The sequence below is a fragment of the Lycorma delicatula genome, chromosome 10, assembly GCF_047948215.1.
Source record: "Lycorma delicatula isolate Av1 chromosome 10, ASM4794821v1, whole genome shotgun sequence".
NCBI classification, from domain to species: domain Eukaryota; kingdom Metazoa; phylum Arthropoda; class Insecta; order Hemiptera; family Fulgoridae; genus Lycorma; species Lycorma delicatula.
The window spans coordinates 7,654,566-7,726,654 of record NC_134464.1 but is presented as its reverse complement, the minus strand read 5'-3'; the positions used below and the strand labels follow the sequence as shown (position 1 = coordinate 7,726,654).

General features: G+C 32.6%; 1 protein-coding gene across 1 annotated transcript; it reads right to left on the bottom strand.

Moving 5' to 3' along the window:
- Positions 1-24,275: 24,275 nt before the first annotated feature.
- LOC142331254 (putative multidrug resistance-associated protein lethal(2)03659) lies at positions 24,276-51,324 on the bottom strand. The gene is given in 7 exon segments (XM_075377016.1): positions 24,276-28,677; positions 35,679-35,789; positions 36,602-36,728; positions 39,036-39,208; positions 45,003-45,248; positions 46,029-46,156; positions 51,186-51,324. Coding segments are annotated over 7 exon segments (942 nt in total). The 5' UTR covers positions 51,301-51,324; the 3' UTR covers positions 24,276-28,635.
- Between the last annotated feature and the right edge of the window lie 20,765 nt (positions 51,325-72,089).

Below are 72,089 nucleotides of genomic sequence, written 5' to 3'. Positions count from 1 at the left end.
TGACACGCATCACGTCGTCGTTAAGATCGCCGTGAACGGTTTGGACCTGGTCGTAGTTAGTTCGTACTTTCCGTACAGAGATCCCGCTGAACAACACTTGGAAAGACGGGATAGAATCGACGACCCGGTAGCGGGTCGTCCTATTCTTATAGGAGTTGATGCGAACGCCAAATCGCTTCTTTGGCACAGCGGGATCGCTCTGAGATATTGTCTTCAGAAATTACTGAGGCGGAAGTCCGTAAAGTAATTTGTAGCCTTGCTAGGAATAAAGCCCCCCGGATATGATGGTATCACGGTAGAGCTCCTCGTTCGCACCTTGATTCTTGGTCCGTCGACTAGGGTTTTCAATAGGTTGTTGTTCGCCGGGCGCTTCCCAGCATGCTGGAAACGTGATGTGTTGAAATTGCTCTTCAATGATGGCGAAAAGGATCCCGCTGTAAGTTCCTCTTACACACCGCGTAACATGACGCGTGTAACGTGACAATTAAACTCTCTTTTCTGGCAAGACTATAAAAACAAGTCGATGAAGTTATATGCATGTCACAAGACGTGCAGTCGTAAGAAAGTCAGTACGGACTTACGTCTCCAAATATGCTTTTAACAAGCGGCAAGACGGTTCAAGACTCGATAAAGAAAAAGTAAATAAAAATTTGAATTTTTGGATCTGAATCGAGTTCACTGTTAATTACAAGAGAAGAAACTAAAATACACGACTAAGTATACAACGGTTTCGAGTTTACTTCTTGTTACTCGTTCTTAAAATTATAACATTATCTACTACAATTTTATATTACAAAGCGTAGACCTAGAACGATAACAATAAAATTGACCTCGATGCTGTGCTATCTATAAACTGCATCGTATCATCGATAACATTTAAGGATCGTTGAATTATTTATTGCGGCCTCACTAAACCGTCAGAAACGGCACCGCTTTTAACCGTAAGTAACATTATATTCGAATGTGCCGTTACGATGAAAGCCGTATTTAAAATATAGTTTATTTAAAAGTATTCTTTAAAAAGAATTCCGTTAACCCGTAAAACAAAACTAAATATATACTAGATTATCGTAAAACTATTAAACGTATTAAGTGTAAGTAAAAAGCAAAACGATTATTTAAGCGCTTTAAATTTAGAATTTAGTAATGTATATTTTACAGTTAGTAAATGGTTTTTATAATACTTTTTTATTCTTTTAGTTGTTGCTTTTCTACTGTTAATTTTCAAATAAACAGTAAAAAACAACAAAAATCTGTAACAAAATTATTCAAACGTAGAAAACAGTCGACGTTTATTAATATCCTCGGCGATTAACCGCAAATAGAAAACATCTTACTTCGAGCGGTATATAACTGCAGTGATCTCTGCAACGATGTTAATCGTCTAATGCTACACCGGGGTATCAAATTCGAGATGTTCTGGAATCGGTCGGGTCAGTAAAAAACGTTCTGTTTACTTACACAACGATTTTATATTACCGAAAAAAATCTACACTTCAAGTCATATATATTTAAATTTTTTCAGACTGAAATATTAAGAACTTTTTTTTTCAATTCAAGAAAATATTTTGAAAAAATTCTGCTTGCCTAGTACACACTTAATGACGATTTCATAAATACAATCTTAATAAATATCTTAAACGCATAATCCTTCGGTCATAGTAATTTCTATATTTAAAGATTTTAGAGTAAATCAGGAAATAAAAAGGCGTTTTGTTTTTTTTAATTTTATTTAAAAAATTTCAATTACATTTTCGTATTATATATTCTGCACTTTAAAGGGGTTCGAAATATTTTCAAAACAAAGTTACGCAGGGGTTGTAGGTAACGCGTAAAATTTGAAGTGTATTCAAGAAATATCGATGTTAAAATTGCGGAAAAGGATCGCATTTTATGTAATAACGGAAAAACTAATTTTTTTTATCGTCAAAGTCGATATTATTTAAAAAAAAGATCGCGCGAAACTTAAAGAAGACTATTCGGAAAGAAAGATAATTCTTATAATTCAAATTCATTTAATAAAGTTATTCTTAGGTATCGGATATTGAATTTTTATAAAAAAGTTTTCTAGAGAACTTTTTATCGTATTCATAAGTACTATTCTCTATTCGAAATCCGAATAGTTAAAACGATCGCAGGAGGTCATTACAGTAACGGCGCGACGGATTAAATCATTATCCGCAATAATTTGCGACTAAAATGCGTTAAGCATTGTTTCGATCGATCCAATCGAATGGAAAATTAGCTTAAAAACCGTCTACACCGATCAATGTAGACCAACGAACGAGCATCGGCTGGGCGAGTTGCCCTCATCGTGAGCCTACGCGGGGATTCGACCCCCTTTCCAGTAGAATCATTCATCGCCCGAGTCACTCAGTCCATCGGTCGGGCAATCTCATTCGGAAGTTTAACCGCTTTAGACTGTTTTCGACTCGAATCGTCCGAAAACCAAATTACCCTTAAAAGCTGCGATTTTAGATTTACATTGTAATTATTATTTTAATCGTTTTTCCTTCGCGTTACGTTTTTGGGTTTTTGTACTATTTCCTAAATATATTTTTTTTATTCCTAATAGCATTTACTAATTACGATATATAATTATTTTATATGCTTGAAATAAATATGAGATATTTTTTTTTAATTTATACATATAAAACAGAACATTTTGCAGCCTTCCTGTTTTCCAAGTCCTAGTCGAGTTGTGTACGCTGTAAACTTCACTAATATTATATTTTCATCGATCGCAACAAAAGTTTACTATTCGCTTGCATCGACTGGATTAATGTTTGTGAATTTCTAAATAACGTATCGTTGTGCGATTTTTTACGATTACATTAACGCGATGAAAATAATGATTATAATAACGCAAAAAAATATGTACTACGTCCGTGAAAAAAAAGACTGCAGGAGAATACCGGTGGTTATTAAATGTAATATCTTGTATTATGACAAACTCTGTGTTATGCGGCATAAGTAGATCTTTTTCGCGTTAAATTTTCCGCATCGCGGCAAAGAACAAATTCAAACTCCGCTTTTAATTAATTACGGTTTTTAATTTTTACGGTATTTTGTACATTAATAATACAAACGTTTTACGAAAGTAAATTTTTTCACGTTCTACTCTACCTCTCGCGTATATATCGCAACACCTACTCTTACCTAAACCGGCGTCTTAATAGAAATAACAAATACAAAGAAATCAATAATAAAATTCTAACAAGCGTCAGCTGCAATTTTGTGGAACGCGTTTACCCTAACGTCTCCGATAAAGTTTCTCGAGTTTTCGCGCCATTTATATCAGAATGACTATCGGGGTTTTTATCGTTACCGTGAAACAATACGATGATAATAGTAAGAAAATACGGTAATAAAAAAAAATAATATCTCCACATCGTCTATCTAAAAACTGTAATTTACCGATTAGACATTTTTCCTCTAAAAGGGCAAAACTATAATGGGAAATTTCCTTTATAAAATAAAAAATAATCGAAACCGGTCTCTTTATTGAAGAGAAGGCTTGAAAGTTTATTAAAAAATACATACGGGATTGAGAATTTAACTTTTAAAATATATATTAACGAATCTTATTATCAGAAATCAGACGATTATTTCTAAATTTTATTTCGTAAGAAAATTTCTACTTCCGTAATAGTGCGTCTTAAAAATAAATCAACAAATACCGATTAAAATGTGCGGTTTAATATCGAATACGGTCCGTAATAAATTAATTTAAAAAACTGGACTAAATTGCACATCGGCTGGTAATCCGAGTGTATAATTGGACACGGAAATTAAGCGTTATTTTTTCCGTAAGATAATGTTACACGATAACACGTGAAAGGCATAGTCTAATTATTTCATTATATTATTACTTTTTATTAAATTTCAAAACAAATCTCGCTTCAATGTCACCTTTTAGATAACGAGTCATGTTTGTAAAAAAAATGTAATTCCTCACTACCTTAAACATTTTCCGGCTTATTAATAAAAAGAAATCTCTTATTATATAAATAATACGAGAGATAATCAAAATTAAAATAATCTTGTTTAAAAATTTTGTTTTTAACGAATATCGAGTTTTTGTTAAGAACAGTAGATAGGGTACTATTTTTATAACCGTCAAAATAATATTTCAGCTATTTTTAGAGTAGAGTTTTAATTAAGTAGAGTTAGCGATTTAACAGTTTACCGACTCACTGTGGTCGCTATTATTCTGTCGGTTTGATAATCTTTAAAATTTGATCGTAATAACAACTCGCTACTATTACGCTTTCTTAATATGTTACTTCAGTTTCGTGTAAGAATTTGTGTGTGCGCGCGCGTGCATGTGTACATATTACCTTGGTTAAACTTTTAAGTGTGCACCTAAATGCACATAAAGTTGGCGAGTTGCTAAGTTTATAAATACTGTAAAAAGACGGTTTAAATTATTTCTTGAATTATAAACTCTCAGTCTTCTGCGGAAGTACGAAAACGAGTAAGGTAAAGGACCTCGTTTGAAAAGTTACACGATGGAGACGCGATTAACACCATACACGACCTCCTTTGCTACCCTTAGCTGTGTATTATATTAGGTTACTTTTGATACATTTGATCGGGGAAAGAAATTATACGTGCGGTTTAAATTTAACCGGTCCAAGCCAGAATCAAATACGCTACCTTTAAAATAACCGATACTTTTTAACGCTTAGCGTTATCGGTTAATGGATTTTTATAAATATCAATTAGCTTATAAAACGCTTCCTCAACTTTTAAAAAATAAGAAAAAAAGGCTTTTAATTTTTTTTTAAACAGCCATTTCTGACTAAAATAGCCGATGTTCGGAAAATGTTAGGTCTAAAAGCGCCTAAATTTGGCTAGGAAAACTAATCTTTCTCGTTTTCCTAGCCAAATTTAGGCTAGTCGTCTCTATCCTATGTAACTGGAGAATACTACAAGAAAGCCTGTCAGATCACCTCATAATAGGATATGAGGTCACAACGGAACCAAGAATAGTGAAGCCGGAAAGAGTAATCACCTTGAGGAGTGGGTATATACGGTTTTCCAAAGTGATATGTGTAAAGTTGGCTGACATAGTCGATCCAGAAGAATTGACAGCAACAGTAACGGCAGAATGCGATAAGGTGAGAGTTTTAGTAAAAGTACCAGAAAAAAGACGCGCACTGGTGGGGACCTGAACTACAACTACTACGTAAAAGAGCCTGGGAATCCAAAAGAGTGTTACAACGAGCAAACAGACGTGACTGTCAGTCTCGTAAGGACAATGCCAAAAAGGAATATGCTGAAACCAGATCCGTGTATGCGTCTGCTATTACAAAAGCCAAGACTAAATGTTGGAAGGAACTATGCGAGGCCAGTGACAGGGATCTGTGGGGAAGAGGCTACCGGTTGGTATCAGAAAGATTAGGATGACGGTTACTGGTGATCACGAAGGATAAGGTATGTGAATATATATACTGGAGCTTAAGACTGCAGGTAAAAAAATGAAGCTGCATAAGAGTCTTGGTCCGGATGGAATTCCGGTTGAAGTTGTCCGAATCCTGGTAGAGGAAGCTCCAGTTACTATTCTAGACTTAATGAATAAAATGACAAAGGATGATTTTATCCCTACTTCTTGGAAGACATCATGACTGGTCTTAACACAGAAACCTGGGGCACCGGAGAGCACAGTACCATATAGAGACCGATCTGTTTAGTTAATCTCTTGAAGTTATTAGAGCGAATTTTAGTGGCCTGGGTGAGGAATTACATTGAAGAGAGAGGTGGCCTTAGTCAATGGCAATTTAGTTTCCGGTCGAGATCAGCCACTGATCCGGTAAAAGAGGTAATGACAATTGTCGATAATGCGGCAAAAGGTACTTGGCGTATGCGTCAAATTCCAGTGGTCACATTGGTAGATGTCCACAATGTATTCAATTCTCCCGGTCGGGAAGCTGTATTCAAGGTGTTGAAAGAAGTCAATGTGCCTGCATACCTGAGAAAGCTGATTCAAAGATATCTGCAGGAAAGAATCTTGGTGTACCGTATCGGCAACAATGAGCTCGTTTAAAGTTTCTAGCGGGGTACCCCAGAATTCAGTCTTGGACCCTATACTATGGAATAGTACTTTTGATGGGATCTTACGCCTAGAGTACGCACAGAAGGGATGAACGCAGTAGCGTTTGCCAACAACCTCGCTTTGGTTGCAGCAAAAAAAAGGAAATGTTGTGAGGGCAGCAAATGAAGCTTTAGACATGGTAAGTAGATAGATGAAAGCCAGAGGCCTTCGATTATCACATGGGAAATTAGTGGCTATCTCTATCACAGGTAAAAAAATTATAGTACCTACACCGATTGTGACCGATGAAGGACCGATCCAGGCAGTTAAGACCGCAAAATATCGCGGGTTGTGGTTGGACCATAGAAGGTCCATCACGTTTCATGTCCTGGAAATTCGGGTAAAAGCCGAACAGAACTACGACTAGACCGCAGGACTCTAAAAGGAGCTTGTATTCACATGTAGTAAATTCCATTTTGCTGTATGGTGTATCGGTACGGTACAGAGCTCAGAGGTATGATCATAACAGACGACAGGTGGAGGGAGTACAAAGGAGGATAGCTCTGAGAATTGCGTGTGCCTAAACCTCAGTGTTCACAGAGGCTTTATTTTTGGTCGCCAGGGTGTTTCCGCTGCAGCAGTTGGCTGATTTATGGGTGAAGATGAATGAAGATATGAGTAAAGAAGAAGTTTATTGTGAGCTATTAGAGAAGTACCAGATAAGGTGGACGGTTTCACGTAAAGGTGAATGGACAAGATGATTAATATGTGAGATTGGGCCGTGGATCGGGAGGGAATTTGCGAGCTAAATGAAATGTTCATAATTATATTTATACTATCATTATTACTAGTACTGTTATTATTATTACAACAAAGTCGATTTCCGTTGCGGAGTGGTAACGTGTCTGATATTCATTGGGAAGGTTCTAGTTTCGAATCCCAGTCAGGATTGGTATTTTTTTCATTATGCATAAAATTTATTATCATCTGAATGGGTATCATCCCAGTCGCGTCTTCACCTGCACATCATGGTTAGTTGCATTTCCCATTGTGGTCGATTTTTTTAATTTTATGTTTTTTAGTCAAGTAACCAGAGGCTGCTACAGCCAGTCGCATCGCACATACAATAAGAGTGGCAGAAGCTGTATTTGTTGAGCTGCCATGCCATATACTGCCTGCACTTTTGATATTCACATGAAGATTACACACACACACATTACCCTTTAGACTAAATGTTTTCATACAAAAGTTACAAGTGAATTTCTTCTCATTAGTATGAATAGAGAGATGTCTTTTTAAATTACTCTTTTGACTAAATGTTTTCATACAAAAGTTACAAGTGAATTTCTTCTCACCAATATGAATAGAGAGATGTGATTTCAAACTACAGCTTTGATTAAAAGTTTTTTTACAAAATTTACAAGTGAATTTTTTCTCATTTGTATTAGTAGAGATATGTGTTTTTAAATTACTACGTCGAATAAATGTTTTTTATTATTTGACAACATGAATAGATAAGTGTGATTCTAAATTAGATCTCTGACTGAAAGACTACTGACAAAAAACACATGTGTGAATAGGAAGATTCTTGCAAGAATATATCAGCTGCATTTCAGTAGGTTTGTTGTGTAATGAGGAACAGTATATTTTGGCACTATGAAGAAAGAAACCTTATATAAAACCTCGCACGGAATGTTTATTCTTTATGAAAAGCCACGAGTTTTCAGGAGTGACGTGTGACTTGTCAACTGTACAATCCTACACATACTGTTTTATCATTTCACATACAGTTTGGCATCACTTTTTTAAGCTTTTAATTAAAATAACTAGTGTTAAACAAGAATGCTAAATATTAGGTAAACCATCAAAAAAAATTAAAATATCTTACTTGTTTAAATGTTGTAAGTTTATCATCTGTCATAGCAACAAGAGCAATCAAATTTTCTGTTCGCTCTGCTTCATGCTTGATTTCTTTTTCAATACTGGAAGATAATGGATCTTCATCAAAAAATGAACTATCAGTTTGTGCATCCATACTCTGCAACAAAACATAAAGTAATAATAATAATTTATGAATGTTATATAATTAAAAGCTATTAAAAATATATCTATTTTTCTTACAATGATAAAATAAATTGATTTTCATATAACTAACTCATCCGTGTGAGTACTTCTATAATAATATTCAACTGGAACCTTTCAGTATATAATCACACATGTTAGTGCCAGAAAAGGGAAATATTGTAACCATTGGCAGTAAATTAATAGATCAATAGAAAAATGTTTGCGCTTAAGCACAATCTAAATTGTTTGGTAAAAGAAACAGGTTGCTGATGCAAATATAAAAAACACATCAGCCTTGTTTGGAAACAAAATTGTAGTGAAATAGAATAAGGATTATTGAAACCCATAACAAAGTTTCTTATAACATGCTTCATACAGGCAAGGATAGCTTTGTACGCTTTTAAAACATTTATATAAACAATGCTAAACGTGAGCATAAAATGAATATGTTAGTCATCTCTGTTTAAGGCATGAGGCATCTGCTCACTGTATTTTATTTGTTACGTATTGTTGTACAAAATTTTTATCACCATAAAATGTTAGATGCAATCTGTTAAACAAAACTACGAGGATTATCTTTTCAAGGTCTGATCAGTCACGAAATAAAAACCCGCACAAAAATCAGATGAACCTTTGCGCATATGTGTTGCGCACCATCTGTAGTATGGCCTTCAATCATGCCGCGTCACGTCGTTTAGTTCTGAACACGCAGCTAGACCATAAACATGTCTAAAACAATAGCATCTCCCGCCAAGTGAGAAGTGCATGTGGTAATTCGATTTCTTCAGGTTGAGGGGAGTAATGCAGCAGAAATTTATCGACGAATAAGTAATGTGTATGGTGAAACTTCAATGAGTGACAGCAAAGCGCAACAATGGTACAGGAACTTTAAAGCAGGACGTGCAGATGTTCATGACGCAGGTGGTCAGGGAAGGAAGCGAGTGTCAACCGATGATCTCGTTGAGCGAGTGGATGAGGATATTCGAGAAAATCATAGGTTCACAATTTCTGTATTGAGTAATTAGTTTCCTGAAATTTCAAGGTCAGCTCTCTACACCATTGTGAGTGAGAAACTTCAGTACCACATACTGTGTGCGAGATGGGTTCCCAAGATGCTATCCGACCATCACAAAACAATGAGAATGGATGCCTCCCTAATGTTTCTTCAGCGCTACTGCAATGAAGGAGAACATTTTTTGAACAAAATTGTCACAGGGGACAAGACATGGGTCCACTTCGAAACTGAAACCAAAGAACAATCCAAACAGTGTATGCATTCTCATTCTCCCAGTAAACCAAAGAAGTTCAAGCGAACCTTCTCCAACACAAAGTATACGGCTACTGTGTTCTGGAACCGGAATGGAGTTCTTTTGGTGGAATTCATGGACTATCATTGCAGCCTCATACTGCGTGACTCTTCAACATCTATAAAGGGCAATACAGAATAAGCGGAGAGGAATGTTGTCATCGGGCATTGTCTTTCTCCATGACAATGCTCGGCCGCACACTGTAGCTGTAACAAAGAAGCTCCTGCAGCGTTTTCATTGGGAAGTGTTTGATCACCCACCATACAGCCCGGACTTGGCTCCATCCGATTTTCATCTCTTTGTTCACATGAAACTCTGGCTAGGAGGACAACATTTTGGCACAGACACCAAACTGCAGACCAGCATAGAAACATGGCTGAAAACAGAACCGGCTCCGTTCTATGAAGAGGGTATTGGAAAGTTGGTACCACACTACAATAAATGTCTAAATCCGAGTGGCGATTATGTGTAACTTTGTCACAAAAGCATCTTGGGCTGACAAACGCCAGAGTTGATACTTATCGATTAGCATAAGATGACATGACATCTCAATGTTATACTGTGTTTTTAACACAAGCATACTATTCGCCTTGGCTTCTTTCTCTTTTAATTAATCTAACATAGTAACATTTGAAATGAAAACTTGTAAAACTGCAGCATCTCATATGCCATTATCAACCAACCATTAATACACATATAACAGATTTTTTGCATGAAAATTTCAGGAGAAGCATACGATTAACTAAACAAATAAATTTATGTGTTTCTAGTAAAGTTTAAAGTTTAAAGTGTTTCAGTGTTTCTAGTAAAGCCAGACTGCATTAATTTTCTGTGGTACACAGAAACCATTGTGGAAAAGTTAAACATTTAACAGAAAAATATGAGATTATCTCTTCTTGTAGAAAGTTTACGAGAATCTTCAACAAGTACCTTTCAGAAAATTGAACAATCACAATCAATACCAAATTTAATCAAAAATATAATTTATATGATTAGGCGGCTTTGTTTGCAGCATGAGGCATCAGCTCGTTGTATTTTCTTTGTTGTGTATTGTTGTACAAAATGTTTATCTACCATAAAGTTTTATATGCAACCTGTTCATCAAAGCTTTTTTATCAAAAATTTTGTTTTCGGTGAATTTAAAATTATTTATGCAAAATCAAGAATTTATTTGATACTATTTTCTGTGTTATATAATTTTACTCATAAAAAATAATACATAAATGTAACCTCAAACCTTGATACACAAAATAAGTAAATAAATATACGCTGCAATATAAATAAAGTTTTATGAATATGAACAACAATATTCACTGTTTGAAATAACCATCTTCAGAAATCGGTGTGTATAATAACACATTTAAATGTGGGAGAGAAGGCATGATTTGTAGGATCCTCCATGTAAACCCATGCAAACTAACAGATCGCCTCCTCAGTAACATGGTGAACTACAGAATGTCCAAGTTATCATTGGATCCGATATAAGCTCACCTAGGAAACTCAAGAACGGCTCTGTGTTGAAGACATGCCAGAGACAAAATCTAAAAAGCATGGCTACACCGATGACTGGTGGTAACAACAAAATGTAGATCATTTGAAGAGTCGGAGAAGGTCCTGACGGCTGACCTGGAGAAACTGAGAAAGTACTTTCGGAGATGGCGCCTCCAACCAAATGCTAGTAAAAGTTGCTTCCATCTGAGTAACAAGTTTGCTAATAGGGAGCTTAAAATTCTATTCGAGAATACATGGCTCTTTCACAATAAGATACCAAAATACTTAGGCGTGACACTTCATAGAACGCTTTCATTTAAGGAAAACTACACAGAAATTGAAAGTGAGAAACAACATTATACATAAGCTCTGTGGAACAACGTGGGGAGCATCGGCTTCCACTTTGCGCACATCGGCTTTGAACGTCGTCTTCTCGGCTGCTGAATATTGTGCGCCAGTGTGGCATAACAGCCCTTATGTTCGTAGAATTGATGCTCAACTTAATAACAATATGATAATGATTGGCGGGGTTATCAGGTCTACTCCTGTGGAATGGCTCCCGGTATTGAGGCACATACCACCCCCGAACCCGCGTCGTATCAACTCTCTTGTAAAAGAGTACAAGAAGATTATGGACAATTGAAACCTACAAATACATGAGGATATTGAGGATGACAATCATGGTCACCTTCGATCTAGAAAGCCAGGCTATCCAAACAGCAATTGCTGCCACAGAGTAAGGAATTAACCTAACTGACGCCTGGCATTGAAGATGGGCCACAAAGCAGAATAACAAAATCCCATGTATTAATCAAAAGCTTTCGACTTGCCACGTAAGACATGGTCAATGCTAAACAGAATACTAATTCAACATGGTAAATCTGCCTATTTCCTGTATAGATGGGATAAAACACCGATGCCTCTTTGTGACTGTGGTGAAAATTAAACTGTTAAACACATCAACATATTGCTCTAGGACAACTTATCACAACAGTACCACGCTACAACAAATGTCTAAATCCAAGTGGCGATTATGTAAAGAAATATACCGTAACTATGTAAGAACTTGTTAAAAATAAAAAAAATTTTATTTTCACTGTGGTTTTAATTTTGTAACCAAGCGGACCTTGAAAAAAAAAATAACCTTCCTATTTACCCCCATTTTCTCCACTAATAAATTTTTTTACACTATAAATAAAAATATCTCATGTCCGACATGAATGCTAAATGATATGTGGGCTATAAACAGTAAATAAAAATATATTTACGAATAGAAAAATTGAAAATTCTTACAATAGCTAGCCTTTATGTCTTTAACTTAGACGAAGATAAAGAAGAAAATAGCTTACTTGTTTAAATATTCTAAGTTCATCAGCTGTCTTAGCAAGAGTACAAATAAATATTCTTGTTGCCCTTTTTTATGTATGTTTTCTTTTTTAATTGGCAAGGAAAATGGATTATCTTCCAAAACTGAATCACCAGTTTGCGCATCCATACTCTACAAAAAATTAGTAATAATAATATTTTAATGTAATAGTGTGACTTAAAGTAAGAGTGATTAATAAAATATTACTGAAATGTAACATCTGACGAGTCAAGAGCTTGAACCTAACTGTAATGTCAAAGATGCTTTAAGACATGTTATGGAACAGAGCACGTTCCAAAGCATCAACCTGTGTTGGTTATGTATGGAAATGACTTGCTATAAAAAAAATCTATGCTTATAACAAATATGACATGAAAACCAGTCATTAAGTTTAACTGAATGCTCATTGAATTTCTATATCTCCAAAAAACAGACATGAGTAAGCAATAACAGTAGAAGTCATAGTTTTTTATTACCTAAAATGATACAATTTTTTGCAAAAGAAAGGTTTTCACCGGGTATATAGACTATGATGCTAAATTAAACAAGGATTATAGAATGTTTTTAAAGTACTAGTGGAAGCCAATTAAGTTGTATTAAAAAGAAAATTTAATTTTTACAGAATCAAAAAATTTTCAGAAGAAAAAAGATAATTAATGAGTTAAGAAGTCAGTAACATAAAATAAGGACATATTCCATGAGCTATTAGAAGAACCCGAGTCAAGAGTGAGTGTCCTAACCTGACCCTTGTTATAACTTTGTCACACAAGATCTTGGGCTGCCAAACGCTAGGGTTGATACTTATCGATTAGCATAAGATGACATGACATCTCAATGTTATACTGTGTTTTTAACACAAGCATACTATTCGCCTTGGCTTCTTTCTCTTTTAATTAATCTAACATAGTAACATTTGAAATGAAAACTTGTAAAACTGCAGACTCTCATATGCCATTATCAACCAAACCAACCATTAATAAACACATTACAGATTTTTTGCATGAAATATTCAGGAACAGCATTCGATTAACTAAACATCTAAATTTATTACAGTGTTTCTGGTAAAGCCAGACTGTATTAATTTTCTGTGGTACACAGAAGACATCGTGGAAAAGTTAAAAATTTAACAGAAAAATATAAGATTATCTCTTCTTATAGAATGTTTTAAGAGAACCTTCTACAACTATCTTTTAGAGAATTGAACAATCACAACCAGTACATTAAATTTAATCAAAAATTTAATTTATATGTAGGATATGTTCAACTGAGAAAACACAAGCACATCAAAATCTGCCTATTTCCATAAATATGTTATTAAACATATTTATGGATTTCGCTTGTGTTTTTTCAGTTGAAATCATATCCTACATATAAATTATATTTTTGATTAAATTTGTATTATACTTGTTTGAGAATACTTCAAAGTATTTCGCCTACAGAATAATTCTGAATATCTGTGTCTTCGTGTTCACGACTAATTTACTGTTTGCTAATAGGCGAGTCTGATTCCGTCACAGGTGAGCTTCCGTAATTTCACAAAAAGTAAAAAAAAACGATTTCTTACCTTCTAGCTATGCAAATATGATTAATTGTTAAATCTGTTATTATACAGATTACTATATCATTATATTTAGTTATATTAATATACTTACAACACGTAAATAATACACACATCTTTCACTCTGTAAAAATAACCACCATGGATTCACAAAGCTTCTACTGAACAAATGTGTGATGAACAAATGAGTTCCTCTCGACTTCAATATCATTCTGAATATCTGTCTGTTGTTCATGACTAATTTCCTATTTTCCAACAGGTCGGTTATCACTCGGACCCATTATTTCAAAAAAAATAACTAAACTTTTCTTACCTTCTGTTTTTCTAATATATTCAGTAGGTTATTATAATTACTACGTTATTTTTAGTTTTAAGTTGTATCCCATCATTCGATTTATCGATGTACGTAGATTATCGATGAACTTTTGGAGCCAGTCAATAAAATCTGTTTTCAGTATTCTATTCAATTTTCACTTTTCTCTTTGTTATTTATGTTTTAATTAATAAATCTTTTTCTATAATTAGAATAGAGACATAAAACGTTGCGACGAGGAGTAATATTTGTGTACAAAAAAAGTTAAAAGAAAAACTTGCTTGTTTTTACACGTTCAAACATATTTGAGCCAAACTATCGACTGACGACATTAAATACATGAATAAAAGTTTAATTGAATAACACTTAATTTGAATAATATTTATTTTGACTTTTTACTTAAAAAGCATGGCTACGCCGATGACTGGGTGCTAACAACAAAATGTAGATCATTTGAAATCACAGGAGGTCCTGATGACTGATCAGTAGAAAATGGGACCACAGAGCATAATAACGAAATCCCATGTATTACTCAAAAGCGCTGGGTTTTGACTTTCCCCGTAAGACTTGGTCAACGCTAAACAGAAACTCAGCAAACTGAGCATTTTTACAAACTCAGCATGGTAGATATTTCCTGTATAAATGGGGTAAAACACCGACGCCGCTTTGTGAGTGTGGTGAAAATTACACTGTTAAGCACATTACAGAAGTTTGCTCTAGGACAACTTATGAAGGGTATCCTGAAGATTTCCTGATGGCAATTCCAGAATCAGTAGCTTATATTAATTTGTTGAATGTTTGTTTGTAATTTTTGACTGTAATTGGTGTTGCGTGTTGGAGCCATACGCTAAATAAATATATATTTATTACGACTCAACCAATATTTTTAATATTTACAACTCGTGCTAATCATTTAATTGCACTGAACAACAGACTGAATTTGACACTACATGCATGTGTAAAGTCAAATTTTTCAAAATTTGAAAACAAATTTCAACAATACAAAGAAAGATTTGATAACTTTCTTATTATGAAGCGACACATCAAAAACAGTCCTGTTAAATAGTATAGACCCTGAAAACTTGGAGGTTTAAAGTTATCAGTGGCACCAAGAAAACTACATACCCTAACGTATGACGAAATAGTTCAAACTTTGACCGATTAGTAAGTGAGAAAAAGAATCTATTAGTTGAAAGACATAAATTCCTCTCACAAAACAAGGATCAAATCAACCAATTCCAGATTTTGTCACACAATTACCTAAATATATTTCAACATGTGAATTCCAATGCAAATGTAAAAAGTTTATACCAGATCTTTTTCTGCATTCACAATTTACTAGAGGACTTTCCAACCAAGACTACGTTATCAATTTTTGCTAGATGATTCAAAATCTTTTCAAGATGCAGTTTCGAAAGCTCAAACCTTAGAAGCACCATTGTTGGCTATCAGCAATTCAATGTCCAGTAGAAAATTCCTCAACCAATGTACACAGAGTTTCTAGACCACGAAGTAGACGAGCAACTATGAAAAGTTTTAACATGGAAAGTTTTTAATCGTTTAACATTACTGATAATCTTTATCGGATTTGAAGCTTGATCTCATCATCCAGTGGATGAATTCTGTCTTTTTGTCTGCTATATGTTGTTTACTATATTTCCTTCCTTGCCTTTTCCAATGCTTGCATTCCAATCTCCAACTATTATTAAATTTTCATCTCCTTTTACGTGTTTACACTCTTAAAATGTACAGGTATGATTTTGTATCAACACAACGTTAATTTTTTATTAAATATCTGAATTCAGATTAATTTGCTTGCTTAAAATAAATATTTAGCATTTAAGAGTATTATATTTGTAATGTACAATCATTCTAATGTAACTTTGTGTTTTACAGGCATGAAAATTTATCAATATTTAAGCAACTTGGATGTAAGAAACTTTATTGTCCTGAGTGAAGCAAAATTTAAATTGAGGTGAAAAATGAAGGGTTTGCATTAAAAAAAAAAATCAGGTTAGTGAAATTGCATTTTGCTTTTTATAACAAGATAGTACATTATAATTTTTAGTGGTATCAACAAAATTTCATTAGTACTAATTACAAAATTATTAAAGCACTAATAATAATACCTATTCTTTGATTTCATCCTTATCTATTTTTATATAATTTATTAAAATAAATTCACACTCAAATCTGTGAATTTAAAAGAGAGCATAAATATTACAAACCTCTTCAGGATTAGAAAACCAAAATATTGTAATCCTTTCTGTTATGGACAGGGAAAGATTAGAAACAAGTATGAAATTATTTCACTGAAAAACACAAAACGTATTTAAAGAAAAAGCATTGTTATTTGTAATTTTAATGTGCGTTTTTTGTCAAGTGGCAATAGAAATGAATATTACTGTAAATTTTTTAGACAAACCAGACATTTTATAAATAGTGGAATTATAGTAATGTATTTCTAAACAGTACCACTTTTGAGCATTTTTGGTTACTACTGGTATTGTTCTCCCAGATAACAGGGTTAAGATAACTTGTCTCCACAGTTCAGTATGTTAAGACTCAAATCCTTGATGAGAATTTTCGGTTCAAGGAATGTTGGAAAAAATGCTGATGCTTTTTATGGAATCAGTTATTCATCCTGATTGGGGGTTGAATTACCCCCAATCCTTTACAAAGGTGTGGTGTCAGCGAGGCAATTATGCTATATGCTGCACCTGTCTGGGCTCACCGCTTGGCTTTTAGGTGTTATGCAGACATTTTGCTACGGGCCAAGCAACTCCTCTTTCTGGCTGTCATAGGTGGTTATAGAACAGTCTCGCAGGAGGCAGTCTGTGTTATAGCCGGAGTCAAACCAAGATATCTTGGCTAATGAACGTAAGGAACACTGCATTTCCAAGGTAAATAACCTATTGACATCACAGAACGAAAGTAGGAGATGGAAGACTGGAGCCTTGTGTCTTGGCAGGTCATGTGGGACGAATCCCACACAGGTTGCTACACGCATGGTATATTTCCTATAGTGTTTGTTGTAGGTGCGATTAGATGGGTTTCCCCCAGTCAGTATATCGGCAAGTTTGGCTAGGTTTCATTTGGTGGTTTCGAGTTAATGCCCGAATTTTGGGATTGAAGATACAGTGGAGCACGTCCTGTATGTCTGTCTCGATATGAGGTCAAACATTCACGATCTGTTAGGGAACTTGAGAGAATGCATTCCTTTCTGGATCTCCATATTAACTGGATGATCCGCAAGGAGTATTCTCTAGTGGCTGGTTTTCTTCGAGCCATTTTCTTTGTTTTTTTCAGTATGGTTTTTCTTTAAAGAAGTGGAAGAGAATCCCATTTACGAGTGCCTGAGCAGTGTCGGGCTCACTAACAGGTTTTGCAAGATGATATTAAATATGTATGTGTTCCTGCACACTACAGACTAAACCACCCCTGGCTACCCACCCTTCTTGATACAGCTGATGTGCATTACTCATGGAAGGAGGAAATACACCCTCACACACATTCAAACACCATAGTCAACAGGTACGGTTGGTTTTGTAGGTCTGCAGAGGGAGTTCAGTTGAGGTATTTGATCACGGCAGGATCCCGGGTGGCTAGGGTTCCGGCCTAGACATTGGATTGGTTGGAGGTAAGCGTAATGGCATCGTGTCACGGTTATATTGGTATTGTTTGATTCGATTTGGGGCTTTTACATCGGTGGCATCCTGACTGATTACTGTGAGATGTAATCAGAGGGTCTAAAAAGACGACATCCAGTAAAGCCCGTCAGGACTTGGAACAGAGGGTGTGGTGTGGTGACTGGTGACGTTACCGTTCTTCCCCCTACAGGATTGGGATGCCCAGATAACAAACACTATTATTGAATTATTTTCTTTATTGAAAATGATGTAATATATGATATATTGAATATGAATAATATATCGTAATATGATTGGTTAGGGATTATGATTGTTTTCTAATAAATTCTATAAAGAATTTCAATCACAGTATAGCTACTATCACAGCTCCTTTTAAGGAAAACAGGTGCTGAAATATTTTGTGATTGTCATGGTAGTGCCCCTTTTGAAGAAGTTCCAGGTCAGCAAGTTACTTTTTTTAGTAATTTTGTGAGATTTAGTGCTCTCGCAACCAATATATAGTATTTAACAAACGAGTAACATTTCAACTTGGAGATTTAGTAGTAATTAATTTATCAATGCAACAGCAAGAATTGTTAATGATTTAAACAATTACAAGACAGTTATTTATTAATTACTGTGGTAATACTGCGGTGCAGTCATCTGTATTCAGTTCATTATTTTAAAAATATTCTAAATGTTTTATGTATTCTTATAAAAATTTAAAATTAAAAATAATTTATTTATTAATTAATAATAATTTAATTATTTATTTTTAATTTAAAGATTAAATTTTTTTTTTTTAATTTCAGTACTGAAGAAGCATATGAAAGCAAGTTTTCTGAAGCTAAATATGACAATTGAATCTCAAATTTAAAAAAAAATCTTAAAATTTATGTAAAGAAATGTATATTCCAATTAAAACAATTTGATCGCATAAAATATTAATTTATTGTCTGTTTTACATTTAATATACTTTTGTTGTTTGGAAACTTGATTCAGTAGTTATAATAAGGATTCTAAAGTACAGAAGTAATAAAATATGGAAACATGATGTTAATATTAATATAATTTTACTCTTTTTTTATTATGCAAGTAGAAGTTCCTTCCAACAATTCAAAAATATTCCACTTGCTACATTACATTAAATGGTAGCTGCTGTAAAGTAGCAACTTATTCACACTCATCTTTGGTTATATAAATGTTTGTTATACATAAACATTTATGTTATACATATATTAATCTATATCAGAGAGGACATCTGTGCATAACGCCTCTGTAATATATTTGTTCCGGACAATAATGCGAAAGCTTTTTCACGCTACAAAAAAAAAGCTGCATCAGTATAATTATTGATTTTTTTTATTTTTTTTTATTAGTCTCATCCCACAATTTTAAATTAGTAAGGATTTTATATATCGGATCATTTTATTCGGTATACATTTGAGATCATTCTCTGCACCTCACACTTTAAAAAAGTATTATTTTCATGGGCTTTCAAAACACTGGTAATGTATGACTGAATATCATGCAGAGTTTTTTTGTACAGTCTATGCTCAGTGTTTTTTAATTAGACACTGTATCAGTGTCGTGAAGAACCATGCAGGTATACCGTTGATCTTTACCGAGGTCTATAATTTTTGATATGTTAATAAATGACTTCAGCAAGACATAATTAAAACAAACAAGTATTATCAAGCAGCTACAATGCTTGATAATACTTGTTCGCCGGTATGTTGATAGAAGATAACGCAGGGATGTTATGTGACGTTAACTAAACTGCTGACACTCGACAATGTTGAGTCTGGCATTAGACAATAGCTATTGTCTAATGCTCGCATGTACAACAATTAACACAATCTCCTATTAGTGTTATTAGGTTTTACATTTAATATCTGGTTTGGAGGACCAAAAACGGTTAGCACCTTCCTTGAATCATTCAAGGATTGCAATTTCTAATGGTGTTTGATGTAATAAATAATTATTGAATTGTAAACAATTACAAAATTATTACACATTCACAAAAATGTAAAAACTTGAATGTCTGATGATAGCCATAGAAAATGTTTAGATAAATTACAAATGTACACTTATAGTTGAGGTTGAATTTAATTTGAAGATAAAACACACGCATCACGTTTTTATATATATATATATATATATTAGCAAAACCAGTTCTTTTGTTATTGTATTTGTCTATGCTCAGACACCCTTCTGTACTAATTACACCAAAGACAAAAGTATAAAAAACATTTACCGCTAAGTAATTTTATAAGTGCAACTGATGATGAGGGAAATCCTTGAAAACACTATTACAAAAAACCAATATGCATAAGGTAAGAAGCATTATTGAATTTTGTACACTTTGTGGTAAACTGTTTATACTTTTGTCTTTAGCCTATCCAAACGAAATTTATTTTATTTTATTTTATTTTATTTCACTTTCTTGTGAACATAACTTCTGTAATTTTGCACCGATCACTTTCAAAATTGATTCATAAAATATGACGCAAAATCTTGGTCAGGTTTGTTAATGGGCAAAATCAGACCGTGGAGGTGGAAATGGACGGGTCTTTTTTTAAAAAAACCAATATCGCAATAACTTTCTTATTAAGTAAAATATCAAATTTGTTATCCTACTATTTGGATAAGGGCCTAAAACTTATCTAAGTAAAGTTTTTTGATATTCCTGACCGTTGGCCCAGGAGATGGAAAAAATGGGGTTTCAAAGACCAAAAAATATATCGGTTAAAATCAGTTATCCATATCAAATCGGTTAACGTTTCTTAAACTTCTGTCTGAAACAATTTTTGATATGACCAACCCTTACGGCAAGGGATGGCCAAAATGAAAGGGTGTTCTTGGAATTGTAAGAAGATTCAATCATTGTTGTATTGAGTAACTTTGAACTTTTTCTTAACTTTAGGGTAGAAATTTTTTTATCCCCTACTTTGCACTAGTTAAACTACCTTCGTATAACGGCGTGCTGAAAGGGATTTTTTTTATTATATTTGTTTTGATTGTCCAGGATGTGAATAAAAAGCCATATTTATAATTTTTATTTTTCTTGTTTGATAATGTTTATTTTTACTTAGAATGTCAGAATCGTTAGGTTCAATGGCTGTGCTTGTGGCTGCATTTTCAATAACCGCAGCAGTATTCTCTGATTCTGTTGCAACTACTTTATGAACTACTACTATTACTGTATCAAACTCTGCTAATGTTTTTTTTTCTTACTGAATACAGATTTATCTGATATTATATATTAGGAAAACAACACTGGTACCTACACCATAACTCTTAAGTTTGGTATGCATCTTACCAGCATTATTATGAATTTATAATGGACAGATTCTTTAAATTGGATAGCCTAAATACAACCTTAAAGATTATTTACATATTTATTTAAGGTATGGTAAATTAGAAAAACTGTAGGTGCAGTTGTAGTTTACCTGTTAATCTCAAAATGATCAGTCTTTAATCTGAAGACTGAGCAGTTGCAGGCATACCTATAAAAAAATGAGATATGTAACATCACACTGTCGCTATACTAGTAGTATTTTATAAATAAAAATACCTCACCCCACACTCCATCATACTGCAAGCTATATCTTCATTAAAACAATGAAATACAATGCATACATACACACGTATGTGCAATATATATAAGGTTTTTTAAATTTCGTTTTGGAAAAGGGTCGTGTAAATAGCTCGGTTATAAATTAAACGACTGCGAAGTCGGGGTTAATCCTGAAATGAAATGAAATGAGTCTTAATAACTGACAAATAGTTTTCAAACGAACTGTCTTCATTGTCAGATTTATCAGGTAGATAATGAAGCATCAGATTTATTATCAGAAAACCACAATATATTTCATCTTCCTTCTTCTAGTGCTAATTCTATATTTTATTTTGAATAATTTTTTTGAGAAAAACTTTTTTATAGATCACTATTGTAAATTAATATAACGGAAGCATAATATAAGATTTCTTTCTCTTATACTACAATATCGTGTATTTATTAAAATGGTATTAGCACAAAATATTGAGCATTCATTGAATGCTCAATGAATTAATTGAGCATTCTAATGATGGGCTGATAATGTACATTAGTTATAGTTATTAGTTCTGTAAGATAGAGTAACTTTTGTTTTTTCTTCTGATACCTTTATGTGTATACCTTTTCCTCCGATGCACTTAATTTATGCAGTGATGATTAATCATCCTTTGTTTTTTAAATTATAACTTTTTGATCTGCAAACAGAAGTTTAGAAACAATCCACTTTACAGATCAGTATTACTAATAGTTTCTTTTTCAGACTATGACATCAACATAATATTGTTGATGCGTCGTATCTGTTAAACTATTTGATTGACATTTATTCCTTTTCTAGTAATTTGCTTTCCGGTTTTTAACTCTATTAAATATCTTTATATACATACTTCTTAATAAATCAATCAAAAGTTGTAATTATACTTGGATTCCCCATTCCTTAGCGCAATTTTGATCAGGAAATTTTGTCGAAATCTATTTGCAAATCTTTAAAGATTAGTTAAATTTTATAATTAAATTTAATTCTTTTTTTTGATAATGCATTTATCTGTGAAGTTATATAAATTTTTATCCTTTATTTCCTGGTTTTCCATGGCAGTTATAAAAATATGTTGACATAAAATAATATAAGGTTAAATTATATTTTATTTTAAAAACTTTATTAATTTATTAAAAATATATTGGCTTTTGGCCAGTACAAGTTTTTAAAAAATTTAATATAATAAAGATTCTTTCAAATTCTGTTTTATGATGAAAAAAATTACATTAAAATTCTTAATTTTTTAAGTTTGAATCTGTATCTGTAGACGACAGAACATAAGTATATAAGTATTGTAATTATTGCAGTGGATGTAATTATTTATTTATAATAGAGACTGAAAGATGTATTTTTTTTTTAATTCACTTCTTGGCAAGCGATCCAAATTATTGAAAATGTTTAAATTGTAAATTTGTATGGCTTTATTTAAGATTAAAAAATTCTGTGGCTTTAAGATGTTTAAAGAATATCGATTTGCACTACGCCTAGAACGAAAATTTGTTTAAGGTTTAAAGTTATTTTTCAATATATTTGTTACCATTTTAATCTGTATTCTTTATTTCAATAAGAATTTATTTAACGGCAGAAATTTTTTACTAAAATATATCTGTAATTCAAATTTGATATCGATGATGAGTGACATTGTAGCAGTTTCCATTATTTCTATTTCTTTCACTTTTACAAAATTAATAATTAATGGAGTAATCCTAATACTAATGATAATATTACTTAACTTAATCGTACTTAATTTAACATTGTTGTATAATACAATTTAATATTTGTTACTTAACTTAACTTAATTTATATGATGTGTAAAAGATGAAAGATTATGTGTCCACAAGGGTCTTGCTCGTTTTGTGGCACCATCCCTTTTCTATTAATCTTTTTAGTTAGAGTAAGGGGAAAAAGTAAACGGTTTTATCTTATATAGGAGAATTAGTTTTGGTTCAATTCATAATTTACTTTGGTGGAAACTCATCTTTTCTGCAGTTAAGTATAGAGAAGATCAATCGTCATCAAATATTTATGTTTACTAATAAACCTTTCATCCAATGCTACCTGTTAAGTTATATATGTAAAAAATCTATTACTATGTTAAGACTAATAGTATAAAGGATTATAATTAATTATATATGTAATCATAAATCATGTAATTACATGGAATGTAACTTTCAGCGTCATCAATATTAATTAGCCATCGTCAGTAGCATTAAGAAGGTGTTTAGTTTCCTATAGGGCTTTATATGATTAGGAAGTATGTTATACAATCTAGGAGCAGTACTTGAAAAGTACTTCATATAACTCGTTTTATTTGCTCTGGGGACATATACATTCCTTTTACATCTAAGTTCGTACTCGGTTATCATACTATCTCTATGACCGCTTCTGATAAAGAAAATTTTCATTACTTTATAAACATATAAATAACGTAGCGGTAATATAGACAATTCCCTAAATATTGGCAAAGAATGATCCGTAGTTCTGAAAATTACCAAATCTGTAATGCGACAGTGATTGTATCCTTCACCGTAACAACATGATAGTCCTTTGTGTAAAATAGCCTTACGTCTACAGAGATTTTGGAAAAAAGAACAATAAGAAATTCCTCATCCTCTTTTACCAGCTTACATCATGACATGCAACTTTTTTTCCTCACATATCACTAAAGAAGAGAAATGTTTGCTGTGTCAACAAGATGAAAAAGAAAAAGCTGAAGAGCTTTTTCAACAACTACATCACTGTTCAACATTTCTAGAAGAGTTTCATTTATAGGAAAAACATTGAATCAGTCGTCAAAAGTAGAGTACTCTGAAGTAAACTTGTTACAAAAAAATAAAATACTACTTAAAAAAAAATTCAGGGACTTTACAATCCTCCTATATAAATTAATTACAACGGTAAATAAAGATATTTATAATTGAAATATATTTTTATTCATTACAATAATTGTACACTTCACATGTATAATTAAACATTACTTACAAATTATGCAATTATAACATGTAAATTAAAAAGAAAGGAACAACAATACATAATGATATTAATTATAATTATTAAAAGATAATAATTAAACAATTACTAAATTGTAATTAAATAATATAAAAATGTATTAACATTCACAACAGGAAGGCCACATCAGTATTATTAAACCAAAAGTAATGATGCAACATTTTACACCACCATATTGCAGTCAGTGTTTTGTTACCCAGATCTAAGCACAGAATTACAAAAGTTTACAAAAATAAAAAATATATTGATTAATTTAATTACAAACATTATTAATACTAATTTGTATTATACGTTTTTACTGTTTGATATTTTTACATAATTCTTTTGAATTACAGAAAAGTTACTTCAATAAAAATAAAAAAAATATTATTTAAACAAAGACTTATTTATTAGTTATTTAATAATTTATTATTATTTTTTTTTTTTTGTAAATGACAAACCAAGATTTATTTTGAAAGAAAACATATTAATTGTCAACATGTCAAGGTTTAACAGTGAAATCGATGATTTTTTTCTCAGAAATCACCAGTTTACCTGAATCATATTACAACTTTGGTATTTCGAAGCTACTTTAAGGACAGTAAATGTTATTTTACGATTGAAAACAGTAATGTCTATCGTTGGTATTAATTATTATTCTACAAATATAACCTGGTGCTTTATAGCAATATGTGATAAATGGTGGAAAAATACTATATCCAGGGAATTATATTTATCTAACATTGAACAATGTGTAGGATGGGAGTCAGTACATAGCCTTTAGAAATAAGCAATGTTTAGCTAAATTCCACAATAAGGGTGGTATGTGGGTGTAGCTGAAATCATATTTAAGATCATTCATGTGACACTGCAGCACAGAAGTGAAATAAGAGGGCAGTTCGGGAAGTAACCTCTGTTGTCTTACTATGCGGGAAGGAGTGGGGGTAGCACTACTGTTTTTGTACAGACAAAAACGTGCGGGAGGCCAGTCAGCATCCAGCCATGGCAGTAGCAAGGTCATGTGATCGCTCGTTGATTTTCTGTGGCTGGTTAAAATGTGCGCTGCAATAGAAAACCCCACGAAGTGTGAAGTATGCACTGTTATAAGATTTCTAACGGAAAACAATATTCAGTGACAGTTATTCATCAGGAACTTTGTGTTGTGTATGGACCAGAGATTATGAGCAAAGAAGTTGCATGCGATTGGGTTCGTTCATTCATTCAAAAGTGGATGAAGAAACATGCATGACAAAGAAAGGAGTGGTCCATCTGTAGTCAATCATGAACTAGTTCAAAAGATTGATGCCGAAGTGCATGAAAATCAACATTTTACTACCTCAGAGCTTTCCAATGAATTCCCACAAATTTTCAGGACTGTTTTGTTCGAGATAGTGAAGGGAAAGTTAGGCTACTGTAAGTTCCGTAACTAAGGAACAGGTGAGAGATTTTTTTGCAGCCAGCATTTCTAAGTTAGTGACAAGGTACAATAAGCGCCTAAATTTAAATGGCAATTATGTTGAAAAGTGGAGGAAAGATGTAGTTTTAAGATGTATATAATAAAATGTATTTACCTACAACTATGTTTTATTTATAACCAACCGAGGTTACTTTTCGAACTGCCCTTGTATCTTTCAACAAATAATCACAGTAATAGTCACATATTGGCATTCACAGTAATTAATTGTTGTATTAAATGACACAAATATAAGAGAATAGTTAACTGTAAACAATCAAAATTAGTAAAGCGAATTCTTGAAGCTTAAAGGATAAAATTCAATCTTATTGAAATATATAAAACAACATATATTTTGGGATATATCTTTATTGTAACGGTCTGAATAACAAAACACACACAGGTGATATCAGTACGCTGAGTAATAAAAAAAATCTTGTGTCACCCAAATTAGTACCAGACTATCCCGGCTGTATAAATTTTTTATCACTCTTTATATTCCTGGAAATTTGAAAATTAGGTTATCTGAGCAATCAGGTAACATACAGACTGACTAAGCACAATAAAAGAAATTAGAGAAGTAAACAAATTTAATCTGAAGTAGTAATTGTACTTCAAATAATGCATAAATCACATAATATAAATATGTGATAATTAAGATCATTCATGTGACAATTAATAATATTCATGGGTCTTAATTGTGATAATAATTATATAATGTAAACCCATAATATTATTATGGGTCATATTAATAACCCATAACTGAGATCAGTTAATTTTTCAACAAACTAAACTGAAATGTGAGTTTTTTGAAGAGCTGAAAGCAACTTTTAAATTTGCATTTATTACTTATATAACAATAAAATAAATCATATAAATAAAGAATAAATAAAACTTACAGAAATTATTTTATGTTTTTAGTTTGATAAAACTTTTATAGAAATTTCAGTTATTAATCTCAAGACAGCCAAGTTGTCTTGCATTTGTCTACAAAAGATATAATGTATTTTTAATACAAAGACTGAAATATTCAAACACTATAGTGGAATAATAAAACATTTAATACCAGTGAATAACTCCAGGAATGGCAGCTGAGGTTCTCTCTTTTAATTACAAATTAAGTTAACTACTTAAGACTATCAAATTTTTTTTAAATTATTCTTCGAAAAGAAGCTTATATTAGTGTTTTTGTAGGTAAAAGCACTGCTAGGCTAATTTCCTTTTATTTTTAGTTAAGATCTTTGGTTCTTTTAAGCTGAATAGGAGTGATTTATTTCTCCATCATATAACGTTAACATCTGGATATAATTATTGTTTTCAAGTGTTTTATATAATTTTAAACTATAATAAATAACAGTTGTATCAAATAATATTTAAACATTAACTTACTGTTTATTCTTTTTTTAAAACAGTTATAAGTAGATAAGTTGTATGGGAAGTGTGAAGTTTCTTCTTTTTTTAAATAATTTTTATGTCGATTGAGTTTAGACATGATAATCTGAACCGAGTGTGTAATTCATAAAGAAGCGAACCTGTCTAATTTATCTATTTTGCTCTAATAGGTAATAGCTATTGTTTAACAGTAAATGAATAGAAATTGTAGTTACAGTTATCCACAAATAGACTATTAACTATGAAATTATTACCTGTTATTGCTGCACTGCTACTAGGTTTTGTTGCTGTTATGCTTATTGATTAGCTGGAATTCCTTTATTTGTCAACTGCATCCCATACAATTATTGGTATTAAATTTTTTTTAAGCTAAGCATTTCTACACATTCTGCTGAGGTCTGTTAGGACGGTCAGGTGGATGACCTGATGTGCGTTCTAGTGAGTTAGTCTGGTCCGGAAGAGGCATTATGATGTGAAGAAATAACCCTTCTGATGTAAACAGCTAGTGTTAGGGCCTGCATAGTTTTAAGTGGGTGGGGTAAAAAGAAGAAAGCCTTTTGGGATTCTACAAACAAAAGGAGATGCAGTTGCTAGTTTTTTAATATATACCTTATTTAAACAAATATCTTTATAATATTTATAAAGTGATGATGAATACAAATAAATCTTAAACAGTATAAAGTATATTAATTTATAATACAGACAGAACTGATTTATTTTATGATAATAGAACTTAGATCTGGTTGGATAACTTTAAAAAAAAATTACTGCTAACAGTTAACCACTTTTAAACATAAAATACCAAGAGAATTATATTTTTAAAATTAAAATAGAAAAATTGTAACTTTTTATAAAATGGATTGTCACAAACGCTGTACCAAGTTTCAGGAATGGCTGAAGCCAATGGCCTTCAATAAAATTTTCTTTACTTAAAACTACCTTAAAGCACTCTTGTATGCGTAAAAATCCATAAAAATTATGAAATTAAATATACTAACGAATAATATATTCATGACTGCAATATACATCTTTGTAGGGATGAATTCTTCAACCAGTGCTTCTTATAAATTTTGTGCTCTGTTTTTATACCCTATGGATTCTGTAAATCTGGCACCAGATATAACATACATATAAAACATATTTAAGAACATTACAATTATTCTTACTATGACAACATCACAACATAATTAACACAGATTTTTTTTCTAACTAAAAGTTTAATAATACGTACATTTTAACAAAGCTTTTCGGTAAACAGTAATTAAAGCCAATATTTTTTCTTTTAAGTACTTAAAGTACAATAAATAGAACAACATATTAAGTAATAGTTTCACTTTTTTTTTAAGTACAGTATTTAATTCTTCCATCATTTCAGAGGAATGCATTAATAACAATAAGTAGATATCAAAATAATACATATAATTTTTTACTTATTATTTTTTTTCTATGAAGAAACTTCAGGATCATCTATAAATTGTCTGTAGTTCTGAAAAAAAAAACAATTAACATAAGCAAACAGACAAATAAACTGTTACATATGAGGTTCACACAACAGTAAAGAATGTTTCCATATAACACTTGCATAGATTATATATACATACAAGATCTGTAAATAAAGTAATGAGACTGATTCAGAAAAACTTTTTATTTACAATCCATTTATACATGGACTCTAACACCTTTAAAATATTTCCCTTGGGAAGCCAAGCAATGCTTCAAATGGTTTTCCCACTCTTCATAACAGTGTTGGAAATCAGAAACCAGAATATCCTTCAGATGGTCAGTTATTTTTTTTTTGTTTTCTACTTTTCCAAAATGGTGTCCTTTGAGGTACTTTTTAAAGTCAGGAACAGGAAAAATTTGCAGGGGCTCAAGTCAGGTGAATAAGGTGGTTGAGGAACAACAGGAATGTTTTGCTTTGCCAAACACTCATTAATTGAGAGTGTAATGTGACAGGGTGCATTGTCTTGATGCAGCAACCAGTTGTCTTTGATGGTTGGTCTCACACAGGCAACTCTTTTCCACAGTCTTTCAAGAATTTTTCAGTAAACATATTGATTTACAGTCTGTAAATCAATATAAGGATTAAGAAAGAAAATTATGAAGTTTTGCCCCATAAGCAAAAACTCCTTATGGACAATGGCATTACTATCAAACAAATTAGCATGGTTTTGATTTTTGATTTGCTCATTTTTTCCTTTTTTGGGATGTGGAAAGTTCAAAGTGCCCTGGCGTTTTGTTTCTGGGTCATACTGAAATATCCAAAATTTATCACCAGTACTAACATTTTTTAGAAAATAAGGATCAGTTTCAATTCGCCCTAGAAAATCACGGCATACCCTGTTGTTTTTCTGTTCAACAATAAGGTTTTAAAGACCAATTTTGCACAAACTTTTTTCATGTCCAATTCGTTTGTCAAAATTTGATCGACTGTAGTGTGGTTCAAATACAATTGTTCTGCAATCATTCTGACAGTTAATCACTGGTCGTACCATATCAACTCTCCAAATCGCACAACATTTTCATCACTTTTTCACATTAACAGTCTTCCAAAGCGTGGATCGTCTGCAATTGATTCCTGACCATCTGAAAATGCTTTAAACCACCTAAAAACTTAGGCTCATGACAGAGTGTCACCTCCATAAGCCCTTTTCAATTTTGAAAAAGTTTCAGTAGTATTCTCACCGAGTTTAATACAGAACATGATTGTACAACGCTGCTCATAAATAGTATCACTGATTTTTGTAATGCACAACAAAAACTTATTTCAAGAAAAGTTTGTATATATCTCACGTGGCAACAATAGACTAAAAATGTTAATACCTAATATGAATCATCTGTTCATATAACCATAAATTTACTAGTAACTTTACAGTGTTGCCACTTTGACTGCAAAAAAACTAGTCTCATTACTTTATTCATACAATATTATTTATATCCTCCTCTATGAATCATGAGACCTTGCCATTGGTGAGGGGTGCTCAGGGATACAGAGTAGCTGGACTGAAGGTGCAACCATATCGGAGAGGTATCTGTTGACAGCCAGACTAAGGAATGATTCCTGAAAGAGGGCAGCAGCTCTTTCAGTAGTTGTTAGGGGCGTGAGTCAAAATGACTTAAACGGCCATATCAACATCACTCAGTCCTCTGAGTACTGCGGAGCTGAAAGCAATGGAAAACTACAGCTGCTTTTTTTCCAAGAAAATGTGGCTCTCTGTATTTTCATATAGCAATGATGGAGGCGCCTTCCTTGGTAAAATATTCTGGAGGTAAACTAGTCCCCCATTCGGATCTCCGGGTGGGGACTACTAAGGAAGGGGTCACCAGAAAATTAAAAAATAACATTCTACGAGTCAGAGCCTGGAATGTTAGAAGTTTAAAAAAGGTTGGTAGGCTGGAAAATTTAAAAAGGGAAAAGGATAGGATAAATGTGGATGTAGTAGGAATTAGTGAGGTTCGGTGGGAAGAGGAAGGGGACTTTTGGTCAGGTGATTTTAGAATAATTAACTCAGCTTCAAATAATAGGCAGGCAGGAGTAGGTTTCAAAATGAACAAGAAGGTAGGAAAGAGAGTAGAGTATTTCAAAACGCATAGCGATAGAATCATTGTAATAAGGATAAAATCAAAACCTAAACCGACAACAATTGTTAACGTCTATATGCCTACAAGCGCCCATGATGACGAGGTAGAGTGTGTCCACGAAGAGATTGATAAAGCAATTAAACACGTAAAAGGAGATGAAAATTTAATAATAGTTGGAGATTGGAATGCAAGCATTGGAAAAGGCAAGGAAGGAAATATAGTGGGTGAATATGGGTTGGGCAAAAGGAATGAAAGAGGGGACCGACTTAGAGTTTTGCACAGTATAATTTAGTAATTGCCAACACCCAATTTAAAAATCATAATAGAAGAATATACACTTGGAAAAAGCCAGGCGATACTGCAAGGTATCAGATAGATTATATCATGGTTAAGCAAAGATTTAGAAATCAACTCGTTGACTGCAAAACTTACCCTGGATCAGACATTGATAGCGACCATAATTTGGTGATAATGAAATGTAGATTGGGGTTTAAAAACCTGAAGAAAAGGTGTCAGATGAATCGGTGGAATTTAGAGAAGCTTGAGGAAGAGGGGGTTAAGAAGATTTTTGAGGAGGACATCGCAAGAAGTCTGAGTAAAAAAGATAAGGTAGAAAATGTAGAAGAAAAACGGGAGAATGTTAAAAAAGAAAATCTTAAATCGGCAGAAGCAAACATAGGCAGAATAAAGAGAACTGGTAGAAAACCTTGGGTTTCAGACGATATATTGCAGCTGATGGATGAACATAGAAAATATAAGAATGCTAGTGATGAAGAAAGTAAAAGGAACTATCGGCAATTAAGAAATGCTGTAAACAGGAAGTGCAAACTGGCGAAAGAAGAGTGGATTAAAGAAAAGTGTTCAGAAGTGGAAACAGAAATGAACATTGGTAAAATAGACGGAGTATACAGGAAAGTTAAGGAAAAGTTTGGGGTACATAAATTAAAATCTAATAATGTGTTAAACAAAGATGGTACACCAATATATAATACGAAAGGTAAAGTCGACAGATGGGTGGAATATATTGAAGAGTTATATGAAGGAAATGAATTAGAAAATGGTGTTATAGAGGAAGAAGAGGAAGTTGAGGAGGATGAAATGGGAGAAACAATACTGAGATCTGAATTTAAGAGAGCATTAAAAGATTTAAATGGCAGAAAGGCTCCTGGAATAGACAGAATACCAGTAGAATTACTGCGCAGTGCAGGTGAGGAAGCGATTGATAGATTATACAAACTGGTGTGTAATATTTATGAAAAAAGGGAATTTCCATCAGACTTCAAAAAAAGTGTTATACTCATGATACCAAAGAAAGCAGGGGCAGATAAATGTGAAGAATACAGAACAATTAGTTTAACTAGTCGTGCATCAAAAATCTTAACTAGAATTCTATACAGAAGAATTGAGAGGAGAGTGGAAGAAGTGTTAGGAAAAGACCAATTTGGTTTCAGGAAAAGTATAGGGACAAGGGAAGCAATTTTAGGCCTCAGATTAATAGTAGAAGGAAGATTAAAGAAAGACAAACCGACATACTTGGCGTTTATAGACCTGGAAAAGGCATTCGATAACGTAGACTGGAATAAAATGTTCAGCATTTTAAAAAAATTAGGGTTCAAATACAGAGATAGAAGAACAATTGCTAACATGTACAGGAACCAAACAGTAACAGTAACAATTGAAGAACATAAGAAAAAAGCCGTAATAAGAAAGGGAGTCCGACAAGGATGTTCCCTATCTCCATTACTTTTTAATCTTTACATGGAACTAGCAGTTAATGATGTTAAAGAACAATTTAGATTCGGAGTAACAGTACAAGGTGAAAAGATAAAGATGCTACGATTTGCTGATGATATAGTAATTCTAGCCGAGAATAAAAAGGATTTAGAAGAAACAATGAACGGCATAGATGAAGTCCCATGCAAGAACTATCGCGTGAAAATAAACAAGAACAAAACAAAAGTAATGAAATGTAGTAGAAATAACAAAGATGAACCACTGAATGTGAAAATAGGAGGAGAAAAGATTATGGAGGTAGAAGAATTTTGTTATTTGGGAAGTAGAATTACTAAAGATGGACGAAGCAGGAGCGATATAAAATGCCGAATAGCACAAGCTAAACTAGCCTTCAGTAAGAAATATAATTTGTTTACATCAAAAATTACTTTAAATGTCAGGAAAAGAGTTTTGAAAGTGTATGTTTGGAGTGTCGCTTTATATGGAAGTGAAACTTGGACGATCGGAGTATCTGAGAAGAAAAGATTAGAAGCTTTTGAAATGCGGTGATATAGGAAAATGTTAAAAATCAGACAGGTGGATAAAGTGACAAATGAAGAGGTATTGCGGCAAATAGATGAAGAAAGAAGCATTTGGAAAAATATAGTTAAAAGAAGAGACAGACTTATAGGCCACATACTAAGGCATCCTGGAATAGTCGCTTTAATATTGGAAGGACAGGTAGAAGGAAAATATTGTGTAGGCAGGCCACGTTTGGAATATGTAAAACAAATTGTTAGGGATGTAGGATGTAGAGGGTATACTGAAATGAAACGACTAGCACTAGATAGGGAATCTTGAAGAGCTGCATCAAACCAGTCAAAAAAAAAAAAAAAAATATATACATACATTAATAAGTATGAAGCAGAACAATATTAAGTTTAAAAGCTTATTTATATTATCAAAAGATGCCATTATTATTGAACACAAACAAAAAGGTGTTATGTCTTATAAATTCTGTATTATATTGATTCCAATTCCCAATAGCAATGCTAGAAAAGGTTATATGTTGTTCATGACTACTTTCATAATCACATTTACTGCCATATGCAAATTATCACTTTTTTTCTGAACTAATACTATCAATAAAAACATAAGTTATAGTAGATCCTCAATTTTTGATTACTCGCTGTAACAACCAACTCATAATGACCCCTTAATTTTCTAAAAATAAATAATTAATAGGTCACACATAAAAAGAGATACGTCTCTATTCATGTATTCTTGTAAAAGTACTACAAAATATTATCTGTACTTCCTTCTAATCCAAACTTGCCTCTTCCTTCCAATGAATATTCTTACATTTCAAAATAGCTTTGAAATTTCACTTTCTGGGTATTTTATATCCAATACAGTATTTTTTACATGAGTCAGAATATACTATCGATTTATAGTATATAAAACATTGTGATGCACAGAAATGTTTCTAGTAATGCAAAATATAAGGATAAGGAAAAGAGGATATATTAAGAATGTAAAACAAAAAAAAATCCAAAAAAATAAAAATCCGGAAACAATAACAAAGAGAAACAAGTAAAGAATTTCTTGAACAATACAGAAGTTTTGGACAATAGATGTTTTGAGACCATTACACTTGCATCTACAACGAGAATGGATCGGATGATGTTATGTCAGGAAAAGGCCTATGCCTGGAGTATATAAATTCTGTCAAGGGCTGATGAATGGGAGAACATGCTACACAAGCATATTCCTAATGCAACAAAAATGTGACTGTATCCATTCAGCAGTCAAGTATGACAAGCTGTTCAGTTAGGTTAGTTCACTTTGAACAGGGGCAAAATTATATGCTAGTTTTCTTTTTGTAAATAGGAGAAATTAACAATTCTTATATAAAGTTTATTAGTTATTGGAAATTTCATAGGATAATCAGAATAATTGTTTTTGATATATATTTATTTATTTTGTAGATATTAAGATACTAAAATTAAATAAATTGCATTAAAAAGAACTTAAATGGGTGTAATCACTTAATATATATTCTTCGTTTAAACCAGTAACATGTGACAATACTGTTTTTGATATGTTGCCTGACTTACTGAACCCTTTTTACAAAAATTATCTAGACATTTTAATCAAGAATTTCTGTAATCATTTCTGTATACAATTTATAAACTGACAATTTACTTACTACTTAATTTTACTTTTATATACTTACAATTTATATTACTTTATATTCATCATCAGTATTAACTTTTATCAAATAAATTACTAGTACAATAAGGATAATTAACAGGTTTTTGCAGGTATGAAACGCTTTATTCATAAACTGGAAGAAAAAGGAAATTAGCAGTCACTTCAAAAAATTGAAGAACGGTAATTACTATTATTGTGTTTGAGATCTTTAGAAGATAATATAATGGACATAGATCTCTCAAATAACTTTCACACAACATTTATAAACACTTTCATTTAATGATAATATAATTACTGCCACAAGGTAATTCTACACCTATAGGTAATTATAAGTAGCCATAATTCTACACCCTATTTCAGTATAGATCAGATGCACTGAACAACATAAAAAACAAAGCAAAGTTGCAGTACAGAAGTTTCAGCCACTAGAAATTAGCCTATTAGCCTTATTTGTTAGTTATAATAATAGAAGCAGGAAAATATTCAGCTAATTTGATTTTTAATGTAGATAAAAGAAGAACCTCAAGTGTAATTATATCCTATTGTGCTTGTATACAGCCAGAGAAAAAGAGAGCATGCTTAGATTTAAACGCACAATAAACCATGTAAACATGTTTTTGTACAATGTAGAACGATAGAATTCAGCTATCAAGTAATTAAATACAGAATAGTATATTTAATTATTTGGGTGTGAATGTAAGAACTTGATTCACGATCACTTTTCAGAAACAAATTAATTAATTTACTGTACTTTCATAATTATGTTTAAAACTACTTGTATGTAAGTTTTACTCACGCTTATCTGTGTAACAATAAGTGGTAATGTTATTTCAGAAGCTAACATAAACTGAAATAAGAACATCTATATTTATATGTACACAGCTTGTCTAACTGCATAAAACTAACCTGACAGTTGGCAAAAAAAAAAAGAAGAAGATTACTAACAATAACAATTATAATCAATTAAATTTTACTTACAGCAGCTGCAACATTAAATAAAGTTTCAGCTGTAGCTTTCCCTGTTTGTTCTACCATTCTGTAAAGGAACCCTTCCTTATTCTTTAAAAGGATGTACGGATGATCAAATTCCTAAAACAAAAAGAAACTAACATAATAATTTTATAAATAAAATACTTATGACTTTCAAAATATTATCAGATGTCCATGATACCAGTAAGGAAAGGATGAATTATACTTTTTTTGCCTTCAGTCATTTGACTGGTATGGTGCAGCTCTCCAGGACACCGGAAACAAGACTGTCAAGAAATATCATTGAAAAGCTCTGGTTCCAAAAGCTAGAAGTAGGATGGATCAAAGAAATTAGAGAAGATATGAAAGAATTGGGAATTTCCCTGACTGACCTACAGAATAAAACTGGAAAAATTACAAAGCTAAAAGACAAAAGCATTAGATTTAAACAAAAGACAGACAAACGACAAAATACAACGAAGAGGGTGTTTACGGATGAAGAAAAGAAAGCAAGATCTGAACTGATGAAGAAATACTGGCGCAGCTCAGAAGAGTAAAATAACACGCTTTTCTCAGAAAAGATCTAACTAAAATTGACTTAAGTGGTCCCATGTTGGCCGTAAAAGCATAATAATAATAATAATAATATACATAACATATGTATAAATCTGAACTTGCTACAAACACTGATGAGAGCAAAAGCAGTAAATTAAATTAATCCTTATTGATTGTAAGGAGCAGTTTATCCAGAAAATATTTTTCATAGCCAAATATTGTAATAAAAAAATTAAATCTACAACAGAAACAAACCTGCCTCAGTAAAATTTATCTGAAACAAAACAAAAATGTCATAGATTATGTTTATAAAAATTCACTTACAATATCAGAATGTAATATAATTTAAAAACAAACTAAATAATTTAAGTACTTACAAGACAACCGGCATCCATACCAAGCACTTTATCAGAATCCATCACAGTGTTCAATCTATGTGCTATTGTAAGCATTGTACATTCTGAGAATTTTCTCCTAATAGTAAGTTGAATAAGTGCATCCGTTCTGAAATTTTAAAACTTCATCAAAAACAATTTAAATTATTGTAAAACTAAAACTATCATATAAATTCTATTACTTATATGTTTTATGTAAATTTCATGAAAAAAAAAAAATAATAAATAAAATACAACAATAACCTTAAAATTGTAATACTCTTTAACAAATTGAAATTGTAAAATTTTTTCAGCTAGTGGCAACATTGACTGTTAGATAGAAACATTTAAAAAATACTTTACGATGACAAATTACCATCTCTAATTACTTCCTTAACTACAAAAACTCATACATATGCCGCTCTATGTAAAATATTAATTATAATTATAACCAAAATAAATATCACTTCTTACAAAATTTCCTCAAAACGTTTATGTATAATTATTCCCGTTTATCCTGTTTATTAACATGGATAATTACAGATCAAAGACATGCAATACATTATTTAAACTTCAGAATCATGTAAAAAGATTTCACCAATCTTTTACATGAAAACAATCATTTTAAAGACATTATATGAATATTACAGTTTATTTTCTGTTCTAAAAACATTAAACAAAGAATATGATGAACTCAATATTTTTTGCTGTTAAAACTGTATCCTGTTCAAGTTTCTCTTATTTTTTAAACTTGTCATAAAGTATGTAAGGACTGAAAACACTTATTGAAAATGACAAGTGGAAAATATAAACGATAATATAAACTGGGAATATTTCCATTTATTGACAACTACAAAAACACTTATTTTTTTAAGTTGTAAAGAGATATATTAATACTTGTTAATTATATTAATAATTTCTAAAAAGATAATTTTTAGAACTAACTGAATCACAAGATGTTCCAAAAGTTTCTAGTTATCTATTACATATTTCTTTATTCACAACCTACAGGCAGCGCCATCTTATTTTCATAATAAACGTAGGCTACCTGTAGTTTACTACAAGGCCAGAATACTTTCTTTTTTTTTAATAAGAACCCATAACATTATATTGGTTTAGGATAGTATTAAGGTGCTGTGAGCATTAAAATGTACCAGTTCTTAAAGATAAAGTGTAACTTCATATATACTTTGTAAAGTTAATAAGTTAGGAATATCAACAAAAGAAGTTTTGATAGTGTTAACATTCTAATTTTTCTTTTGACAGTAAACAAGGAAACAGCAGTATTATAGCTGTTCACTTTCACCCAGGAAATACTCAAACCTAGCAAATAAACTGTTAGTTTTTCAAGTTTAACCTGCATTCCCTTCATCGATTACCACCCTTAACCACCACTGAAAGAGTTCCTGTTCCCCCCTTATCAAGAAATACGACTTAAATCCTGACCCACTGATAATCATCAGCTATGGTAATATCAACGTAATGGTTTCTATGAGGTGAAAATTCTTTTCACAAAAAAAATCTCAATTTATTAAGGAAAACTTCTAGTGCATTTTATAATTGTAGCAGAAAAAGAACCAAATGATATATATTTTCTTTTTCTAAAAATATATTTATAATTCTCTTACTCCTAACAAACAAAGCAAACAGCTACAAAAAAAAAAAAATCATCAGAATTAACTCTTATGCTAATAATGTAAAACAAAATATATAAAATATTACACAATAAAATAAGTACTATTTACTATTTAACACCACAATAAAGATTACAGCAGACAAATGGCAGAGAACATCCAGTTCGCCCAATGGGCTCTATTATGTCATGTGCTGCAAGATTCATCCTGATTGTAACACTGCAATCACTAACCTACCTTTAAGCAGCATCTTCGTAGGTACACAAACAACTCGGAACATGTGGGTACCTCATGTCATTTAGCACTGTTCACTTACTGACATTTTTAGATGCCTACCTCAGTCCAGCATGTTCTTAACTCATCTTAGGATAGGTGAGATAATCTTGTTTGCTCTTTGCTTCAGGTAAAGCTTGACGACAATAGCAACACATTTTTGTTTTTTGTTAAGGGTGTACCTGGTTTGGGAATCATCTTTTAAGTGTTACTAAACCCTTCCCGATGTAGTTACCCAACTCCTGTTAACATTCAGGACTGGCTTGTTGAGGTTCAAGATGAAGGTTCACATAGCCAAAGTCAAACTGAAACACAAGACAATCTGGCAGCATAAATTCTATCTCAGTTCTAAGTATAACCTTCCTGCCTGCTCTAAGAAAAAGGAGCCACCACAGCCCATTCAGGTAGTTGACCGTAGAAAAAAAAGGTCTTTGCTCTATCTGAAATAATTTTCTATATTTCTCAGACACAATTAAGAATTTTTGGTCGTAATATAAATAAAAATTATTATATTTTTATTTTTAACTTACTGAGGATCAACATTTGCAGTGGCTTCATCTAATACAAGTATTTTATTTTTACGAACAACTGCACGAGCCAATCATACCAATTGTCTTTGACCTACACTAAAATTAGTACCACCTTCTGACATTTTAGCATTTAAACCACCAGGTAAATCACTAACTGCTTCTTTCAGTTCCACCTACAAAAAAAAGCAATAATAACGCAAATTAAAATAATATAACAAACCAAAATAACACAATTTATAATGTATAATATGAGGTGTGGCTATAAAATAATGAGACTAGTACTGTAAAATATTTTATTTTAAATTTATACATATTTAGTTATTATCCCCCTTCAATATACACCCCTCCTCTATCCCTATAACGCTCCAGTAAATTTTCCATTGTTCAAAACAGTGCTGGAAATCTTCTGTGAGCTCTTTCAAGATTCGTGACGCTTTTTCTTTCATAGCTTTAACGGTCTGAAATCTTGTTCCTTTTATTGCAGATTTGACCTTGGGGAATAGATAAACGTCACATGGTGCCAGGTCAGGCAAATAAGGCAGATGGTCTAACATCAGGATGTTATACTTGGCTAGAAACTTCTTGAAAGACATTGCAGTATGAGCTGGTGCGTTGTCCTGATGAAGTACCCATGACTTGTTCTTCCATAATTCGGGTCATTTTTTCTTATTTTTTCACAGAGTTGAGCAAGGACCTTGAATAAAGACAGAATAGTTAACTGACAGTCAGATTGGATCAGATTACCAAATCTTTTCAATATTTTTATCAGTTTTTGATATGGAAGGGTGACTCGGGCAAACATCATCTTTAACGTCTTCTTGGCCATCTTGGAAATGCTTAAACCAATCAAAAACCTGCTCACATGATAAACCATTCATTGCCATATACTTTTTTTAATAAAAGATAAGTTTCAGCAGAGGATTTTCCAAGTTTCATATGAAATTTCATGACAATTCTTTGCTCTAATAAAACAGTTATTTTTTCGGCAAAACAAAACAACAGATTTTACTCAAATGAAGGCCTTGAGTAGACTAATATGTCTACAGAAACTGGAGTGACAACAATCGAAAGAGAAGGCTTCATGTTGCACAGCTGTCAGTCATACAAATTTGGCGCATGAGCAGTTCTTCTGTAGCCGCATTAGTCTAATTATTTAATAGCCACACCTCGTGTAAATAGGATACTTCCTGGAGTATTGCTTTCAGATGTCAAATTCAGCTTGAATTTATAGCAAGTAGCCTCTAGTTTGTAGTAATTGGTGGGTAAGACAAGACTTTTTTAAATCAATCGCTACTTGACAACAGTGTACTTGATAATTTATAATTTGAATTTATTATTAAATTATAATTACTATTTTATTTTTAAAAATAAAATTTCATTTTTAAAAGTATGATTACAGAAATTTTACTTCATCTTATAAATGACTGATGTCATCTCACAATTACTAGTATTTAAGTATCCAATTTATTTAAAGGAGAAAAACCTGTTTAATCCGCATATGCGTTACATTTGTTGACAAGGAAGTTTGCAACAGGCTCACAAAAGAATAAAAGAAAATAATAAATAGAGGTGGAGTTTGGCAGAGATCAATTTTATGACCAGAAAAAAAGAAATATTAATTGATCAGATTGGAGATTATCATCACATGGCTAGTTAATTAAATCATTTTTAAACCTCATTGTCATTACTTTTTCATCTACACCAACAATATCGCTAACAACCTACCTACTTAGAATAACACTGCTAGACCTAGCATTACATTCCAAACCTTAACCTTGCTTTTACTATTAGAATCTGAAAGATATAATGGTAATCAGTAGTTTTCTTCAAAAGAAAAACATGCGCTCTAATGAATCATATGAAAGATCTTAATTATTGTCATCAACAAATGATTTACACACAGCATTGTCAAATTCATTCTCAATATCATTTACTGTCAAAAAAAGCATCACTAATCTTAACAGAAAATAATCACAAAATATTTAAAAATAAACAATAACTAAAACTAACGTAACTTATTCATAAACACATGAAGATTAGCAAAGATGTACTGAACATAATATATGAAGGTTGTTAATGTAATAACGGCAATTACTTGCATCAATCGATACTAATTTTAACACATTAATATTTATTAACAATATTGAAGTAACTGAAATTTTCCTCATTATTTAAAACCTGTTAAAGAACTAAATAATAAAAACAAAATTCTCAGGTGATTGATTACCAAGTGGTCTTTTTATGATTTTTTTTAATTGAATGTATACTGTCAAATGATATTCACAGTTAATTACAATTCAAACAAAGGAAACATTTACAAAAATAATAAAAACTATCACTGAAAGTGATAGGGTATATTACTTATATTACAGTGATTTACTTAGTGATAGTGACTCACTGAAAGTGAGTCTTCAACTTATCTTCACCTCACTTTTCATGATTTTTTTCTGAATGAAAACCTGAATTTAAAAGTGATGTTTGACCACTGTAGAAAAATAACAGTAAGTTACAGATCAACCCCCAGAAAAACGCTTCCAGTGTGAAAGTCTTTGTGAATCCCTCTGCATCCCCTCTCCCAAAAGATTTACTGCCTCCAAAAAAAACACACCAAAACATGTCTGACAAAGACAGACCTAATTTCAAAAAAAAGCAGTGAATTTCATTCCCATCCTTAAAATAGGCATGTGGGATGTGAACAACATCTTAAGAAAGTAATTAACATGCTAGATGCTTACTGTAGAAAAGATAAAAAAAATACACACCTTTTCTCAGATTAAATAAAGTCTTGTTCATTTGTTTTGTAAGCAAGCAAAACATTTCTTAAAAATTACATTACACTTGCTGCAGACAATTATGTGTATATCTTTCTAAGATATGTATAGTAGTACACTGCTGAATGTGAATTCTTTTCTAAAGGTGCTTGTAACTTTGACTTTGATTTGCAACATTTGCAGGATTCTTGGCGAGTGAATCTTGTAATTTAAAAAAAAATTGCGTGCTTACAAATGAACAAGACTTTACATAATCCAAGAAAAGACACATGGTTTTTTTGTCCTTTTCTACCGTTAGCAACTAGAATTTTAATTACTTTCTTAAGAAGTTGTTCAAATCTGTAATGCCTACTTTAAAGAAGAGAATTTAGTAATTCACTGCTTTCTTTTTTTATATCAGTTCTTTTTGTTAGATACATTTTCATTTTTTTTAAGTGGTTTTTTTTTTTGGGGGGGGGATCATATATTTTTGTTCAACCAATGATTTTTAAAAATATTATCATTTCCTATTTCAGCTGTTTACTATAGTATATCCATATTGAAGTTACATTTTTCAAAACACATCTTGCTCAATCTTTTGAATGTCTGAAATTTTGGTTCTTTTTTTATCTTGAACTATGCCTCAATTTTAATCTCATTTATTTACAGTATCATATTTATTAAATCTACAAACAGTTTGCATGGCATTTTCAAATCACATTGACTAATTACCAAATGAATTAATTTGTATATTGATGGGTAGATATTAGACATTTGAGCAAACAAAGTACTTAGGAATTATCATTGATCAACACTTGCGTCAGAATTATCAAATAGTTAAAATTGTGCAAAAAATTAAATATATGATTTACATTACACAAAAAAACAACAATACCTTTTTCTAGTCAACAATGTAAAAACAAAAAAAAACCAACATGTATATATGTCAGTATTTTATTTCAAGTTGTTACTACCTAAACCCAAAAACAGAAGTATCAAGAATAAATTGAAAAATTGGGTTAGAACACTAAATGAAAATGAGGTTTATCTGAAAGAGAGAGAAATTTATATATTTAAAAAAAAATGTAATGAACTAATTTTTTTTATATTTTTTAAGTTTAGTGTAGATGAATTAATGTAAAATCTAGTATATATTAGTTGATAGGTTTTTTCAAGGCTGCATACAGATGCTTAAGTATCTCTGCAGGGTTTGTTATGTAGTTATGTAATGTTTTATGTATTGTATCACATTCTGTAACCTGGTAATGATTAATAAATAAATAAATACTAGAATTTACTTAATGTTTTATCGACTCAATTTTTGGTATTAATTGGTTAAGCATACCACCTCTCTCTCTCTCTCTCTTTTTCCTGTTTAGCCTCCGGTAACTACCATTTAGATAATTCTTCAGAGGATGAATGAGGATGATATGTATGAGTGTAAATGAAGTGTAGTCTTGTACATTCTCAGTTCGACCGTTCCTGACATGTGTGGTTAATTGAAACCCAACCACCAAAGAACACCGGTATCCACGATCTAGTATTCAAATCCGTGTAAAAATAACTGGCTTTACTAGGACTTGAACGCTGTAGTAACTCTCTACTTTCCAAATCAGCTGATTTGGGAAGACGCGTTAACCACTAGACCAACCCGATTGGTCAAGCATACCACCTACTCGGTTCGTGTCCCACCTAATTTATTTTAAATAGTGAACTACTATTATAAATCATATACAAATTGCATAAAATTTGTACATTAATGTTAATTAGATGAGGTTTGCGAACAAAGTAAGCATTAGGTTAAATTTGGTTTCAGTGTACTGAACTTTGAATAATATCAATATAACCTAACCAAACTTAACCAAATGCTCGCTTACATTGTCTAATTAACATTAAATGTACAAATTGAACATAATTTATAATATTAGTTTAGTATTTAAAATATACACATTGGATATAATTTATAATACTAATTTACTGCATAAAATAAATTAGGTGGGGCAAGAACCAACAAATACCGTATTGTTTACTATTAGTTTGTTAAATTATTAGTTTATTATTTTCTATTTTTGTTTTTAGTTTCGTTTCATATTACCACCTATTTATTTATTTACTAACTTAATTTATTTACCTAAAATAAGTTTTTATTATTACTTGTTTATTTTAATTGTTATTTGTTGGTTTATTTATTTATAATATTATTTATTTGCATTATCACATTTATTTACAATATTATAATTTATTAATTTCTTTATCAACTAATTTTTTTTATTGAAACTGCAATTTGATAGTTATAATTTGATATTTGTTAACATATGTTTTTTCACTAGCTTATTTTTAACTGGCTGATGGTGGTGCCCTCAGTGCTCAGCGGAAATTGTGTGAACCGGACGGATTGGATAGGTGGAGGAAAAGAGAATAAATAGGTGAACAATAGATGGCGATATGACAGTTCACAAAATTAAATAATGAAATATTTAGATATTCACAGAGATAGAGATATTTAGATATTCACTATACAAAATATCAGTTGAAGAATGAATAAAAATAAAAATCCTGTGTTCAGCAAATATAAATTTATAACAATACTGCGGAGAATAGCTGAAATGTGGCTCCTGGTTAGTTCATCCCAGTTTTTGTAAAGGTCCTCCAGTCGGTCTCTCAGAGTTGTCGGGATTCAAGGCCCTCTGACCAGGGTTCCTAATAGTCTCATACCAATTACAATTATTAGCATGCAATTCATAGTAACATTAAATTGCTTTATTGACAAGAATTTTATACTACAGATTTATTTCTACATTCAAAAAATTTTTTTATGTAAAATTTCTAAATCTGTTGCTACAAAATGAGTATTTGGAATGTTCACCACTCATTTAATAAAAATATTTTTTTCTATCAGTCATAAATACAGTATCATATTACATTTAATCTTTTATTTGCATATATATATATATATATATATATATATATATAGTCTTCAGCCAAAGTATAAGTTTTTTTAATAAATTTTGTTTGTAATATTTAAAACAAAATTTTAAATAACGTAATAATTTGAAAAAAAATATAAACTGAAAATCTGTAAACTGAAATTTGGATGGACAGAATATTTTTAGAATACAAATAAACGGAGGTCAATAAATAAGCACCTAGAAAAGAGAATACATCAAGTTCAAAAACTTATTTCTCAACTCTCCACAATTATTTTAAATATACATACCTCCTGAAGAGCATTCCACAATACGCTGTCGCTATATTCATCAAATGGATCAAGATTTTTTCTCATGGTTCCAGAAAAAAGAACAGGTTCCTGAGGAATAATAGATATTTTGGAACGAATATCATGAAGACCCAATGTTGTTGTATCAATATTATCAAACCATATTTCACCTTCTAAATAAGCTAATCTATAAAGAGCTGATATTAATGAGGATTTACCAGCACCAGTTCTACCAACAATACCAATCTAAAGGAAAAATAAAACATTAAAAATTGTTTCTTATAAACCAAATAATGTCATAACATTTTATTTTATTTATTAAATAATATTTTTATTTCAATAAATGTAAAGTATTGTAAATAGTTTTAAACATTCCACAATGATAAGAAGGTATGAATAAGAACAAAATATCTTAGCACTACAATAAAGTAAATACCTTTTAAATAAATTTATAATTTTACATTGATGGATGATATATACTTTTGAGGGGATGAACAGAAGGTACAGGAAAAGACGCTCCAAAAATGCATAATTATCATCAATTCTAACTTCTATGGTAAGTAATACCTCTGTCTTTCATTTGGAAGGCAGAAGTACCCTGTCACTCTGGGTTAGAATCTAAACTTGGCATTTTTCATGCATTACAAAAATGTATTTTTGCCATCACTAACTAACTGGGTTAAGTTCCTGTTGCTTAAAGAATTTGTGTGTGTATGTATGTATGTGTGTATGTGTGTGTGTGTGTGTGTGTATGTATATATATATATGTGTGTGTGTGTGTGTGTGTGTGTGTGCACGCGTGCGCGCGCATGTTACATATATATATAATTTATTTTTAAAACATTCTCTTGGAATGTTCTGGGGTCCCAAACAAGTATACTTACAAGTATTCTTACTTGCTTGGAAGCTGAAAAAACCCTTTTAATAATCTAAGAAAACGAATTACTTCATTAAGATCTTTTCATCTGTTAGAGAAGAGTGAAAGAAAATACTTAAAAAACAGAATATCAGTAAATAATAACACACCTTTTCACCTGGATTTATAGTAAATGAAAGATTCTTTAAAACAGGTTGTTCATTAGGACCATACTTAAGGACAACTTTTGAAAATTCAATTTTTCCCTCACTCGGCCATGAAGCAGGTGGTTTTTTATCTAGAAAAAAATAAATAAATAAAAAAACTTATTTTTTTAACAAATATATGTTTGTTTTGACATTGATGAGGCAAATTAAAAATAGTTGTCACCTATTAAAGAAATTACTTCTTTTATTTATTTATTTTTTTTTATAAAATACATCCTAGAAAGCAAAGGAATAGTAAAATAGAAGCTTAGAAGTAAGACGGTTACAGATTGACTTGCAGAACAGTTCTGTACCGCACCGTAGAAATACTTCAAAATAGTTGTGCTGTAATATATTTCCTTTATCCTCTTAATTTTTTTATTAAAATCTTGAGATGCCATCCCATAATGATTGCATCAGTCTTATATATTTATTAATAATAGCAAATCTTGAAATTATAAATGCTTGTAATAACAAACCCTTTAATTCCTACAATAAAGAAATTGACAAAAAAGAAGAGATGTTTACTGATGTTTACATCCTAGGACCTCCTCTATGAATCATGAGACCTTGCCGTTGGTGAGGGGGCTTGAGTGCTCAGGGATACAGAGTAGCTGGACCGAAGGTGCAACCATATCGGAGAGATATCTGTTGAGAGCCAGACTAAGGAATGATTCCTGAAAGAGGGCAGCAGCTCTTTCAGTAGTTGTTAGGGGCGTGAGTCACAATGACTTAAACGGCCGTATCAACATCACTCAGTCCTCTGAGTACTGCGCAGCTGAAAGCAATGGAAAACTACAGCTGCTTTTTTTCCAAGAAAATGTGGCTCTCTGCATTTTCACATAGCAACAATGGAGGCGCCTTCCTTGGTAAAATATTCCGGAGGTAAAATAGTCCCTCGTTCGGATCTCCGGGTGGGGACTACTAAGGAAGGGGTCACCAGAAAATTAAAAAATAACATTCTACGAGTCGGAGCGTGGAATGTTAGAAGCTTAAAAAAGGTTGGTAGGCTAGAAAATTTAAAAAGGGAAATGGATAGGGTGAATGTGGATATAGTAGGAATTAGTGAGGTTCGGTGGGAAGAGGAAGGCGACTTTTGGTCAGGTGATTTTAGAGTAATTAACTCAGCGTCAAATAATGGGCAGGCAGGAGTAGGTTTTGTGATGAACAAGAAGATAGGGAGGAGAGTGGAGTATTTCAAAACGCATAGCGATAGAATCATTGTAATAAGGATAAAATCAAAACCTAAACCGACAACGATTGTTAACGTTTATATGCCTACAAGCGCCCATGATGATGATGAGGTAGAGTGTGTATACGAAGAGATTGATGAAGCAATTAAACACGTAAAGGGAGATGAAAATTTAATAATAGTTAGAGATTGGAATGCAAGCATTGGAAAAGGCAAGGAAGGAAATATAGTGGGTGAATACGGGCTGGGCAAAAGGAATGAAAGAGGGGACCGACTTATAGAGTTTTGCACGAAGTATAATTTAGTAATTGCCAACACCCAATTTAAAAATCATAATAGAAGAATATACACTTGGAAAAAGCCAGGCGATACTGGAAGGTATCAGATAGATTATATCATGGTTAAGCAAAGATTTAGAAATCAACTCGTTGACTGCAAAACTTACCCTGGAGCAGACATTGATAGCGACCATAATTTGGTGATAATGAAATGTAGATTGGGGTTTAAAAACCTGAAGAAAAGTTGTCGGATGAATCGGTGGAATTTAGAGAAGCTTGAGGAAGAGGAGGTAAAGAAGATTTTTGAGGAGGACATCGCAAGAGGTCTGAGTAAAAAAGATATGGTAGAAAATGTAGAAGAAGAATGGGAGAATGTTAAAAAGGAAATTCTTAAATCAGCAGAAGCAAACTTAGGCGGAATAAAGAGAACTGGTAGAAAACCTTGGGTTTCAGACGATATATTACAGCTGATGGATGAACGTAGAAAATATAAGAATGCTAATGATGAAGAAAGTAAAAGGAACTATCGGCAATTAAGAAATGCTATAAATAGGAAATGCAAACTGGCGAAAGAAGAGTGGATTAAAGAAAAGTGTTCAGAAGTGGAAAGAGAAATGAACATTGGTAAAATTGACGGAGCATACAGGAAAGTTAAGGAAAATTTTGGGGTACATAAATTAAAATCTAATAATGTGTTAAACAAAGATGGTACACCAATATATAATACGAAAGGTAAAGTCGATAGATGGGTGGAATATATTGAAGAGTTATACGGAGGAAATGAATTAGAAAATGGTGTTATAGAGGAAGAAGAGGAAGTTGAGGAGGATGAAATGGGAGAAACAATACTGAGATCTGAATTTAAGAGAGCATTAAAAGATTTAAATGGCAGAAAGGCTCCTGGAATAGACGGAATACCTGTAGAATTACTGCGCAGTGCAGGTGAGGAAGCGATTGATAGATTATACAAACTGGTGTGTAATATTTATGAAAAAGGGGAATTTCCGTCAGACTTCAAAAAAAGTGTTATAGTTATGATACCAAAGAAAGCAGGGGCAGATAAATGTGAAGAATACAGAACAATTAGTTTAACTAGTCATGCATCAAAAATCTTAACTAAAATTTTATACAGAAGAATTGAGAGGAGAGTGGAAGAAGTGTTAGGAGAAGACCAATTTGGTTTCAGGAAAAGTATAGGGACAAGGGAAGCAATTTTAGGCCTCAGATTAATAGTAGAAGGAAGATTAAAGAAAAACAAACCAACATACTTGGCGTTTATAGACCTAGAAAAGGCTTTCGATAACGTAGATTGGAATAAAATGTTCAGCATTTTAAAAAAATTAGGGTTCAAATACAGAGATAGAAGAACAATTGCTAACATGTACAGGAACCAAACAGCAACAATAACAATTGAAGAACATAAGAAAGAAGCCCTAATAAGAAAGGGAGTCCGACAAGGATGTTCCCTATCTCCGTTACTTTTTAATCTTTACATGGAACTAGCAGTTAATGATGTTAAAGAACAATTTAGATTCGGAGTAACAGTACAAGGTGAAAAGATAAAGATGCTACGATTTGCTGATGATATAGTAATTCTAGCCGAGAGTAAAAAGGATTTAGAAGAAACAATGAACGGCATAGATGAAGTCCTACGCAAGAACTATCGCATGAAAATAAACAAGAACAAAACAAAAGTAATGAATTGTAGTAGAAATAACAAAGATGGACCGCTGAATGTGAAAATAGGAGGAGAAAAGATTATGGAGGTAGAAGAATTTTGTTATTTGGGAAGTAAAATTACTAAAGATGGACGAAGCAGGAGCGATATAAAATGCCGAATAGCACAAGCTAAACGAGCCTTCAGTAAGAAATATAATTTGTTTACATCAAAAATTAATTTAAATCTCAGGAAAAGATTTTTGAAAGTGTATGTTTGGAGTGTCGCTTTATATGGAAGTGAAACTTGGACAATCGGAGTATCTGAGAAGAAAAGATTAGAAGCTTTTGAAATGTGGTGCTATAGGAGAATGTTAAAAATCAGATGGGTGGATAAAGTGACAAATGAAGAGGTATTGCGGCAAATAGATGAAGAAAGAAGCATTTGGAAGAATATAGTTAAAAGAAGAGACAGACTTATAGGCCACATACTAAGGCATCCTGGAATAGTCGCTTTAATATTGGAAGGACAGGTAGAAGGGAAAAATTGTGTAGGCAGGCCACGTTTGGAGTATGTAAAACAAATTGTTGGGGATGTAGGATGTAGAGGGTATACTGAAATGAAACGACTAGCACTAGATAGGGAATCTTGGAGAGCTGCATCAAACCAGTCAAATGACTGAAGACAAAAAAAAAAAAAAAAAAAAAAAAAAACATCCTAGGAATTGTAAAAGTGCATGTTCCTTTTATTACTCCCTTTACCCAAAACTCAGCATCTTTCCTTTCATAGAAAGCATCGTTAACATTGCTTCAACTGTATTTTACAATACTATTCTTAAAAAACTGAGAAGGTAACAGCTGAAGCAGAAACTTGTTGCATCAGCATTGCCAACGTAGGAAATTGTTTTTGGTATATACATTATAATGAACACCTTATTCTAGCTGCTTAATTTTTAGACATTGTAAATACAATTTTTTACAATTATTAAGATTATTAATATTTAAAATAGCAAGTTACATTACTTACTTAAGCTGTAAGTTCTTTGACTTAATTAATTATATTTATATATTACTGCAAATATGCTATGATCTGATTTTGATACTAATTTTTTTAAAGATCTTAAACAAAAGAAATAATTCCTTTTAGGTCTTCATTAATTCTTTCACAATTTATGAAATCTGATTCACCATTATCAATAACAATGTCCATTACACACCACTCAAAGTAAAGATTCTTTTACTTTATTTTTTTACTTGTCCATTGGTTCCCAATGTAAAGTCGTGCTGGTGAACTTCTCTTGCGCTAGTATTAAATATTAGTTTCAATTGTTACCTTTTTCTCTATTTCTGACTGATGAATAAATTCACCACAGATGCTTACAAAGAAGCTTACGGGTGAGACTATTAAAATGGAAACCTGTAGCATAAAAAAAATGACATATCACTGGAATTCAAATCCAGGACCTCCAGATGAAGGGTTGAGACACTACTACTCCGCCACAGAGATCAGCTGGCAATTTTTTTATCCTAATTGAAAGCAACCTGATACTTTTGCTACTGAACAATACAGATTCACGGTTACATAATTTACTTATGGTTAACCCAGTATAATACTGAAATTGACTGAATTGACAATATTAGGATTTATTTTGGGAGAAAGGGGAGAATTTTAAGAGGGAATTTAATTGATGAAACAGGAAGTGTGGATGAAAACAAAGAATGTAACACTATTTTTAGGAACAAAGAGGTAATTAACAATATTTAAATGAACTATGGGTTTGGAGTTCTAAGCTATGACTAAAAAGAATTAGCTAAAAGAAATAATTGTTAACAAATCTCAAGTTGCACTTTATGATGATAAATGACTAGAATTTTACCACAAACTGTCAGTTTGATTATTAAACCTTCATTTTTAAATCAATTATTACAACACTCCACACCTAATGAAAATAATAATAAAAATTGAATAAATTAAGGATTTTAAAATGTATTTACCTGAAGGTGACTCTAAAGGCAGTTCCTTTTCAACATTACTATATTCTAAAACTCTTTCAACTGATGTCATTTGGTTTTCAAGTTCTGCTGATTGTCGCATACCCCATTGAAACATACCAGTTAATCCAATCTACTGTGTTATAGCAAATCGAACATTACCTCCAAATGTTTCTGTCAAAAGAAAATGTGTAAAAAGTGAAAAAGAAATTCAGTAATGTAATTTTACTACACAAAGGTATAAAATTAATATGCATAACAATAAATAGTATGTATAGTTTATTTAGTACATATTCAAGTATTCAAAATATGTTTTTAAGTAATACATAAACTTTACCGTTTCAATAATACTGATCATTCAGAAATTTTTATTTTCACATATACTGGCCACTCTTTTCAGAATTATAAGCCCCAACCAGAAAGAATGGTTATATTTATGAAAAAAGGGAATTTCCATCAGACTTCAAAAAAAAGTGTTATACTCATGATACCAAAGAAAGCAGGGGCAGATAAATGTGAAGAATACAGAACAATTAGTTTAACTAGTCATGCATCAAAAATCTTAACTAGAATTCTATACAGAAGAATTGAGAGGAGAGTGGAAGAAGTGTTAGGAAAAGACCAATTTGGTTTCAGGAAAAGTATAGGGACAAGGGAAGCAATTTTAGGCCTCAGATTAATAGTAGAAGGAAGATTAAAGAAAAACAAACCGACATACTTGGCGTTTATAGACCTGGAAAAGGCATTCGATAACGTAGACTGGAATAAAATGTTCAGCATTTTAAAAAAATTAGGGTTCAAATACAGAGATAGAAGAACAATTGCTAACATGTACAGGAACCAAACAGCAACAGTAACAATTGAAGAACATAAGAAAGAAGCCGTAATAAGAAAGGGAGTCCGACAAGGAAGTTCCCTATCTCCGTTACTTTTTAATCTTTACATGGAACTAGCGGTTAATGATGTTAAAGAACAATTTAGATTCGGAGTAACAGTACAAGGTGAAAAGATAAAGATGCTATGATTTGCTGATGATATAGTAATTCTAGCCGAGAGTAAAAAGGATTTAGAAGAAACAATGAACGGCATAGATGAAGTCCCATGCAAGAACTATCGCATGAAAATAAACAAGAACAAAACAAAAGTAATGAAATGTAGTAGAAATAACAAAGATGAACCACTGAATGTGAAAATAGGAGGAGAAAAGATTATGGAGGTAGAAGAATTTTGTTATTTGGGAAGTAGAATTACTAAAGATGGACGAAGCAGGAGCGATATAAAATGCCGAATAGCACAAGCTAAACTAGCCTTCAGTAACAAATATAATTTGTTTACATCAAAAATTACTTTAAATGTCAGGAAAAGAGTTTTGAAAGTGTATGTTTGGAGTGTCGCTTTATATGGAAGTGAAACTTGGACAATCGGAGTATCTGAGAAGAAAAGATTAGAAGCTTTTGAAATGCGGTGCTATAGGAGAATGTTAAAAATCAGATGGTTGGATAAAGTGACAATTGAAGAGGTATTGCGGCAAATAGATGAAGAAAGAAGCATTTGGAAGAATATAGTTAAAAGAAGAGACCTATAATTTTACCTGTAAAAATAATAAATACAAGATTAAAAATAATTTTAAAAAAAGATTATAAATTGTTAAAAAATGAAGAAACAGCTGTTCTCGACTAAAGAGAATAAATGGCTCAACTGAAATAATTAGCATTTGAATAATTATAAATACGAGAGCTCTCACAGTTGAGGTTCAATTTAACGGTTTAATTTTTTCTTAATATTCGTGTTTAGTGCCAAGGCTTGTTTGTATAAGATACTGTTCATTATAATTTCCCTTTTAAAATACTCAAAATAATTTCTTTTAAAACAAAATCACTTTCATAAAGCTTTGAAAATGAATAACAAATTGACAGGATTTTACAGATATGTTTACTTCTCAATTACGCTTTTGTTGTATATGTACATTCTTTCAGAGTTTAATTCTAATATGTTTGAGGTATAGTTTTTGATGTTTTGTGTACAACTTAAAAGTTTTTTTGGCGAATAATGGCAACATTGTAGAAATGAATAGAAAATTGTTCAGTTAACGATAACCAAAAAAATAAAAATTATGTTGTGCGTACACCATATATCTTACTTTTTTCTTGTGCAAGATAGCCTTTTTTATCTAAATAAAATAAGGAACAGTTTTTTATATTATCAGATTTGCATTAGTGTTTTACACTGTATAAAATGTGTTTTGTGAAAATGTAGAATTATTGAAGCCATCCAAAAAATTAAAAATATGTTATTAATTATAATATATTAGAATTCAAATAAGACTTTTTACGAATTAAAAAAATTATTTTGCATGTTCCTAAATAAAAGTATTTGCCAGTCATGGAAATCATTGCTATTATGAGCATTAACATTAACCTTTAATTAATGTCTAAAGACACTAATTTTGGAAACAAGTTCTAAAATTTGACATTTATTTGGTATTCGATTACAATCATTTTGCACAGTTTCAAATTGTGAATGTAGTAGTTATTTTATTGTTGTAGAAGAAACAAGAATGCAATGCCAGATGTATACTGTGACACAATAACATTGCCTACTTATATAAAACAGTAACTTCCTTACTACAGTTACTTTTTAAAATGAGCCACGCAAAAAACTTTTGAGCTACCTTGCAATATATCACATTACTATGGTTAGTGTTACGACAATGTAAGCATTTTATTTGTAGAATCAAATCTATAGACATTAATAAATTTACTTATTATTGTTATTGTCTTATATTCTTCCTACTTCATTTAATCATCATGTCATTATCACAATTCCAAGTTCCCTCAGAGGCCACCACTCATCCTTCTTTTAATTTTTCTGTTCTAATACTTACCCACTGCTCTGTTCAGGTCATATCTCCTCATCTCATTTTCATTATTTCTTTTCATCTTATTCTCATTCTTACCTTTGTTCTTCCTGATCTTCCTTCCACTTAAGTACTTGTATACATATCCCCTGTTTATGTGGTCGTACATACCATCCAGTTATTTTTCAATTCCTTCCAATAGTTCCTCTGCAACACTCAATTCCTAATAGCCTTTTTCCTTGTTAAATGTATATAATTTATTATTGACCTGTATATTTCCTATGACCTATACAGGTCATATTTGATTATTGACCTGAATTTTGTACCCATTCTATACCAATGCATCCGATCTCTAGAATATGGGTCAAAATAGATAACATAGTAAAATTCCATTCTTCTGAGACCTGTTTGAATTTCTGGAATACCCAGATCAACTTTTCAGTGACATTTAAATATATTTTTTTAATTTTTATAATAACTGGAAATTATATTAGTATAAAGTTTACTTATTTTTACAATTAACAAATATGAAATCATTTTAATAATAATATTAAACTCTTTATTTACTAGCCATTATTATCTTTAACCGATTTAAAAATATATTACAGTTTATCAAATTTCACAGTACTGTAATTATTTTAAAGTATATTTTATTTACAAATCTATGCACAAGATTAAACAAAGTATTTTTTCACACAATATAAACTTAATTTTAATTGTTAATCATTGATTTCACATTCAATTTTCTTATAAATTCACAAATATTTAGAACCTATGGATGAAGGATTAATAAAAAGCAATTAAACATCAGTATAAAAACTAATTACTGAGAAAAATCATTGAGAACTTAAAAAGAAAATATCCCATCCGTATAAACATGCATTTATTGAAATAAAAAATAAAGCGATAAATAATAAAAATAGATAAAATAATTTTTTAAATATAATTAATTAAAAACTGACCGTAATAGAACAAAAAATATATAAACAAGTTTCTCGTATTAACATAAACAAAGGACCAGAAGCTAAATTTCTTGATAGTTTATCATCATTTATTATATTTGAATTATTTGTAAAATTAGTTTCTCTAGTATATTGATCGGCAAGTGATGAATTACTACTATTGTTTACTGTTTGATTCATTAATAAACTATCTTCACTTCCTTTTATATGAAAGCTTCGTTCCTCCAAATTAACCCTAAAATTAGAAGAAAAAAATTAGTCAGCATTAAGAACCAGTAGTTTCATAAACAGTTAACTCACAAATATCGCACTAAATTTAAAAAACTGAGCTCTACAAATAGAATAAATAAAATAAAAATACAAAACACAATTGTCTATCGTAACTGATAATGGAAGCTTTGGCCAATGACAAAACTAATCCTACTGCATTAGAAATATTTTAAGTACTCTTTTCAAGGTCTATAGATATCCCTTATTGATCTTAGATTATTAAGCTAATATTTCCACTGTTCCTGATCATTTATTTTTACTTTTAATATTTTCACGGGAAAGTGTGTTTGTGTGAATTCATCATATGTCTCATGTAACAGTGCCAATTCACAACGCAGCCATATCTATATACAACACTACTCATTGTATAATTAGTTACATAGTAGTCATGTAGTGAAACATTTATATAATGTTACGTCTTCTAAGTTCTAAAACCCTTGATCTTTTCATATAATCACTCTTTTGTTCTCATGTTCAATTTTTGTGTTTCAGTTATTTATTTACTCTAATGTTATTTAAAGTTAATATAATGCAATTTTTTTAAGTTCTTTGGAATGTATAGAGTATTCCTAGATTTGTGTCTGATGACTGCAGTTATAACATTATTCTGACACTGTGTTTGATACCAATTCAGCTGATAATAGTACACAATTTTTATAACCCTTACGAATAAAAGGCTGTGAAAAAAGGCTTAAGTTAAGTGCAGAAAAACAGATCATTTTAAATGCTTATGAAAGCAAATTACACAATAATCCACAGCGTTGATTTCGGATGTCGTTAATGAAATTGCTAATAAGTGGAAGTTGTGCTGCTTCAGTGTACAAAGTGATTCGCAAGTATTAAACTACTAATGAATTACGGTCTATTAAGAAAAAAAACCCGGTTGAAGAAAAAGTTGACGATATCAATAAAAACACGATTCGTAAAAAAATACACAAATTTTATTTTCAAAACAAACTGTCTACAATAGACAAAGTATTACAAGTTGTAAATGACGATAACAATCTACCGTATTTCCAAAGAAACACTTTTTATAAATTTTTAAAGAGTCTGAATTTTAAATATGAAAAATGGGGCTGGGAAAGTGCTTTAACTCACAGATATATCATTATGTGACAAAGACATTACCTCACTGAAATAAAGAGAATGAGGCAAGAAGGCTGTACAATATATATCATGGATGAAACCTGGGTTAACAAATACTATAAGAAAAATTTTGTTTGGAGTCTGAAAATAAAAGTTTTATATGTGGCTCATATAAAACGAGTTACACATATCGGCAGGAATAATTTGTCAAGTATATTGGCAGTTTTATCAGTTTGTTAATGGTGGTCTCTGGATTTCTGAATCTCAGGAGGCTATCATAACGAGATGAACGGCATCTTTTTATTTTAAATTGTTTATCAATGTATTTTACCTCTTCTGGAAGATAATTCGATTATTGTCTTAGACAATGCCCCTATTATTCATGTAAAAAGAAAAAACTGGCATGGACTTCCTGTCACAGATGACAGTGAAGGATATCCTGCCAGATATAATGATGGTTTTGCCACGCCTGCTCCAGGCAAAATCTCTAAAGGACTGTATCCACTCCTTAATAGAGTGCCTCATGGCCGTACTGTCTAGGTATGGTTAGGCCCACCCTCAGACTCTTGCAGTGGAACGCCAACTCAGTAGTAGGCCGGACGGAGGAACTAAGCCGTCTGGCCGAGGATCTACTGATAGACGTGATACTGTTGTCTGAGACGTGCTTGAACCAAAACAAGCAACTGACCCTTCGGAACTATTTTAAATATAGGACGGATAGGCCAGTTCGACCCGGAATTCGCACCTCTGGTGGAACTGCGGTTTTAGTCCACAGACGCCACATGCATATGTGCGTTGTTCTTCATACAAACGTGATGGAGCAAACGTGTGTGCATGTGGAGCATCTAGGCACGGTGTATCGGCTGGTTTCGGCTTATAGCAAGCCGAACGATGCGGTAACCGGCGCAGATCTGGATGCCGTGCTGGAAAATTGGCCGCTTGGTCGTCGTAGGCCCTGAGGTGCCCACGTTCTGTCATCGCACAGGCAGATGTAGCCCTGACGTGCTGGATATCGCAGTCATGAACGGGGGTACCCTCCCATTCATGATTGAAACGATAGAAGACCTAAGCTCGGACCATTTCCCTGTCCTGTTGGAACTAGGTCAGGCAGGGGGTGGCCGAGATCCCCCGCCTATACCCCGAAGGTCAGTTAACTGGAAAAGGTTCTACGAGATCCTCCAGCGGGAGTACAGGCCGGTAAATCCTGAGCTCCTGAACACCCCGGAGGAAATCGACGACACTGTCGGGCGCGTCACGTCGTCAATGACCGAGGCCCTGGCAGGCAGCTCATCGGCCAAGACTCGAGCAGTTGTTCGAAACGACCTCCCTCCTCATATCTCCGAAGCCATAACGGAGAAACGACGACTGAGGAGGAGATATCGAATCACCCTGTCCCCCGCTGATAAGCGGGCCTTTTATAATCAAACGGACAGGGTAAAACAACTGCTTACAAGCCATCGAGAGGATTCGTGGAACGAATACCTCGCCACGGTCTCTGACGACATCTCCTCGGTGTTCAGGTTGAACAGGAGACTGCGAGAAGGGAAGAAGCCTCGCCATCCGGTTGTGGGGCAGCGAGGTTTTCTTGCATACTCGGAGGCGGAGAGGGCCGAGGTTTTCGCCGATACCTTGGAGGAGCAGTTCACTCCAAACCCCCCTCCCTCACCGAACGACGAGCACACAACCGAGGTGGAATCCTTTCTTGTAGATTATTTCTCACAGGTGGAGGACGCCCCTCTAGAGATTGACCAAGTCACTGAAGCGGAAGTTTCCGCAGCCATTAAGGCCACAAGCCCCGACAAGGCCCCGGGTGTCGACGGGATCAGCGCCCGTGCATTCCGGAACATACCGGCCTCCGTGATTACAGCAATTTCGGTGATATTCACGTCCATTTTGTACGTTGGATATTTCCCGAATAATTGGAAAACGGCCAAAGTCGTATGTTTACCCAAACAGGGGAAAAGTTCACTTTTCCCACGGAATTATAGGCCAATCTCCCTGTTACCGGTATTGTCTAAGTTGTTCGAGCGAATTTTCCTCGAAGAAAAACTGAGGCGATACATGGAGGGAGAAGTGCGGCCCGAGCAATTTGGGTTCAGGGAGGGTCACTCAACTACCCTCCAACTGGTAAAAATAATAGATGACCTTGTCGGAGGCCTGAACAGGAAAGCGGTGACTGCAGCCGTCTTTCTGGATGTGGCCAAGGCCTTTGACAAAGTTTGGCATAGCGGGCTGCTTTACAAGCTAGCGCGATCGGCGATCCCTTACCGCTATGTCAGACTGATGCGGTCATATCTGCTAGACCGACATTTTGTCGTGCGCGTAGGGGGAACGATTTCCTCTACCAGAGAAATAGCCGCTGGGGTTCCCCAAGGAGCAGTGCTCTCCCCGTTCCTGTACACTTTGTACGTGAACGATATGCCGCTGTCGGAAGGGGTCAAAACGGCCCTTTACGCAGACGACACGGCATATTTCTACAGATCCGCAAATGTGGATTACGCGGTCCGGAGGCTCCAAAGGCAGCTGGACTTAGTGGAACCGTGGCTCGACATGTGGAGAATCAGGGTCAACGGTGAAAAATCGGTGGCCGTGATGTTCACATGCAAGACACGAAAACCGACCAGAGCTGGAAATCTCAGGGGAGAAAATCCCTTTTGAGAAAACAGTTAAGTACCTGGGGGTGGTGTTGGACAGGCGGCTTACCTTCGGCGAACATGTAAATTATGTGACCCGGAGGGTTAAGGCCGCCAGAGCCTCGCTATACCCAGTGCTGAACAGTGCCAGCCCGTACCCACTGGCAACTAAGCTTCTCATTTTTCGGCTGTACGTACTGCCGATTCTAACATATGCTTACCCGGCATAGGGGGCAGTGTTGAGCTCCTCGCTTCAAAAGAAGATCGAGGCCGTCCAAAACATCGCGTTGCGGACGATCTTTGGAGCTCCGTGGTTCGTCAGGAACGCCACTCTCCGATCTGATGCGAGATTTCAATCCGTGTCCGAGGTGGGGGTGGCGCAGGCGCGCAGACTGTTCGGGAGAGCGGCAGTGTCCGAAAACAGTCATCTTCGGGACATCTGCCGAGAGGACCCAACCCCGACAGTTGTAAGGAAGCGGCCTCACGCCGTACTGGACGAACCACCGTGATGGTGCGGTGCGGGAGCCGAGAATCGACAAACCAGGCTTAGGGGCCTCCATATCGCATGAGCCGTAAACGGAATAGCGCGTCAGAGGCGTTTCCGGGGTCGCGAGTGCTTAATTTCCGCGAGTTATATAGTCTGAAGACGTCAAATACGGTAAGTCGCGCATAAAAACAAAAACACCGTCAAAATTTTTAAATTTTTTTTTTTTCCGCGTGTGTTTTGTTCTGTTTCTCTTTTTTCAGAAACGGGAGAAACGTGGATGTGGTACGACTCGTCGTGCCGTCTTGGGAAACGGCCTTTCCGTCCTCTCATCCTGCCAGTCCCTGCCAGTCCAAAGAAAAGTAAAAACTAAAAATCTTCTCTCGTGTGTGTGTGTTCTGCTTCTTTTGTTGCAGATACCAGCAGCCACCGCAGGACAAATGGTTTCTTCACTGCGGCCACGCGGTCCCCCCAGCCCCTTCTCGGACACACGTGTGTCTGAAGGTTGATAGTTGTGTGGAGTGAATAATTTCTGTTTACTTCTTCTAAGAAAATCGCGCCCCAAAACCGCGATCGCGAATAGGTATCACCATTCTGTAAGTTCCCTATTACCTTCCTTTCCTTTCAAGAAAGAAGAAAGAGGGAACGAGCCCAGCAGTCACAAGCGCAGCAGCCACTGACAGCACAGAAGAACGAAGAAACCTGCACTTTCCCCCGTTCAGCCCTTCGGGGCTTCGGGAATTCCAAGGTTAATGGTATGTAACTTCGGTTACTACCAATTCTTGGAAAGTGCAGGCCAAAGAAGAACGAAGAGGTCTTCGGAAGAAGAAGATGATGAAGAGGAGGGAAGATCCTCTACTCATCCCAACATCACGGACTGGAGTCCGGAACAGAGCACAGCAGAGATGCGTCCTGAAAGGCAGCCATAACAGAAGTGGATGAAGAACTTCTACACAACCTTTCCTTTAACACTTACTAGTAAATGAAATTAAACCAGCAATTGCGACTCCTCCGGAGTAGGGGTCGCATTGCTCCCTCCTGATAGTTAGTGCCCCGTTGTGGCGTATTCCTGCTAGCCTATGAAGCGTTAGCACCGAAAGGACTTCAGTGGACGGTCTGAAGGGGAATTGCGTCGGGAGGACAGGTTTCATAAGCCTAGCCTTCCACGGTCGGCCCATAAAATGGGTTCGATAACGCTGGTTTAACAACGGATTGGAATGCAATTAAATCCGTCCTTAAAATACTAAATAATAATTAACAAAACTTGAAAAAATTAGACCCGCTATTAAAAATTAACCCTTTTAAAAAAAAACAAGCCCGATTGGAATGATCCAGCAGCAAGGGACTCTGTCCAGGTTCTGCGATAAAGTAAGGAGTAATAAACTCCTGCCAACTTTGCATTCCATAAAAAGAAAAAATTCCAGCCGTGTTTAGGAAAAAGAATGATATCAAAATGTAGCTTAGTTCAAAAGTAATTTTGAAGAGGATTAACTTAAGGTTCAATCATTGCAAAGGGTTTTGCATATTAAAAGTAATTTTAACATGTATAAAATTAATGAGCTGGCAAGATCCAGTGGTAAAACCGTGCTTCGATTACCTCTTTATCATTGTGAACTCAATCCAATTGAGTGAATTTGAAATCACAAGTTACATACCGCCAGAAAATACTACTTTTAAAATATCTGATGTTAAAAATTCATACTTAAAGCCATCTCTAAAACGGGTCAGCAGGAATGAAAAAACTGTATAAAGCATGTAATGGATACTGTTGAACCATTATTGGAAACCGGATAACATAATCGAAAATAACATTAAGCTTCTTATTGTATCTCTATATACTGACCGCTAGGATTTCTCACAATCAGATGATGAAAACTGAATTAAATGTATTATTTATTTATTATCATAGAGACTTTATCTGAATTATTAGTGAATTTTTACTGTTACTGGACAATTGACAATTTCATAACTCTTAAAAAACTCAAGGAAACTACGTAACAGCAAACAATTTTAATGAATAAGATATTCATGGATTATCAGATGTGCTGAACAAGGTAAGAAATACTTATTGATCATTTAACTTAGCTTAATTTATTTAAATTTAAAATATATGTATAATTTTTGTAAAATATAATAGCACAACATCACTGCATATTAACGTCGCATAGTTTCTTTTATACGGATTTACAGGAGATGCTTGTGAATTGACCACTCTTATGCACAGTTTGTTTACATCAACTCAACAAGCTAACTGAATTAGGTGTAGAAAATGTTCTGTTGCTATAAAATTTGTTGCTATAATGGAACTACTGTTTTTGGTATGAAAAATTTAAATTAAATGTATTATATTTCTTAATCCAGTCATCATGTTCATTCATAATTTACTTGTTATTTTTCTTAATAGTATTAATTACACTATTGTTACTGTTTTTATTATGTGTACTTAGTCAAGGAGAGAAGATTTAAATTTTTTTAATATTTACATGTTTTCTGTAGTCGAAAATGTTTGCTTATTATGCAAATGCAATCGGTTTCATTAAATTTCTTTTAATTATATGCTTGTAAATGTAATTAAAACATTTTTTTTTAATTTCTGCTCTCCACATTTTATTTTATTAATTCCTGCTTAGTTATAAATATTACAATTAGATTAATTTATTGTTATTAATTACACTTTTTAAAATTTACCTAATGTTTTGTTTTGTTTTGATTTATTTGTTTCTCATTTTCTTTTTTAACTTGAAACACAAAATAGGGGTAAATTATGCAAATCAAATATTATTAATTTAATGAAATATTTACACTCATGAAAATACTTATAAAGTTATTTAAAATTCCAAAGTTTTAAGTCGACTGAATTAAGGGGTGGAGGGATATTCAATATTATTTGTAAACATTTTTGCCCGACACCTCAAAAACCCATACAACACAAAAGTGGAAATCTGGCACAAATACTTGGCTGTAAGTATCTAAGCTCTGCCTAAAATAAGATCTCAAAGAACAAAAAACAACCAAAGCGCTCATATTTATTCTCTCACCATGCAGCAATAGCTAAACAGCATGACCTCGGAGGTGTTGCTCAAACTTAAGGGATTGATTCAGGACATCAAATTAAATGAAAGTTCATATGGACAATCCTATATCTTGCTTCTTTTTCCGCCTGTCCACCATTTTGTGTTTTTCAATAGAATTTATATTTTAAGATATTTTAATGAAATTTGGTATATATGTACTTAGCAGCATTTTCTACAAAATAAATAAGTTTGGAAATTTTACCTTTGATAATTAAACAATGCCGGCGATGAATTAAAATTTTTTAATCATTAAAAGCTCCATAAATATTAGTTTCCCAAATTACGTTTTATTAGATATATTAATACTTTTATTGCAAACAAAATGACATATATCTTATTTGTTCAAATTGGTTGAAAAATGAGTAAAATTGATGTGAATCACAAAAATTATGTAAGAAAAGACGAACAAAATTTTTTGACTCCCTAATCAAGATTGTCCCTACCCTAAGCAGGTAAGATGATAATCGATTTCACTTTTTTTTCTGATATCATTGATATCAGAAAAAAAGTGAAATCGATTATACAGAGTTTGTAATACATATACACAGAGTTTGTAATAAAACATGAAATTTACTTTAAATATTTCTTAATAAGAGAATCATAAAATTGTTAATGTTTTGAGAGTTTTTTTCTAATAATTTATCTGTTCTCAAATTGTGACTGTTATTAAAAATATTATATTAACTAGTTGTCAACCAAGTGGTCAATCAAGACCCAAATTTTTTTACTAAAAATTTTATTTTCCTTTTTTTTAGCAATATTTTGGTGGTAACATAATTTGATGAAAGAGATCAAAAGTTTTTACCAAGAATTTTGATTTTTTCTCAATTATAATTTTAACAGTGCATAGTCTTTAAGATAAAAATGTAATTTGATCAAGGAATCAAATTGGACTCAATTTTTTTAATTTTTATTACTGAACATTTTGATCTTTTTTTGCAAATTTTATTCTAAATATTACATAATTAAGTCATTAGTATTAAAAAAAACTGTACGGTGTATTTGAAATAAAAATGTGTCAACAAGAAAGCAAGGAAAGTAATGCATCCTTTTGCCAGCTTTTTTTTTTATTAATGAGAAATACACAAAAAAAAAGAGCTCATATACAGCCCCAAACATTTTGAATTCTACTAAAAATAAACAGTAATTAGTAATAATCCAACTACCAGTTCTAATATTTTACAACTAATAGATTAGAATGTATAAAGACGTTAGTGTACCATCTTATGAAATACAACTTTGACATTTTCTCAGATAGCATGTATTAAGATAAATATTATTTTATTTATTTATTAAAATCTATTCAATTTATTATTAAAAATAAATGTTTTAAATCACTTTCACCATCAATCATCATGGATTCAAACACCACAAATTATTAATTATTTTTAATAATTGCGCAATTAGAAAACCATACTTCTAGAAAATATAGACTTACTAACCAGTACGTTATCCAATAATCCCCGCCTGAAGCTAGAATTTGCGTTAATATGCAAGATAATAAGCATATAGCAATAGTGACTGACTGACTAACAAATGACTGACCTCCCTCAGCCTTCCTACTCACCAGACCTGGCTTCTTGCAATTTTTCTTATTTCTGAAATTAAAATCAGTGACACACCATTTTTTAGACCATTGATAACATTAAAACAAATTCATCACTGACCTTAAAAAAAGCCATTTCAAATGAAGCTATCCAGGATTGCTTCGTGAAGTGGAAACACCACTGGGAAAAGTGTGTGAATAAGGGAGAGTTGTACTTTGAAGGGGACAAGAACCAATAATCTATGAAATTAATAATAAACAATAATAAAATAAAGTTTGGTTATTTTCTGAACAGAACTTGTATACAAAGCAACAAAAGTTACCAGAAATTATTAATATCTAAAACAATATGACTTTCTGTGCATTTATCCTCTGTAAGAGACATAATGACGGCTGTTTTAACAAAACCATTGTTTTTAATAGAACAATTTGTCTACTGAATGACAGAGGCAGTTCTTTTTCTAGATGGAATAAAAGGCATAATCCATTCATTTTATTAAAATGTATTGAAATAAGAGTACTGAACAGGTCTTTAAAAAATGGTTAGTTTTCTACAGCAATTAAGAAATTATTTACGGATATTAGTAATAGATAAAGATTAAAAAAAATAATAGAAGACGAATAGAAATTATCATCTATGATTCTACACAAATTAGATTAATATGAATATATTAAACAATAAAAAATATATATAAATAAAACTTACACTTTCCAACACAACAATGTGTTCAACATTGTTCAAATATTGCAACTGATGTGTTATCAGTATTCTAGTCTTATTTTTTAAGTAATCTGTAAAAACAAAAATTAATAATTACTTTAATTAAAAAAAACTATATCGTAAATAATATAAAAATAATTTTAATATTTTAAGATTTACTACAACTTTCCTTCATATTTTGAGTGTCGCCTTGATGAAATGAACATATTTCAGGAACGCTTTCTTCAGGTGAAAATGAAGAAAAACATTACATACAAACTTAAACCTCAAACATTTGGTTTTCCAGTTACAGAAACTGAAAGATTTTTCCACTAATTTCTACTATAAATGTAAACTTTAACTTTATCTGAAGAATTTAAAAAAGTAATCATAATGCCTGTATAGCTATTATTAACTATAAATTTTTTATTTATAAATCTCATCAACTGTCAAAAAACAGTCTTTTTTGATATCTTGATAAATAAACTTGAACAAATTGTTGATAAACTTATAAATAAATATTCAATAAAATTTGTAAAAAATTTAGTTTGAGCCAACTGATGAATGTGAACAAAACAAAACAAGAGAACATTTTAAAACAACAAAAAATGTAAGAAATTACTAAATAATTTTGGTGAAAAGCACAATGCAATACTTAAATTTTCCAAGTATTAAGTATGTATTTTACAACAAAAAAATTTGTGGGTATAAAAACAACTTAAAATTGGTAAGTCATTAATGGGAAAGTACCTTTATTTTCAGATATTTACAATGTATCATTTATATTAAGTTAATATAATTTTAAAGATATCAAAATAATAACAATAAAATACATTATTTATACTTATTTTATTTCTCTTAACCTACAACGAACAATTAAAGTAAATTTGTTAACACAATTAAACAAAATAAATTAAATTTACTGGATGATTATGCAATTCTACTTTTTTAAAAACACTATACCTTTTGAATTCATTCTGCAATATTGTATTCTTAAAAATATAATATGCTTACTTCTAATTAAATTATTTTAATTTTTTTTTAAGCTTCTGATGTAAGGCTTAAAATAAAGTACCCAGGCATATTAATTAAAGGGGAAAACGTAAAATACCAAAACAGAAGCAGTTCCTGTGTTTTAACAATCATCTCCTCCTCTATCTTCCACGGGAATTGTATCAGCTATCCCCCTAACCTCCAGTATTGTCATATTAGCAGCCTCTTCTTAACTGGGACTCAGTATTGAGAATTGGCAACTCTACCGATACAACAGTACTGACTCTTTATTTCCTACCGCTTAAGAATTGTATAAAAAGAAATTTCTTAACATTCCTGTCAAAAGTTATTTTCTTTTACTTAATAATGTTTTAAGCACCTCTATCCCATACATTGTGATTTATCATTTTTACATTCTGATGTAGATTTTGGATTCAGTAAAATATAAAACAATTAAAATAACTGTAATGCTATCTAACAGGAAACTAGATTAAAATTTAACCGATACAAATAACTCTTAAACATTCATTCTTAATGACTGATTATATTACTTTAGCAGTAGAAAGTGAAGTTCCTTGGTAGGTAATGGGAAGTAAAACTAGTATAGAAATAATATTAAAAAAAAATAATAATATGTAATCATATCTTAATGTAATCATATATGTAATCATTTACTTAATCACAATCTATTCTAAAATTAATTTCATTCCTGCAGACGTTAAATTAAAACAAATAGTTAAGTGATAAATAATCATAAAATTTAGTGTAAAATACAGTTTTATTCCAGATAAAAGATACCAGCAATGCACATGAATAAAAATTTTCATACCTGTCGGTATTAGGTCCATGAACACAGAGAAAAATGCACAAACACAACACTAATAAATTCACGACCAAGAAGTTATAAGTTAAGTTAAATCACCTATAAGTTATATAAGCTGGCACCGCATTAGAATCAGGAAGTCTCTGTCCATCGTTCAAAGACTCATACTGTGTTTGTTATAATTCATCATTAATGTGAATTACAATAAATATAATTATATTGACAATTGACTCAACCTCCTCTATGAATCATGAGACCTTGCCGTTGGTGAGGGGGCTTGAGTGCTCAGGGATACAGAGTAGCTGGACCGAAGGTGCAACCATATCGGAGAGGTATCTGTTGAGAGCCAGACTAAGGAATGATTCCTGAAAGAGGGCAGCAGCTCTTTCAGTAGTTGTTAGGGGCGTGAGTCAGGACGACTTAAACGGCCATATCAACATCACTCAGTCCTCTGAGTACTGCGCAGCTGAAAGCAATGGAAAACTACAGCTGCTTTTTTTCCAAGAAAATGTGGCTCTCTGCATTTTCACATAGCAATAATGGAGGCGCCTTCCTTGGTAAAATATTCCGGAGGTAAAATAGTCCCCCGTTCGGATCTCCAAGTGGGGACTACTAAGGAAGGGGTCACCAGAAAATTAAAAAATAACATTCTACGAGTCGGAGCGTGGAATGTTAGAAGCTTGAAAAAGGTTGGTAGGCTAGAAAATTTAAAAAGGGAAATGGGTAGGACAAATGTGGATATAGTAGGAATTAGTGAGGTTCGGTGGGAAGAGGAAGGTGACTTTTGGTCAGGTGATTTTAGAGTAATTAACTCAGCTTCAAATAATGGGCAGGCAGGAGTAGGTTTCGTGATGAACAAGAAGATAGGGAGGAGAGTGGAGTATTTCAAAACGCATAGCGATAGAATCATTGTAATAAGGAAAAAATCAAAACCTAAACCGACAACGATTGTTAACGTCTATATGCCTACAAGCGCCCATGATGATGATGAGGTAGAGTGTGTATACGAAGAGATTGATGAAGCAATTAAACACGTAAAAGGAGATGAAAATTTAATAATAGTTGGAGATTGGAATGCAAGCATTGGAAAAGGCAAGGAAGGAAATATAGTGGGTGAATACGGGCTGGGCAAAAGGAATGAAAGAGGGGACAGACTTATAGAATTTTGCACGAAGTATAATTTAGTAATTGCCAACACCCAATTTAAAAATCAGATATTTAAATATCAGATAGATTATATCATGGTTAAGCAAAGATTTAGAAATCAACTCGTTGACTGCAAAACTTACCCTGGAGCAGACATTGATAGCGACCATAATTTGGTGATAATGAAATGTAGATTGGGGTTTAAAAACCTGAAGTGTCAGATGAATCGGTGGAATTTAGAGAAGCTTGAGGAAGAGGAGGTAAAGAAGATTTTTGAGGAGGACATCGCAAGAGGTCTGAGTAAAAAAGATAAGGTAGAAAATGTAGAAGAAGAATGGGAGAATGTTAAAAAGGAAATTCTTAAATCAGCAGAAGCAAACTTAGGCGGAATAAAGAGAACCAGTAGAAAACCTTGGGTTTCAGACGATATATTGCAGCTGATGGATGAACGTAGAAAATATAAGAATGCTAGTGATGAAGAAAGTAAAAGGAACTATCGGAAATTAAGAAATGCTATAAACAGGAAGTGCAAACTGGTGAAAGAAGAGTGGATTAAAGAAAAGTGTTCAGAAGTGGAAAGAGAAATGAACATTGGTAAAATAGACGGAGCATACAGGAAAGTTAAGGAAAATTTTGGGGTACATAAATTGAAATCTAATAATGTATTAAACAAAGATGATACACCAATATATAATACGAAAGGTAAAGTCGATAGATGGGTGGAATATATTGAAGAGTTATACGGAGGAAAAGAATTAGAAAATGGTTTTATAGAGGAAGAAGAGGAAGTTGAGGAGGATGAAATGGGAGAAACAATACTGAGATCTGAATTTAAGAGAGCATTAAAAGATTTAAATGGCAGAAAGGCTCCTGGAATAGACGGAATACCTGTAGAATTACTGCGCAGTGCAGGTGAGGAAGTGTTTGATAGATTATACAAACTGGTGTGTAATATTTATGAACAAGGGGAATTTCCGTCAGACTTCAAAAAAAGTGTTATAGTTATGATACCAAAGAAAGCAGGGGCAGATAAATGTGAAGAATATAGAACAATTAGTTTAACTAGTCATGCATCAAAAATCTTAACTAGAATTTTATACAGAAGAATTGAGAGGAGAGTGGAAGAAGTGTTAGGAGAAGACCAATTTGGTTTCAGGAAAAGTATAGGGACAAGGGAAGCAATTTTAGGCCTCAGATTAATAGTAGAAGGAAGATTAAAGAAAAACAAACCAACATACTTGGCGTTTATAGACCTAGAAAAGGCTTTTGATAACGTAGACTGGAATAAAATGTTCAGCATTTTAAAAAAATTAGGGTTCAAATACAGAGATAGAAGAACAATTGCTAACATGTACAGGAACCAAACAGCAACAATAACAATTGAAGAACATAAGAAAGAAGCCCTAATAAGAAAGGGAGTCCGACAAGGATGTTCCCTATCTCCGTTACTTTTTAATCTTTACATGGAACTAGCAGTTAATGATGTTAAAGAACAATTTAGATTCGGAGTAACAGTACAAGGTGAAAAGATAAAGATGCTACGATTTGCTGATGATATAGTAATTCTAGCCGAGAGTAAAAAGTTCAAATCGGTTATAGAATTACTTTGTGCAGAAGCAGCTTGCTGGATAGGGATAATTGCGGTTTCCTGCCTGATAACCGATACAGCTCCTTAAATCTGATATCTAGTGGTTTCCTTTTTTCCTTAATACGAACCTTCTCCGTGTCAGAAGAGGATCTACATGAATACATAACTAAGTACGCTTTCGGCTTGCGGGAAGTAACCTCGATCTAGTCACCTCTTTTCATCGCGATTGTCACACGAGTCGATTTCGCTCGATTGACCTTTGTTTAGAAATATTTGAGGAAATAATTTAAGAAAATACAGTTTAGTTAATTCCAAGGTGCAAGGCCAAAAGCAGTGCGACAAATACACATATATATATATATATATATATATATATATATATATATATATATATTGAATGTTGTCTACATGAACAAATTTGATCCTAAAACGTAAATATTTGCAAAAAAACCTCGTTATTGGATTTTCGACACGATCAGCGTACTTCCCTTTTAGTGCAATTATTCGAGCTGTATTCGACCAGAGAGTAGTAAATTTTAAGAAATATATTTACTTCGTATTATTGTAATCGCGAAAAATTTCGGTTTTCAAATTTCAACGGAAATATCCATTTTGTCCATCCCTGAATCCATTTTGACTAGTTTCAGCGTGACGTCTGTACGTACGTACGTATATCCCGCATAAATAAAAACGATTAGCCCTTGGATGTTGACATTTTGGATTTAGGACTGTTGTAACATATAGCTGTGCACTTCCCCTTTTGATTGCTATCGGCTGGAAAAAGTGTCCTAAAAAGCCCAGAATCCAAAATATTTGGATTTTGGACTTTTTCTTTTGGAGCTTTTCAACAATATATCATAAGCGGTACTTATTTTCATCGGTTCCAGAGTTATAACCTGAATAAAATGTTAATAATAAAAATTCGTTGAATAATGAAATATTTGGTTCTTACAAGGGGAAGGCAAATCGGTTCGAATCCGACTTCATTTCCTTTCGTTTGAACTTTTTTTTTTAATTTAAATATATTGATTTATTAACGATTATTAAAAAAAATACAATAAATAATTCGATACAAATAAAAATAATATAAATAAAAAATATATGGAATTTAATGGGCGTATAAGGAAGTCATGTGGTGTCCACATCAGATTTTTTCTAATAATGTTCACATATCGTTAAGTTTAACAAATTTTCTTGAGTAGAGATTTTTATAACTCTAACATTCCCTTCGATAAAAGTTGAAATAAGAAAAAGAAAATTTTCAGCATTTTAAGTCCAGGATCAATAATTAAAAAAAAATTCTCGACAGATTGCTGCTTATATGAAGAATAAACTTTCAAGAAAACTATTTGAACCGAAATAGAACGAAATAATAAAAAATATACATTTCATTTTTAAGAGATAGGGGTTCGTTTTTGTGAAAAAATATTGTTGACGTTATTCATATACGCATTGAAGTTAACAAAGTCGCTTTAATCAAATGTTCTGTAAAATACCTTTAAAAGAAATGTAAATGGGGTTTTTCATGATATCCCACCACAATAAATTTTGAAAAAAAAGATAAATGCCTCGTATATAGAAATATTTTGGCCAAATATTAATAAAGTCTTTCGGTGAATCCTGAAATATAAGAACAAAAACAGTGCAACACAAAAAACTTACATAAACGCGCAATTATATATGTGTATGTACGAGGTGCGACAATAAAGTAATGAGACTGATTTTTTTTTGCAAGATGTGGCAACCCTGCAGCTTGCGTAGGCACACCATTTTTGACCTCGGTCTATAAGCTACTTCTAGTCCAAGCGGCATACTGATGCAACTGCTCGGTCGTGAGTTGTGCTGTAATAAGTGAACACGTGTTTGTGTCTCTCGTCACAGAAATGAAACCGCAAAATATTGCGCGACGGTACGCCATTTATTTTTGCGTTAAATCGGATGAAAACGCGACGACAACTTACGGTAGGCTTCAGAAGGCTTTTGGAGAGGAGATTATGTGAAGAGCTCAAGTTTTTCGGCGGCATAAAATTTTTAGCGAAGGCAGAACGGATGTTGAAGATGAAGACCGCAGTGGACGACCATCAACCTCACGGACAGACGTCAACTCGACCAGGGGTGCGTGAAATCGTACGATCTGATCGAAGATTATCCGTGAAAATGATCGCAGAAGAACTCGACATCGATCGAGAAACGGTTCGTCTAATATTAACTGAAGATCTTGGTACGAGAAAGATTTGTGCAAAAATGGTCCCCAAAAATCTCGCACAACGACAGCGAGAAACACGGAAAAATGTGGCAGCCGATCTGTTAGAGAAAATTGAAATCGATCCAAATTTGTTGAGCCGTGTTATCACTGGCGATGAAGGTTGGTTTTTTCAATACGATCCAGAGACAAAACGCCAAAGTTCGCAACGGTGCTCAAAGGGATCACCCAGACAAAAAAAAGCTCGCATGTCAAAGTCAAAAGTGAAACGCACGCTTGTGTGCTTCTTCGATTCCAAGGGAATTGTTCATAAAGAGCGGGTGCCTTCTGGAGAAACAGTTAACCGATATTTCTACAAAGAAATTTTAAAAAGACTTCGTAAACGAGTTCTTCGTGTCCGTGCCGACATCGCTGATAATTGGATTCTTCATCACGATAATGCGCCATCCCATATTGGTCTCGTAGTACAGCAATTTTTAACCTCAAAACAAATTTCAGTACTACCACAGCTACCTTATTCACCAGATATCGCTCCGTGCGAC